Raw genomic sequence first — 72,089 nt, 5'->3', positions numbered from 1 at the left:
TTTCATTCAAGTTTAATTTCCAAACTGTTTCAAATTTGTTTCAATTTGAATTCTCTAAATAAAATTCAATTTTATTTAATTGGATTTTGAATCATTTCAATTTGAAATTTTTTAGGCTGTCTTTAATGAGTTTGATGGGCTTTAGATGAAATACTCCAAAGGCCCAAATTGAGAAAACTCAATCCGTGTGAAGGCTCTATCTAGCCCTACATGTTGATGGTCAAGATTAATCCAAATTCCATAATAATAATATTGTGACTATACGTTCTTTTTCTTTCTTTCTAATTAGAGGGCTGAGAGAGAAGAAAGAAAAAGAGGGGAAATGCTACTGGATTTCTTAGAGAAATCTGATGAAGATGAAGAGTGAATGGTTATCCATGAAGAGTAAAGAGAAGGGGAAGAAGAAGGATACCAAACTTTAACGTGGTTTGACCATAAAAGAGTCTACATCCATGGAGGAGCTGAGATTCATTCCATCTTGCAAAGTTCTTGAAGAATACAGCTAAGTAGCTAGGATAGTCTCTTTTTTATTTCAGTACATTTAATGAGCTAGCTAAGTTGTAATTATATAGGACTTTATAAAGAACAGTTATAACAGACTTGTAAAGTTGATTTCAATAGTATTCTATAACAATTCTCAATCTTGAAATAAACTTTAACAAGTTTTCCAACTCATCTGTTTGCTAATCCTTTCTTCATCATTTGTCTCTTAGCTCAAACCCAATGATGTCGAGGCACTTCTGAAGTTTGAGCTGGGTCACTGCCTTGGTCAGCATGTCAGAGGCGTTCTTTGAGGTATGGATCTTCAACAGCTCTATTTTCTTTTCTTCTAACTATTCCCATATGAAATGGTATTTAACATTGATATTCTTTGCACGATTATGATATTGTGGATGTTTAGATAAGTGTATAATGCTTTGATTATCACAATATATCTTGATTGTGTTCTGTTTAATCCCAAAGTCAAGTAATAGCCCTTTAAGCCATAAACCTTTCTTTACAGCATCTGATAGTGCTATAAATTCAGCCTCGGTGGTTGAAAGAGCTACTACAGACTGTAAAGTAGCTTTCCAACTAAGACACAACTTCTATACAGGTAGATATAACCTGATAAGGACCTTCTTCTATCTAAGTCCCCTGCATAATCCAAGTCAACAAAGCCCATTAGCTCAGGTTCATTGTTCAGTGTATGTTGGTATAGCATTCTAGCACTCATAGTGCCTTTTAAGTACCTCATAATCCACTTGATAGCCTCCCAATGCCTTTTGCCAGGGTTAGCCATGTTCCTACTGACTAAACTTGTAGCATAAGTAATGTCTGGCCTTGTAGAAATCATAAGATACATCAGACTTCCCACTCTTTGGGAGTAAGGAACAGTAGACATTTGTTTTAAGTGCTCAATATCTGTTTCTTTGGGTGAATTTTCTGCTAAAAGTTTAAAATGATGAGCTATTGGTGTGCAAACTGTTTTAGCTTCTGTCATATGATATTTCTTGATTAATTTCTCATAATATTGTGACTGATCAATGCTTAACATGTATGCTGACCTGTCTTTTTTTATGTTTATGCCTAATATTCTGCTTACATTGCCCATGTCTTTCATTTCAAATTCTAATTTTAACAAGTCTTTTACTAGCTTTAAATCTTTCATGGTAGTTCCTGACAGCAACATATCATCTAAATATAGGAGTAGATAGATAGGATTAGCATAGGTATTGGAGTTTATATATACACAACTTTCATAGGAACTTTTAATAAATCAGTTCTTCTGTATGAAGTCATTGAATCTTCTGTTCCAACACCTAGGAGATTGTTTAAGTCCATAGACAGACTTCTTCAGTAGACAATAATGGTCTTCTTTTCCACTAACTTCATAGCCTTTAGGTTGACACATGTAAGTGGTTTCATCTAGAAAACCATGTAGGAAGGCTGTCTTAACATCAAGTTGTTCTAGCTCTAGATTTTGTTGAGCCATAATAGATAATAGAAGCCTGATTGAAGTCTGTTTGACTACAGGGGAAAAGATATCATTGTAGTCAACACCATATCTTTGAGTGAATCCCTTTGCAACCAACCTAGCTTTATATCTAGATCCTTGAATATTTTGAACACCCTGTTTAAACTTATACACCCACTTGGATGCAATTGGCTTGCACCCTTTATGTAAACGAACTAGGTCCCAAATGTCATTTCTTATTAGAGACTCAACTTCATCATTCATAGCCTTTATCCATTTCCTTGCCTTAGCAAAACTCACTGCCTCTTCAAAAGTGGAGGGTTCTAACTCACTATCCAGTTCTGAGGCATTTAAAGCTAGATTGATATAGTCATCATATCTTGAACGTGGTACTATAGTTCTTCTTTGCCTATCTCTAGCTAGGGTATAACCTCTTAGGTCTGGTCCCTCTTGCTCAGTGTCAAATACTGCCTCCTCTTGTTCTTCTTCATGGTAAGTCAACTGACCACTAGAATGATGAGAATTTGAGCTTAAAGGATCTGTTGTAGGCAATAGGGAGTGCTCCACCTCAATTGTTTCTGTCTTCTCTTGTGGTGTTGAATCATTAGAGTTAGGTTTTAACATAAACATCTCTGTCTCTTTAAAAATGACATATCTGCTTGTTACACACTTCTTCTCAATAGGATGCCACAGTTTTAAGCCCTTCACTCCTTCAGTGAATCCTAAAAGCATATATTTTACTACATGGGCAGCTAATTTCCCTTTGTTCTGATGCATAAAACTTGTGCACCCAAACACCCTTAGGTTATTTAGATTAGGTGGATGTTTGGTCCACTTTTCCTCTGGAGTAAGTAAGTCAAGTGAGACATGAGTTGCATTTATTTAGAATGTAGACTGTATAAAAGGTTGCTTTAGCCCAAAACTTCTCTAGTAGGATAGCATCTGATAAGAGACTCCTAACCCTCTCCATAATTGTTCTGTTTAGCCTCTCTGCCACTCCATTTTGCTGAGGTGTGTACTTCACAGTCTTGTGTCTAACAATCCCTTGCTGTCTACAGAAAATATTAAACTCTTCTACACATAACTCAAGTCTATTATCAGTCCTTAGGCATTTTATTTGACAGTTAGTCTGTTTCTCAACCATAATCGTCCATTCTTTGGATTTCTCAAACACCATATCCTTAGTTTTGAGGATGAAAATCTAGCATTTCCTAGAACAATCATCAACAAAAGTTAGAAAATACCTGGCTTCACTTAAAGATTAGAAAGGTGAAGGGCCCCAAAGGTCTGAATGCACATAATCAAGGATGGGTTTAGTTGTGTGTTGGGCCTTAACAAAGCTCTGCCTGGTTTCCTTGCCTATCACACAATGCTCACAGAAAGATAGGCTCTGGTGAATTCCTTTATGTAGTTGGCAAGAGCTTGGAGACCTTTGACACTAATATGTGAAAGTCTTTTCTACCAAAAGTCTCCTTCAGTAGGCTCCTTGGTAGTTACAACAAGGGCTGAATGCATTTTCTGAACTTCTTGAACAACATAGACCCCTATTTTGGCTCCTTTGAAAATAGGCTTACCATTCTTCAATACTTCACAATAGTCTTCTTTTCCTTTGCACTTACAACCAATTGAGTCTAGCATGCCTAGTGAAATCAAATTTCTCTTCAATTTAGGCACTGTCTGACATTTCTAAGTAGTTTGACTATCTCATATTCTAGTTTAAGTGAGACTAAGCCTATTCCAACTACTGAACATGAGTTATTGTTACCTATGTATACTGAACCTCCATTTAGATCTTTGTATGTTCTGAACCAGTCCTTGTGAGGTGTCATGTGAAAAGAGCACCCTGAATCTAGAACCCAATCTAGGTTCTTAGTTGATCCATCATCATCGACCCTTTTATTTGATGTAGCTAGGGCATCTGAATAGAAAAAAAATTCTTCCCCTAATGAAGCTTCCCCTAACTGATTGGACTGGCCTTTCTATTGTTGTTGTTTATTCTTCTGTTCATTTTTTCATTTCAGGATTTTGCAGTCATTGAATAGATGCCCAAACTTTTTACAACACTTGCCTTTAATCTTGGATTTTTCTTTGCCATCTTTTGTGGAATTCTACTTGCCCTTTTCTTTGTTATTTTGCTTAGATTTTCCTTTCACAAATAGACCCTCAACACTACATTTCTCTTCCTTGTTAGTTAATAACTCCATTTCTCTGATCCTTAGTGCAGAAATGATTATGTCAGTAGTAACCGAGTTTCTTCCATATTTTAAAGTTGTCTTGACATCTTTGTAAGAGTCTTGGAGTGAATTCAGAAGCACAAAGGCTTCATTATCTGCCTCAATGTCTATACCTTGAGTCTTGAAATCTATTGTAATTCTTTTAAAATCATCAAGGTTTTCTATCAAGGTTTTTGAAAAGCTTATCTTGAAAGTAAAAAAATCTCTCTCTCAAGAATAGCTTGTTTGGCAAATTTTTATTTTCATACAGTTCATTCAACTTCGTCCACATTTAAAAAGATGTTTCTTGATCGATAACCTGCCTGAGTACATTGTCTGATAGGTTTAGGACAAGCGTTCCATGAGCAATTAGCTCTATATTCTCCCTTTCTTCTTCTGTTGCAGTGGTAAGAAGTTTGGTTGGGTCTTCAAGGGTTTTGTGTGCCCTTTATTGCCCCAAAACAACTATGATCTTGGTTTTCTATAAGCTAAAATCTCCTTTCCTGTCAAATTTCTCAATGTCATATCTTGTTACTACCATCTTGAGTTTTCTTTAAAGTTTTGAATGCTTCAAGATCTACTTTCATTAATTCTTGACTGATCTTGAATGTTTCTTCCAAGCTCTGATACTACTTTTATTGGGCTGTCTTTAATGAGTTTGATGGGCTTCAGATGAAATACCCCAAAGGCCCAAATTGAGAAAACTCGTTCAGCTTAGAAAACCAACTGAAAGAAAAATCTTGAATCAATACCATGTGCTGAAAGCACAATTTGTGTGAAGGCTCTATCTAGCCCTACACGTTAATGGCCAAGATTAATCCATGGCACTCACTACTTCTAATAGCTTTGAATGACTATACTTTCTTTTTCTTTCTTTCTGATTAAAGGGCTCAAGAAAGAAGAAAGAATATAGGAAAAATGCTACTAGATTTCTTAGAGAAATCTGATGAAGATGAAGAGTGAATGGTTATGCATGCAGAGTAAAGAGAAAAGGAAGAAGAAGGACACCAGTCTTTAATATGGTTCAGCCATAAAAGAGCCTACATCCATGGAGGAGCTGAGATTCATTCAAACTTACAGGGTTCTTGAAGAATACAAATAAATAGCTAGGATAGTCTTTTTTTTTCCAGTACATTTAATGAGCTAGCTACGTTGTAATTATATAGGATTTTACAAAGAACAATTATAACAGACTTGTAAAGTTGATTTCAATAGTATTCCATAATAGAACTTCTAGGAACAATCTTAATTTCAATTTTAATTTTAATTTTTCACAAATGATTTTTAACTTAATCTTAATTCAAATTTGTCAATTGAATTTCAATGTTAGTTCAAGTTTAATTTCAAATATATTTTAAATTTGTTTTAATTTGAAGTCTCTCAACCAAATTCAAAATTTTGATTTAAATGAATTTTGAATCATTACCATTTAGAATCTTTAAAAGCAATCTTAATTTCAATTTGAATTTTAGTTTTTTATAATTGGTTCTTAATTTGGTTTTAATTCAAAGTTTTCAAATGAATTTCAATTTCATCCATATTTGAATGCTTTAAATATAATTTCAATTTGGTTTTCACCTTGATTTATAAAAGGAATTAAAATTTTCCTTTGAAGGGTTTACATACTCATAAGTATTAATTCATATTTTACTTCAAAAATGTGAATTAATTCACATGAGACATTTTCTCATTCTAATTCTCTGGCGTAGTTAGGAACATCAAGCGTCTCAAATTCTTAAGGTAAATAACAACATGATAATAAAGTGACGGATGTTTGTCCACTCACAAAATGAGCTCTACTTTATTCTTAAAGTTAGAATGTGATTTAGTGAGACAATATTTAAATTAAATTTTGATATTTATGTGTTAACTAAATGCTCAGCTTCTAATTTGGATTATTTAAAATAATACAAAGTTTGACAATGAATTTTAAATAAAATCGACTATTGACAATGAATTTTAAATAAAATCGACTCTGTATAATGAGTTCTAGGTTGAGATACTTACTTGACCGTAAGGGAACACCTGTACTTGGGAACTATTCATTAGTTGTATTTTGTTTAATTTCATTTATTTTAAATAAGCTTCTTTCATAAAATAAACATTTGTTTTTACAAATAAGAACCATTTTTTTTTATAAAATGAATTGGATAACAAAAATAAGATGTTTTCAAACGGGTGTTGTAGGATGATAATACCTTTCCTATGCTCAATGGCCCCCAAGCCTAACTTTGGTTAAGTAGATTAAGTTTTTCTTTTAAAATAGGTGACCAATCACACTAATAATTATTAGTGGCGACTCCAAGTATTTCACCTCAAAAGAGACCCAAAAGAAAGGACGTCGGCCGTTCCACATCGTGATGACATTGCGATACTAAACGACATTCAAAATCTATAAACTTCCATAAACAAATAAAAAATTTCAAATTGAACTCCAAAACAAGTATAACCAATCCACACCCACCCCACACAATATTCAAATTTCATAAACTTTCATAAACAAACAAAAAAATTCCAAGTTAAACTCTAAAACAAGTATAACCAATCCACACCTACTCCACATAACATTCAAATTTCATAAACTTCCAAAAACAAACCAAAAATTCCAAGTTGAACCCCAAAAAAGTATAACTAATCTCAACCCCACATCACATTCAAATTTCATAAACATCCACAAACACACAAAAAAATCCAGGTTGAACTCCAAAACAAGTATAACCAATCTCAACCCACCCCACACAATATTCCAATTTCATAAACATCCACGAAAAAAATCCAAGTTGAACTCCAAAACAAGTATAAACAATCTCAACCTACCTCACGTAACATTCAAATTTCATAAACATCCACAAACATACAAAAAATTCCAAGTTGAACTCCAAAACAAGTATAACCAACCCACCCCACACAACATTCAAATTTCATAAACATCTACAAACGCACAATAACTCCAGAAAACACATCAAAATCTAGTTGTTTGACTACCATAACTGCAGGATAGCCAACGATTCATTATCATAAAGCTACTAGTAAGACATAACTACTTTGCTACCATAACTTCAGGATAGCAACATATTAGACAACTAGATAATGAAGTAATCATACCTAATTCGATGACCCTTCTCTCTGTGATCATATCATATCTTCAACCCTTTTTTTCATTTCTTCCATTTTTCTTGTGTGATCCTCTTTCATTTGTACTTGAACATCTTCAAGTTCCTTGATGCTCGATTGAGACTGATCGAAATTGACTTCTAATTCCCTCATCTCCCTACTTTCCATTCCTTGAGTATCTGATGAACTCGATGAGCTGCTACCCCTTCTTGACTTAGGTTTAGGATCCCAAACTTGACCTTTTACATGACTGGGTCGTCTACTCAAAACCTTCTCACAAATTTTGTCCCCTGTTAGTGTTGGGAACCTTCTGGATTGGGGTTGAATTGTAATTCTAACATTTGATTCTGCACATATTAATTAATTGTGTAAGTATGAGTGACTAAACTTAGAAATGAAAAATAAAATAAAAATAAAACAAAATTGATTACATGTGCATCCTCAGTTGCCTGATTCACAAACTTGCTACCTTTAAAGTGTGTTTCTTTGAATAGATCAATACGTCCTACTTCTCGACCTTATTTTTCCTGCAACTTAGATCGAATTTGCAAGAACGACTTCGATCCACCTACCTGGTCGAACGATAGTTTCTCTTTATTCTTCTTGTTTGTCTCCGAAATTTCCTACATTTGAACAAAAAAAAAATTAAAAGGATATTATATAATAGTAAATGAAGTAAATGATACACACCCTCAATTATCATAACCTGAAATTCTTCATTCTCAAAGCGGTCACGCAAAAAATGGTAATTTTCTGGTCTATTCTTAAGCTTGTTAGGCAAGTTGGCACATGCTTCCTGAGAGTTTCTACATTTCTTGTAATGTCTGGGCCAATCTGCTCTGAATTCTTTGGATGAGTTTTTCATTTGATGTTCAATAAAATTATTAAGTGGTTGATCGAATAAATCAAGCATGAAATGAGGCTACAAAAGAATTAAGGAATTATTAGCATATATGATGTTTATAATAATCTAAAAGAAGAAACTTACAAAGTTACCAACAGTTGACTCTTAGCCAATTCTACAAATTCGTTTGGAACACAGCAAAAGTATAACATCATATTGGAAATGTAGATCTGACAGCGACACCAATCGCATTACTAAATTGTACCGATTGTTGACAAATCGGTTTCTTCTCCCCCTCCTTGATCATGATTGGAATCATAATCTAGGCCTAAGTCACGCAATTTTCACTTAGCTTCATCAAAAGAAGTAGGTATAGCGATGCGGGCTGGAAACATTGCTTTTAACAATTCTAACAATATGACAAACAATTTGTTACTCCAACCAGTTAGAACTTTAATATGCATCGATGTTACTAAAAATTTCAAGGACAAAAATTACGAACAACTAGGGTATAGTTCATTACATGCTTCAGGCATTAAATCCTCAAATAAGTTTGTGGTATCTCTTTCTTGACCATTAAAGGATATTTCATTATCAATCTCTTCTTCATTTGTGTCTTCATTTTTAATTGGAACTCGTAGATCGTTATGAGATTCAACATTTTATTTTCTTCAACAACATTACACTCTATGTTAGTTTCTTCATCATTATGTATTGAATAAATTGTATGTCTTTCAAAACTTCTAGATAAGTTGACTGACTCTCCGTGATATCCCCATTCACAGTATGAGGAGGATATTCCATATGTTAATAGATGTTGCTCCACACCCTCTAATGACTCCCACATAGAATTCATATAATTCTTGCATGGGCATCTTGTTCGTCTGGAATCATTAACATGAAACTTTGCTATATCTAAAAATTGGGATACTCCTTCTCTATACTCGACCAACAACTTATTTCTAAGTGTTATCCATTCTTTATTCATGCTTAAAAATATACCTTTTCTGACCCAACTTGTAATCCAAAATAAATTATAACCTTAAAAATGTTTGATCAAAAAATTAAGAATTTGATCAACAAAAAGCTCAACATGAAAATATTATCAAATGGGGTCTCAATAGTTATTAAATGTAGTCTAAGAAGTTAATTATTTACTATATTTTATATGACTATAGTGTCAAGAACCCCACATAAGCATTACTTCTCAATTGCAGGAAAAATCACCATTACAAAACATAGAAGACAATGAAGCATTTCAAAGGAGCTAGAGCAGTGAAACCAAAAATCACCAACGTTTGACAGTGACGCGACATTCGACGGAGGGAGATGGAGTTCGACGGTGTTCAAGGTGTTCAACGGCCCAACACGATCGACAATCTGAGGGGAGCACGTTCGGACGGAGGGGGGAGGCAAATTTGATTTCAAGAGGCAAGGAGATCTCGAGAGTCGATTGATTTCAAATTTGAAATCGGATATGATATTAGGGTTACTAATACTCGACGAGTATTATGTAATCGTCAGGAGTTGGTACTTTCTCCCGAAGCTTAAAATTACTCTTCGGGAGACATGCATGTATCTCCCGATGACGAGAAAGAGCCGTCAAGAGTTATGCATAGCTCCCGATAGGTTAATTAACCCGTCAAGAGTTAGGTCATATTGCACCATAACTCCCAACGATTGTTCTACGGCGTCCAAAGATATTATATCTTCCGATGATTGCACTCCCGACAGTTGTTTTAGCGTCGAGAGATCGTCCTTTTCTTGTAGTGAAAGATAACTTGGTAGACTTACTTACAAAGGCACTACCTACACTAACATTCAAAAAGTTGGTACACAACATTGGCACTACCTTCATAAGGATTTTTTTCCCCCATTGGGTTTTTTCCTAGTAAGGTTTTAATGAGACATTTATTTTATATAATATGAATATCTAAGGAGGAGTATTGTAAATGTAATATATATTATAATATACTATTTAATATAGATACCTATAACCTACATTGAATTCTATGTTGTAACATACACCATTCCGTATCCTAAAAATAGTGATGTATAGTGTCTTTGTAAGACACAACACAATTGAGTTCAATAATTGTTCTCTCCAATTTCTCTTCTACTTTGCTTATTTTTGTCTTGTTTTGTTTATGTAGTGTTCTTATTTTCACAACATAATTAAATATTATCATTGAAAAACAATTTTTTGTTAAATTAATATTAATTAACTATATCCAAAATGAAAAATAGACGAAGAAGAGAAAATCCACGATTTTGGAAGAGAAAAGAAAACTCTTGTCTGTGGGAGATGAGGATACCTGAGAAGCTTATTCTCTGACAAAGTGTTAAAAACTATGAAACGAACATGATTTTTGCATGTTTGTATCAATTTCCATGCAGAAAATCATCTAACCAAATGACCTCTTAGGCTCCTGTTTGATAAACATTTTGTTTTTAGTTTTGATTTTTGAAAATTAAGTCTATAATCATCTCTCCCACCTCAAAATTTCTGGTTGTTATCTACTTTTTACCAATGTTTTCAAAAATCAAGTCAATTTTTTAAAACTAAAAAAGTAATTTTTAAAAACTTGTTTTTGTATTGGAATTTGGCTAAGAATGCAATTTTTGTAATTAAGAATGATGCAAACCATTGTAAGAAAGTATGAGAAAATAGGTTTAATTTTGAAAAAGCAAAACAGTTATTAAAAATTGACTAGGATGATGGTCAATTTTAGTCATTTAATGGAAAACTGACTATGATGGATACTCACTAATTAGATTTCAATAGTTGTTTAAAATAAAACTACAAAATGATGTAAGATTAAAAAAAAAATAGTGGTATTATCTTTATCTATATAATAGTTTATTATTTTATAAATAAACTAATTAAATATGTAATATTTCTTTTACTTAAATTTAATCTTGCTAAAAATGAAAAGAAAACGATATGATATAACAAGATAATAATTATTAAAAAAAATAGTGATATTATATTTCCAAAAAAAAAAAAAAAAAAAAAAAAAAAGAAATCACAACAATTGTCGTTTCATTAATTGGGTAGGTCTCATTCCAATTTTTAAGGAGACTTTTCACTAAAAGACAACAAAACTACCTTATTCCTAAATAATTTTAAAACCACCCCTTTTCACATTTTTTTTTTCACCACCCTAATATTCTAATTAACCCTATTTCTAATATAAAATATGTTGTTGATTTATCATTTTTAGAGACTTCACTAAAATATTGTTTTTGTATTAGTTATACAATATTGTCACTAATATCTGTCTAATATAAAATATATAACTAATATATATGGGTGTCATCAAATGTATAATTTTGCTATCTAATATTTTTTACCTAATATTCACCTCAACCAACTTATTTATGGTAAAACGAATTTTTTTTAATGAAACTAATGAAATGACTTGTCTGACTTCTTCTGCATATGAGCAAGTTAATAAATATACTCAAAGGTATAATTTACCTATTTTATAAGTACAAAATATAGATAAAAATCATAATGATTATTTAAAAAAAAAATAAAACTAGAATAGGCATTGTATTTGAAAGAAATTAAAATAAACATTTTTTTAAAAAAAATAAAGATTAGAAAATATAAGAGTCTATTTATTTTGTAATCCAAATTTTATTTTATGTTTTTAGATTCTCTGACTTCAACAAATATGTATTTAACAGACCATTTGAATTTTATTACTGAAAAACTATTTTTGAACTTTGTATTTCAAAGGGTACAAATTCTGGAAAAAAAACAATATTTTTATTTTTTATTGTATCTAAATCTTGAATTTTAAAGTGCAAAATGCAAAATTATATTAACTAAAAATAATAACATTTATAAATACAATATATAGTGTTATAAACTCAGTTTTTCTGTTTTTTTTTTTTTTAAATTAAGATATATATCATATAATGTATTATAAACTATTAATATTACAAAATAATAATTATACAATATTGTTAACAATATAAGTGATATGACATTAAAGATATAAACTTTAATTGTCAACAAAATTATAAACCTTGAAAGAGGATTATGAAATTTAAATATATAAAAAGTTAAAATTGTGGCTGCTGGGATTCGAGACCAGGTCTCCACGGCCACAACGTGGAATTCTCACCACTAAACTACAGCCACATGATATTTTATAAAATTGATGTTTTTATTAATGTAGTGTAAAATTGGTTTTTTTTTTTTTTTTTGTATTTTAAATTTTAAATTTCTTACTAAATTAAAATTATACAATATTTAATAATCATCATTTTAAGGAAAAAGGCTAGCTTATACATTCTAACTTTGGGCTGTTGTTTATACCAATCATGAATTTCGAATTGTATTAATTTATATCTTAAGCTTTCATGTATTTTGAAATCATACATTTTTTATTATTATACTTTCTGCCTTATTTTAGTCTATTTTAATATATTTTTAAAAGGTAACCGTTTGATCATTTCATTTTTTGTTTTATATTTTCTATCATAATTTAATAACAATAATAGTGGATTCGGTAGAATTTTTAAAATGTAGCCTAAAAACATAGACACCGATACGGATACGATCAGATACGGCGATTCGTCAATTTCTAAAAAATTAAGATACGGATACGTCTAAAGATACGTCATTTTTATTTTTATTTTTTCATATATATAAATTTAATCATAAAGAAAGATACTAAAATGTAGTCCAACACATAAGATATCAAATTAATAACATGGCGGAACTGAGAAGAAATTGAAATAGAAAATTAAATTTATGGAAGGATTTGATGATTGACTTTGGCTTGATGAAGATGTCATTTAAACAAGAACAGAGCCAGTATAAACAAGAACTGAGAAGAAATGGAAATGAAAAATTAAATTTTAACTTACTACTGTTAAAAATTAAAATTAAACACCTAAAAATTAAAATAAAAAATTCAGATTTCAGACCAAAGGAAACTTACTACTGTTAAAAATTAAAATTAAACACCTAAAATCAAAGATTCAAACCAAAAGAAATGGAAATTTCAGAGATTGAAAATGAAAAGTTGAAAACTTGATAAAAAAAAGAAATGGAAATCAAAATCCGAACAGAAGGATTAAGGAAGGAAGAACGAACATTTATGGCATCCACGGTGAGCTGATGATGTGCTGAACGAACGAGACAAAGTTGTCGTTGTCTGGGCTAATGAAGAAGAACTGAAGAAGAAGAAGTGAACCGGACCAACTGGTGAAGTGAAGAGGACGAGTCGAAGACGAAGGGAAGAAGATGAAGGGAAGTCGAAGACCAACAACAGATGAGATGAGAATTTAAGAGTTTAAGTTTACAGGACTTTTAGTTTTAGCTTTTAGGGATTTTTTTTTTTTTTTTACTTTTCTTTTTTAGTTTTAGTTTTAACTTTTAGTTTTGTTTTAGGAATTCGATTTTAGAATTTTGTTTTTAATAATTATATTAATAAAATTAGAAAACTAAGTAGTAAGTGGGTTATTTAACTTATTTTTGGATTAATGGGCTATTGGGCTGAAGAGGAAAAATTAACAAATTTTAGCTTGTCGTATCCCCTTCACGTATCTTGAAGGGGATACACGTATCCGAAATTGAAAAAAAAAAAAATCAGATACTCCATTTCACGTATCTGATACGTATCTACCACGTATCTAGACATATCAGTATCAGATACGTATCTGATACCGATTCTCTACACCTTTTGAAATATCTGTGCTTCATAGAATGTAGCCATAACTTTTGTGAGTCTTGGAAGTACATATATAAATTTTGCAAGGTACATTTTGTTATTGGTTAATTGAAACTTCAGCTTCGATTGAAGAACTCGGGGAGACTTCGTGTTAAGACATAATAATTTGGTTAGACATAAAAATAGGGCAACACGTTTAGCAACAAAGAAGCTAAGACCTCAGTTCATGATGGAAATAAGAGTCATGACATAAATAGATTCAAATTTCAATGAAAGGGCCAGCTTAAGCTATAAGTGAGTGAGGTGATGGCCCAAAGCTCCCATTTTAAAAACTATTAAAAAATTCATAATGGTTGGACTCATAAGCTCTCTCTCAATTTTGATTGGCTGACATTTCAAATTTATTAATTTTTTATCTTTTCATTCATAATTCCTTTCAAATTTTCTTAAAAATCTCAACCATTAATATAATTCTCAAAACTCTTATAAGTTTACAATGGGAGAGTTGAAGATATTTCATATTTCTTATTATTTTTTTCAAAACTAAAACCCTTCTAGTTCCCCTCATAAATATATTATAGATGGTATGTTAGATTCATTTTAAATTGAATTCTCTCTCTCTAAATATCTCTTTACTCTCAGATTTTTATTGATATTCTGTGTGGCTTCACGAGTCCAAAGTTGATTATCAATTGTTAGAGTAGAAATTATTTCCTCAACTCAATCCAACTATTTCAAAGTTCTAGGTTTTTTTTTTTTTTGTTCAAATTATGTTACCTTTTTTTGTAAAAAAAAATTATTTCATATTATTAATTGTTCAATACATTAGTATCTAAGATTTTTTATATTTGCATACATAGAATATCAATATGTCTACTAGAAAATATGGAGTTGGATATGAAAAGCTTGAGAAGAAAAGAAGAGTAGAAAAATTGATTGAATCTATAAAAGGTGCTCTCAATAAATTTGTTATTGGAAGTAAAAGTAATAAAACTGATAAAATAATAGAAGAAATGATAGGTATAGACAAGTCGAAAGATGAAACAAAAACATTAGATAATTATTGTAGGGATGAAAACACTAAGGTACAATGGAAACTATAATCTATAGAACCCAAAGCGTATTTCAAAATGCCATTTAAAATCAAAACATTTTTTTAAATATAAACTATAGATCAAAATAGATTAAACATGCAACTAGAAACAAAAACTATAAAGAGAAGAAACCCTACCTTGCAAACCTTTTGGGAATTCGGTGGAATATTGGGAATGGGCACCACTACTTCGAGTTCTTATTTTTGCATGGAAATTGGAGATTTGAGAATTGTGGGATTTTCTTTAGAAATTGGGAGGATTTTGGGTAGAGAGTTTTTTGCTTCTAAAAAAACAGATAGATAAAAAATTGTTCTATTTTCTACATCTTTTTTTATAACATAGACAGAATGAGAGAGAATTGAGGAGACTGGGATTCCCCACGTTTCTAGTGACTCCCCAACATTTTTATTTAATTAAAATTAAATAAAACTATTTATTTAATTTAACTAAATAAATAAAAATCAATAACCATTTAGATCATATTTAAATAATTCCCTTTCACATAACCTATAGTTTTAATGCGCATCTAATGTGCATTAATTTTAATCTATAATTTTAATTTAATCAATTTAATTAAATTCAAAATTAAATTAAATTAAATAATTAATTAATTATTCAATTAATTAATCATCCAATTAAATATCACATATTTAATTTATTTTTTCATTTGAATCATATTCAAAAACACTTCTCTCACTTAACCTATAATTTTAATATGTATCCAATGCACATTATTTTTAACCTATAGTTTTCAATATGAATCTTATTCATATTAAATTAATATTTGAACTTCTTTCAAATGTTTTGTTCTTTCATTTATTAATTCTGGATCATATCCAAAATTAATAATAAAGTCTAAAATTAAACTTTATATTAAAATGTATCAACATACATTAAAAATTCTCAATTCTTAATTTGAACATTTCAAATTCAATTAATGAAAAATTACCTCAATACCCTTTACAAGCTAGGAAGGGGACCTAATGGACCTGCAAATCAGAAGCTCAAACGATGTGAGATTAATTGGCTAAACTCATTAACCAAATTAATCAATATTCGTTAACTCTGGGTACACTCTACTAAAGACCACAACTGCACTCTTCTTACTACATATATGTTTCTGTATTCTTGAATATAGATTAATAACAGCAAATTAGTCCTTCACGAGTGTTCGTAACACCAGTTTGGTCAAATTATCGTTTGGTCCCTGGGTTACCTCTACATCTTTAAGTACCAATGCTCCTCTAGTGAATAACTTGTTTATGGTCCAACCATTAAATAGAAACCCCCTCAAGCCCGAGGGAGGGTAGGACTCTTTGTTCAAGTCCCGGAGACACCACTTAAGAGAACACTCATCTACTTATCCTGAAGTCGGAAAAAGTGAAATCCATCTTGTATGATTATGTTCCCAGCTACCCACTCGAACTTATCCCCAAAATGGTAGGCAGATTAAGTCGATGAACTAGCCACTCTCATCCATACAAATCAAAGGACAATCCCTCGTGAACAGGATTTCATAATATACTCAAGAGTAAGACTAAATTACTTAGGTCATCTTATTGAAATAGAAACATAACTAGTCAACGGAGTTACATCTAGTGGTTACTATTTCGCGGTCCAGTCTTGTGCAAATTCGTTGCTCATGATACCCCTACTCGCGTGTCTCCTACACGAACGCGTTGGATCACTGTGTTTGTATCAAATACAAAGTGGGTTGTATCCATAGTATTATCAAGATAAGGTCCCCAACCTTACCCCTTTACTATATACCTTTTAAGTTGTATCTTGAACATTGATCCCTATATGTCTCCTACATATAGTTCAAGACTCATAAGATAGCCTAGAATGTTAGTTTATTGGATTTTAGGGTTAATAAGACGAAATTAAATAAAACATCAATAACATTTATTGAGAAAACATTACTAACTATTTATTAATGACGGTCATTTAATTAAATTCACTATCTACGAGTTTTAGGGCATAAAACCCAACAATTATATGGTTGAAAATTAAGCATGTAATCAAATAAATTTGAATGAAAAAAACTATAAAAATATAAAAAAAAAAATATAGGTATAAAAATATAAAAAAAAAATATAGGTATAAAAATATAATTATTGAAAAAAATATAGAAGCAAAATATTTTTCGGTTATATTAGATTGTATACCTGATGTAAGTCATCAAGAACAAATGTCTCTTATATTGAAGTATTTCAACAAGTCCAATAAAAATTGAAGAATATTTTTTAAAATTTTTAAAAGTTGAAGATACTACTGGAAAAGGTCTAATTGATGTGCTTATAAACACAATTAAGGATCTTCTTTTTCTTTTATTTTTTTTTAAAGAAGATCCAAGTTTTGGGTTAGTAAATGCATCGAATATTATCCCAATTAAATTGCCATAATTTTAGCATCCTCATCATTTTCCACATCTCTTTATTGATATTCAAAAAGTACAAGAGAAGGTTCAAAGGGCTAGAGAGAAACCCAATAGTTACACAAAAGCATGTAAATTAATGGTAATTGAAGTAGGAGTATAGTGCTTAAAGAGATTTGATCAGTAGGACCAACAGCTAGTGAGTGAGTGAATATCTTCCAATAATTTGGTTATGCTGTTGGAAGTATCGGAGAAAGTGCGTCCATTACACTGACTTCAAACTGTCTAAAGAGTGGCAATGAAAGAGCTGAAGATGATGATAGATCTTTTCTTATTTGAGTTTGTGCTCACTGCTGTCTTTCTTGCAAAGTTCTCGAACATTTGTGCTGCTGTGTAAATTTTTGTTGAGTTTCTCCTGTAAATTCTCCCAGATAAGTGTTGTAAATTGGCAACTAATAAATAAGTGATCTATATCCTCGGCGTTATGTCTACGAAGAACACTGAAGGGAAACTCAACATGAGGAGTTCTTGAATAGAAATGGATAGTCTAAATTCTATTGTGATTGAACGCATACAATTACAGTCATACAAGAAGATTATGCAATCAACGTAAATTACAATATGCTTTTCAAATAAAATACATAGTTCAAGGGATAATACCTTTGAAGAATTGTTCTTCAAGTAATCCCTCGATCCAACTTGTTCAAGAACGCTTCGTACAAGTCACAAACACTCCTCTCGAACAAGCAACAAACAGCAACTCGATCCTTGAACCAACAGGGACACTACCACTCGGATTCCTCAGTATGCCCAGGGTGATAACCCAGGAGTGGTGGGCTCTGACTATTTTGGTTAAGAGGATATTTGTGAGTTTGGAGGAGGAAGACGATCGAAGAAACACTATCGCATAGGAACTGCTTCAATCGTTTAGGCTATCGCATAGCAAAAGTCTTCCAATCATGTAGACTATCGCATAACCTTTCTATTATCGTATAGACAAATAGCCTATCGTATATGTGCTGCTTTTGTCGTGTAGACTATCGTATAGTCTCTCTTTGCATTCTTGTTATAATTTGTTTTCTTGGAAATCTTCATTGAAAAGGAAAAAAAACAATTTTTTTTCTTTTATTCCAATTGTCATAAAATTTCCATAACCACCCACTAACGTAGTTTTTTAGAAAAATGATTATTATTCAAAATAATAAATAATATAAATAAATATGATAACCAACTTATCATATTATATTTATAACCTATAGCTTAAATATTGCATCACATATAATATAAACTATAGTTCTTTTACTCTATTTTATGGCATTTAATATAAATCATATTTATATTAAATAAAAAACTATTTGAATCTCATTCAAATATTTATTCCTCCAATTAATGTATCAAATACATTATATCAATTATATCATATATAATTGAATTAATTGAATTATATCATATATAATTAAATTTCCTCTTATTAATTTGAACAATTTAAATTAACTCAAAATTTGATTCTCAACATAATCCTTTTGAGCTACCATGGGGACATTATGGACTTGTAGCTTGAAGCTCCAACGGTACATGAATAATTAATTAAACTCTTTAATTACATTATCCACCATCCGTTAACTGTCAGGCATTCCACTAAAGACCGATAGTTGCACTTTTCACACTACAAATATATTTCTGTGTCCATTGGATATAATCAATCAATAGTGCGATGACCCTTCACAAATTGCTCGTAAGTACAACTGGGTCAAATTACCATTTTGTCCCTGTAGTTACTATTGAGGTTGATGCCCTAAATTTCATAGGGTTCTATAGTTTGTAAACACTTGTATGAACAAACATTCTGTGACTTATAGTATATAATATTTTATTCACTTCTGTCTATAAAATATATAATATTTTAGTTGCATTAACTACAAACTTATAAACTAAGATCCATGGTTATCGTTGTAACTTAAACATGTATGTGGAGACATACAAGTGGATCGTGTTTAAGTGATAACCTATATGATCTGTAGTATATGGATAAGGCTGGGTACCTTATCCTGGTGACACTACGAGTATGGCCCGCTTTGTAAGTGTTACAAATGTTATAAAATGCTACAAATGATCCGATCTTGATCATTCATGTGGTAGACATGTGAGCGGGGATATTCTATACAAAGAAGTTTGTATAAGACTAGACCACGAAATGCGTAGTCTTGTTATATAACGCCGTTCATAATTGAGATTTTCATTTCACTAGGATGACCATATGCAACATGACCTTAATCCGGAGTGAGTTATAAACTCCTACCTATGAGGGTGATCCTTTGATTTGCATGGATGAGAGTGGTCAGATTGCCCACTCAACAAGCCTATCATTTTGAGGATTCGTTTGATTGGGGAGCTGGGAACACAGCTACACAAGATAGAATTCACTCCTTCCCTAAAGCAGATGTAAGTAAATAAATTACTCCCTTAAAGACTGATTCTGGGTATTGAACAATGTGGCGCCACACCCTCTCTTGACCCGAGAGGGGTTTAGTCATAGTGGGACTATGATTTATTGTTCATTAGAGGGATCAATGATACTTAAGGAGTTAGATGTAACTATAGGGGTAAAACGATAAATTGGCCCAGGTGTACTTACGAGCAATTTGTGAAGGGTCATCGTCTGTTGGTTGGTTATATCCAATGGACACAGAAATATATCTGTAGTGCGAAGAGTGCAACTATTGGTCTTTAGTGGAGTGTTCGACAGTTAACGGATGGTGGATAGTACCATTGGAACTTCAAGCTACAGGTTCATAAGGTCCCCTTGGTAGCTCAATGGATTCAAGTTGAGAATCAGTTTTTGGGTTAATTTGAAATGTTCAAATTAATAAGAGGGAATTTGATTATATATGATATAATTAAATTAATTAAATTATATATGATATCATTGATATAATGTGTTTGATACATTATTGTTTAATTGGAAGAATAAATATTTGAATATGATTCAAATATATTTTCTATGAATTAGATTCATAGTTATTAAATTTAATATAAATATGATTTATATTAAATGCCATAAAATTGAGAAAAAGAATTATAGTTTATATATTGTATATGATGCAATATTAAAACTATATGTTATAAATATAATATGATAAGTTAGTTATCATATTTATTTATATTTATTAATTATTTGATAATTAACTTCTTTTTCTCCATAACCACCCTTAGTGGGTAGTTATTTAGTTTTATGGCAAATTGGGATAAATAAAATTGTTTTAATTATTCCAAAAATGGAGAACGACAAACAAGCATCTAAACAATCGAGTATCTACACGATCACTTTGAGAGACTATTTGATAGCCTCTTTATCTAAACGATCGAGTAAATTGTCTATGCGATAGACTTCGTCGTCTACATAACTGTGTTGTTGTCTACTCGATCGTCTTCCTCCACACAAAACCTTCCCTCTAACCAAAATTAGCTAGAGCCCATCACTCCTGAATTCTCACTCCTTGATTTTTTTCTTTTATTCCAATTGTCATAAAATTTCCATAACCACCCACTAAGGTAGTTTTTGAAAAAAAAAGATTATTATTCAAAATAATAAATAATAAAAATAAATATGATAACCAGCTGATCATATTATATTTATAACCTATAACTTAAATATTGCATCACATACAATATAAACTATAGTTCTTTTTATCTATTTTATGGCATTTAATATAAATCATATTTATATTAAATTAACAACTATTTGAATCTCATTCAAATATTTATTCCTCCAATTAATATATCAAATACATTATATCAATTATATCATATATAATTGAATTAATTGAATTATATCATATATAATTAAATTCTCTCTTATTAATTTGAACAATTCAAATTAACCCAAAAATTGATTCTTAACATAATCCTTTTGAGCTACCAAGGGGACCTTATAGTCCTGTAGCTTGAAGCTCCAAGGGTACATGAATAATTAATTAAATCCTTTAATTACATTATCCATCTGTTAATTGTCAGGCACTCTACTAAAGACCGACAATTGTACTCTTCACACTACAGATATATTTATGTATCCATTGCATATAACCAATCAACAGTGTGATGACCTTTCACAAATCACTCGTAAGTACAACTGGACCAAATTACCATTTTGCCCATGTAGTTACATCTAACTCCTTAAGTACCATTGATTCCTCTAATGAAGAATAAGTCATAGTTCTACTATGACTGAGTCTTCCCTGGCCGAGAGAGGGTGTAGCCACTATGTTCAAGACACGAAATCAGCCCTAAAGAGAATAATTTATTTATTTACCCCTGCATCGGGGAAGGAGTGAATTTTGTCTTGTGAGTTCCCGGCCCCCCAATCAGATGGATCTCTAAAATGGTAGGCTTGTTGAGTTGGTAATCTGGCCACTCTTACCCATACAAATCAAAGAATCGCCTTCATGAGCAGGAGTTCACAACTCACTCAGGATTCAGATCATATCACCTATGGTCATCCTAGTGAAATGTAAGTCTCTATTATCAACGGTGTTATATAAAGAGACTAATCATTTCATGGTCCGGTCTTATACAAACTCTTTGTATAGGATACCTCGCTCGCATGTCTTCACATGAATGATTAGGATCGGATCATTTGTAGCACTTTACAACATTTGTAACACCTACAAAGCGGGTCATATCTGTAGTGTCACCAGGATAAGGCACCCAATCTTATCCATCTACTACAGACCATTTAGGTTATTATTTAAACAAGATCCACCTCTATATCTCTACATACTTGTTTAAATTTACATTAAATAATCTCGGATCTTAGTTTATTGGATTGAGTATATGCTTATAAAATAACACTTATTTTATTAATAACAATATGTTTATACAAGGTTTACAAACTACGAGATTACAAGGAAATTTAGGATACCATTCCCACCAAACACACCAACTAGGATTTCGATTGTGTTTTGGTAGCCTCTTTTGGATTACCTCCATGGTGTTTATGCTCTTGTGTAAAATGGTCCAAATAAAGAATTTACACTTCTTGGGTATGGGTGTCTTCCACAAGTTGTTGAAAATGTTATCATTAATGCTCGAAATATCTCTAGGAGAAGGTTGGGAAATATTGTTCTTGGTAGAAGAGATAGAGAAGGCACCATTTTTGTCAAGTTTCCAAATTGGTTTGTCCTCTACTATCACCCAGATAAGGAAATGATTGTTTGGCTACATCACAAACCTGGAGCTCTCTATCATGAAGATTTTTACGATGTTAGATATTCCAATCCTACAGGTCAGATCTTCATATGTCTCGGATGATTCCATTTGTACAAGTAGAGAAAGCAAAAAGTCTGGGAAAGCTCTCATCTAAAGGGAAATGGGTGTTTCAAATTCCTTTCAAAAAAGAAAATTGAGCTCCATAATTGATTTTCCAGTTGGTGTTTTCATTGAAAAAATCGATGCTCTATGACAAGGATGACACTTTAACTCCCTTGACAAAAGAAGAATGCTAGCTTGGAGCCAGCTCAGTCACCACCGTGGACCATCTCTCTCCCCAAATCGTTTCTAATAAACCAAGCAACTACCCGGTCACCTGCACACCCAAAAAGGATAGAGGTTGTTAAATTGGATTCCTCTCCATTTTGTCGTTTTATATATTCAATTTATGTATATAAATCACCAATTCATTCTGTAAAGGAAACAAGAGAAAAGAGAAAGGAAATTACACATATTGATATACGAAAAACAGAAGGAAGAAGAAAATACCTTCCTCACGTAAGCTCTTTTGTCTCCTGCTTTCTCTCTGTCCTTTGTCAACATTTTTCTTCCTTTTTCTTAGCTATTCTGACTTGGTATCAGAGCTACTAGCTACTCTCTTGGTAAGCGAAAAACGATCCTGAAATGGCTAATCCAACTACTACCTCTCAGCCTACCTTTCCTGCAATCGTTAATAGTGGAAACATTATAAATCCACCCCTCAATCAGCTACTAAACCAGGTTACATCCATTAAGATGGATAGGTCCAATTTTCTCCTCTGGAAAAACCTAGCATGGCCAATCCTCAGAAGCTACCGTCTGGAAGGCTTTCTAACCGGAGAAAACTCCAACCCAAATCGTTTCATTGTTAGACAAACAGGTGAAAACTCAGGTGAAAGTTCAAGTGCTGATCCAAGCCCTGCAACTTCAGCAGGAGCTGAGCTACAACCCAATCCAGCTTATGATACATGGATAGTAGTCGATCAACTACTATTAGGTTGGCTTTATAACTCTATGAACCAAGACATTGCTACACAAGTAATGGGACACCAAACAGCAAGGGAACTGTGGGAAGATGTTAAAGAGCTTGTTGGAGTCCAATCGAAGGCTGAAACTGACTACCTGAAGAGAATGTTTCAACAAACTCGGAAAGTTTCCCTAAAGATGAGTGAGTACTTAACCTTAATGAAGAAATATGCTGATAGTCTTGCTCTTACAGGTTCACCAATGTCCCCTTCTGATCTTATTTCGCAAGTGTTGGCTGGCCTGGATGAGGAGTACAATCTGGTTGTTGTAGCTGTGCAAAGCAAAGGCACAACCAAGTGGTCTGATCTTCAATCTGGCCTGTTATCTTATGAGAAGAGACTTGAGTATCAGCTAGTTATCAAGACTGGTGTTATTGGTATGACAAATATATCTATATCCTCAAACTCTCCATCAGTAAATTTAGTACAAAATAGTCCTAATTCTCCATCAAACTCCCATCGAAACACCTATGGATACAATCAGTCCTCAAACTATAGAGGTGGAGGAGGAAGAAGTAGAGGGCGTACAATGCCTCTACAACCAGGCCTACCTGCCAAACTTGTGGAAAGATAGGCCACACAACTGATATCTATTATTTCAGGTACAACAAAGAGTTCAATAATCCTAGACAAACACATACTCGAGTTGAATCTACTCAACTACCATCAAATAGACACCAAGAACAGCCCTCCTCAGCCTTAATTGCTCACTTAATAGCTGCCTCCCCTGAAACAGTAGTTGACCCTAACTGGTATGTTGACAGTGGAGCTCAACACATGTAACCAGCAACCCAAACTTCCTTCAATCCTCCTCCATCTACCTAGGTAATGACAGAGTTCTTGTTGGTAATGGTACTCCTCTTAGTATATCTCAGTTAGAACACTCCAAATTACATTAAGAATGGCATTCTGTCCTTACTAAACATACTTTATGTACCTGCAATCACCAAAAATCTAGTCAGTGTATCCAAATTAGCAAATGATAATAATGTTGTGGTTGAATTTCATGCTGACTTTTGTATGGTTAAGGACAAGGACTCGGGGGTGGCACTTCTAACCGGACGACTTAAAGATGGACTCTACCTTTTGGACAATGTTAACCAGCTGATAAATAAAGCACCCTCCACATCAGGACCCTCAGGTGCTTGCTTGACAAATTGATCCAACCAGCTTTCTTCACATTCAGCTCTTGCAACCAGTACTACTATTTCCAAACTACTTCTCCATAGGCGATTAGGCCATCCATGCTCTAAAATTTTGTCTAAACTGATTAGTGGATGTAATCTGGAACATGTTGTTAATGAAAATTTCTTTTGTGAAGCATGCCAATTTGGAAAGTCACATAATCTACCCTTCCCTGATTCTCTTTCTCGTGCTAAACAACCTTTTGAGTTAGTTCATATTGATCTTTGAGGACCATCCCGAATACTGTCAGCAGATGGTTATAGATACTATGTTATATTTGTGGATGATTTCAATAGGTTCACTTGGCTTTATCCCCTAAAACAAAAGAGTGATACAACAGTTTCCTTTCAAAACTTCCAAGCTATTGCTCGCACACAGTTCAATAGAACTATTGGGACCTTGCAAATGGATGGAAGAAGGGAATACCAACATGTTACTCACATGTGCACACAGATGGGAATCCATATCAGATTGTCTTTTCCTCATACATCAGCTCAGAATGGTCGTGCTGAGCGCAAACATAGGCATATTGTTGAGACTGGTTTAACACTCCTTGCTCAAGCTAGGATGCCTCTACATCTATGGTGGAATGCTTTTCAAACCGTTGTGCTCCTTATTAATGGCTTTCCTTCTTCTGTTCTTCAAGATATCAGCCCAATGGAAGCACTACTTGAGAGGAAACTGGACCTGACATCCTTCAGAGTGTTTGGATGTGCCTGCTACCCACATCTACGACCCTATTAGTCTCACAAATTTGACTTCCACAGTAAGAAGTGGTTGTACCTTGGTCCCTCGCTGATGTACAAAGGGTACCGTTGGCTCACTGATGATGGTAAAATAATTATCTCAAGCCATGTGGTGTTTAATGAAGAGGATTTCCCCTTTCAAACTGGTTTTGCCAATAACCAGCCCTCCAGCCTTCCCACCTCAGCTCCTCCAATCACTACTTAGTTTCCTCAACCATCAATAACTTGCCCCAACCATGTCAGTCATCAGTTGCCCACCCTTTTCATCCATCTCAGAACCAACATCATTGTCCTGATCCCTTGTTGACCCCAACCACCCCACATTCAAACTCTGGTTTACCATCTCCAAGCTCTCCACTCCTCTCTCCATCTCAGGCCTTACACTACTCACCAAATTCTCTTACAGACTCACCTCCACCAAATTCCCCTTCATAGCCCTCTCTCCAACATCAGCAAGTCTCAGCTCAGCATTTACTAGGCATTTATCCCATGATCATCAGGGGTAAAGCAGGTGTTTTTAAGCCCAAAGTCTGGTCTACAGAACTTGTTACTGATTTCACTCAAGCCGAACCATATACTGTTTCTCAAGCTCTATCAGTTCCACAAGGGAAACTAGCAATGGTTGAAGAACTTACAGCCTTGTAGCGCATAAACACTTGGACACTAGTCCCTCCTCCCTCTACCTCCACTATAGTTGGCTGCAAATGGGTTTACAGATTAAAGCATGATGCACAAGGATCAGTTCAGCGGTATAAAGCACGCCTTGTTGCCAAAGGCTTCCATCAGCACCCTGACTTTGATTATGTTGGCACCTTCAGCCCTATTGTCAAGCCCTCCACCATCAGAATCATCCTCACACTTGCAGTCTCTCATCGTTGGCCATTTCGTCAAATAGACTTTAATAATGCCTTCCTCAATGGCACACTCAAAGAGACTGTTTATATGACTCAACCTCCTGGTTTTGAAAGTGCAACTCACCCTCACTATGTCTGCAAGCTCCATCGAGCAATTTATGGCCTTAAACAAGCCCCTCAAGCTTGGAATAATGAGCTAAAACGTTTCCTCTGTCACATTGGCTTCAAAGTAAGTTCCCTTGACACCTCTCTATATTATATGCGAACCTCATCATCTATTACCATGCTTCTTATCTATGTAGATAACCTAATCCTTACAGGCAGTGATCCAGCCCATATTGACCATCTTGTATCAATATTCCACAAACAATTCTCCCTTAAAGATCTTGACACACTTAGCAAATTCCTTGGCATTCAAATCAACTATACACCAACAGGTCTTCACCTTCACCAAGCTCAATACATCACTGATCTATTAGCCAAGCTAAATCTTCAGCATGTCAAGCCTTGTCCAACACCTGTTACCCCTGGCACCTTGTTATCAATCAACATAGGTAAACCTCTCCCTGATCCTTTTCTCTATCATAGCACAGTTGGTGCTCTTCAATATCTAACCAATACCCGACCGGATATAGCCTTCATTGTCAACAAGTTAAGCCAATTTCTAAAAGCTCCAACTGATGTACATTGGTCAGCTGTCAAAAGAGTCCTTCGCTACCTAGCTGGAACACCACGACTTGGCTTAACCATCCGTTCTGATCCACACCTCACCATCTCAGCATATTCTGATGCTGATTGGGCCTCAAACCTTGATGATAGGAAGTCCACTGCTGCCTACTGTCTTTATCGTGGCTACACTCTTATATCTTGGTCCTCCAAGAAACAAGCAACCGTGGCACGCTCTAGCACAGAATCTGAATACCGAGCTCTTGCTCATACTCCTACTGAAATCATTTGGGTTCGCAACTTACTCACTAAAATAGGCTTTTCTCCAACCGGCATTCCCGTTCTCTGATGTGACAATATGGGAGCCGGTGCATTGGCTGCTAACCTTGTCTTCTATGCTCGAACTAAACACATCGAAATTGATGTGCATTTTATTCGAGATTTTGTCCTCAGTGATCAACTCCACGTACGGTATGTTCCTACAACCGAGCAGCTTGTGGACTATCACACCAAAGCACTGCCAATTCAAACTTTCTCTTATTTGTGAAGCAAGCTCGGCCTAATTCAGTTAATCTCTCGCTTGAGGGGGGATGACAAGGATGACACTTCAACTCCCTTGACAAAAGAAGAATGCCAGCTTGGAGCCAGCTCAGTCACCACCGTGGACCATCTCTCTCCCCAAATTGTTTCTAGTAAACCAAGCAACTGCCCGGTCACCTGCACACCCAAAAAGAACAGAGGTTGTTAAATTGGATTCCTCTCCATTTTGTCATTTTATATATTCAATTGATGTATATAAATCACCAATTCATCCTGTAAAGGAAACAAGAGAAAAGAGAAAGAAAATTACACATATTGATATACGAAAAACAGAAGGAAGAAGAAAATACCTTCCTCACGTAAGCTCTTCTGTCTCCTGCTTTCTCTCTGTCCTTTGTCAACCTTTTTCTTCCTTTTTCTTAGCTATTCTGACTCTTTAAGATCTCCAAAGGGCTTTAGAGCTGCTAAATTTGCTCGTGCGTGGAAAATCACTAATGAAGGCTTGTTTGTACTTGCCAAGAACGATCTTTTTCCAAAGTGGGAGCTCCTCGGTGTGGAAGCACAATAGCCACCTACTCAATAACGCAAAATTTGTATTTTTCACTTTAGATATACCAAGCCCATCTTTATTCTTGAGAGTCGTCACCACAGATCATCTTATCAGATTAGGATGATGGTTCTCATCGTTTCCTTTCCACAAAGTCGTTTCCTTTCCATACAGTTTATGGGGCTTTGAAAGTAGAGAGCATATATGTAGGGAGACTTGTGAGTGAAGCAAGGATCAAAGTAAGTCTTCCATCTTTAGATATGTAGGAATATTTCCAGCTACTCATCTTCTTTTGTGTTTTTTCAACATTAGAGTTCCAAAAATGTATGGAGTTTGGTTTACATCCCAGAGGGGCTCCCAAGTACTCGAGGGGCAAATATTGAGTGGAAATCCCCCAGTTGTTTGCAATCTCGGAGATGCAGATATTTTCAACATTGATACCGACAAGTACTAATTTGGTTAAATTAAGATTGAGTCTAGTGGTAGCTTCAAAGGTTTTGAGGGCCTTAAATAGATTCTAAAGATAAACATCGTTGTCCTCCATAAAAAGCAAGATGTCATTTGCAAAAAGGAGATGTGTTAGACTACAAGTATTTGAAAAACACACCCCTTTTATAAGGCCCTTTCTTTCTAGATCTTCAATGATCCGGTTGAGATAATCCATGACAAGTACAAAGAAGAAAAGAGAATGGGTCCCTTTGCCTTATGCCTCTGGCTAGCCAAATGCGACTTCTAGGATGCCCATTGATTAAAATAAAGTAGCTGACGCTACTGATGCAAGCTTTAATCCAAACTCTCCACTTTTTCGGGTAATGTTTTTTTTTTACAAGAATAAATTTAATAAGGTCCTAGTTGATTTTTCGAATGCCTTCTCAATATCAAGCTTGATCATAAAGCCTTTCGTTTTACTACATCTTCAGAAGTCTACCGCTTCGTTGGCAATTAGGATTGCATTAGTAATCTATCTCCCTTTGACAAAAGCCATTTGGTTTTCGGATATGGTGTGGAGTGTTTCTTTGAGTCTCTCAACTAAAACTTTAGCAATGATATTGTATAGAGATGTAGTAAGGCTGATTGGACGGTAGTCGATGGGCTTGTGGCAGCTATTTTTTTTTTTTTTTTTTTGTGCAATTACAGTAATCTAAGTCTCATAAACATTTTTGTTCACCACTTTTGATCTAAAAAAATCACGGAACACTCCCATAATATCGTTTTTTAGGATGTTCCATGACTTTTTGTAGAATTCAAGGTGAATCCATCGGATTTGGAGGCCTTATTGTTGCCTATTGACTCAAAAGCATTGTGTACTTCAACCTCTATAAAGGACCTACAAGATTTCCCTTGATTATCTGTAGAAATGGGGTGCCTTATTGGGCCTGCTTCTGCAAAAGAAAAGCAAATTAGCCCAAATGAATGAAAAATAAAATGAGCCTTTACCTTGATCCAATTCGAGAGGCCCTAATCTTTGCCCCAAATTTCTTTGTTGGTAGAGAACTTGGTTGAGAAAAGCCCATAATTTTTCAGCTGATGGCTTACACGTGGTTGATCCCACTGATCTTTGTTTGATGGAAAATGAAAAAGACTTGATTTCTCTGATGGGTGATTAATGCAAACAAAATTTCTTTCTCTCTCTAGCTTTCAGATTCTCTCATTCTCTTGCCTTTCAGTATTCTTTTCTTTCTTCTAACCCTAATGCCTTTTGTTTAATCTGTGCGATTTTTTATGAGTATACGATGGAGGATGCTTGCAATTAGGTAGACGATGGCAGAAGAAAAGAGGTAGACGATCATGAAATCATGTAGACGATTGCTGGAAGAAAGGTAGACGCTTGTTCGATCGTTTAGACGATAAGAAGAAATTGGTAAACGATGAGCTATCTTTGTGCTATCTTGTAGACGATGAGAAGAGAAGAAAAAATTTACTCAGCGATGTATGTGGTTCGGTTATTATAGCCTACGTCCACGGGAAGGAGAGATTTTTATTAAGAAGCTAAGTCACAGACCCTTTTTTCTTTAGAGATTGTTCAAGTTTTCTTGAATCTATGTATTGTTGTTGTATCTAAAATTTGTAAATGATGAGTCTATATACTAATTTCTGATACAAGTAGTTACAATAACTAACTGTAAAGATTAACGAAATGTGAAACAACTTCTTGATGTTGATGTATGAGCTTATATTCTTCACAGATATACTATGATTCAGCGCATCCCACATAAGTATAATCCCACAAGATCTACCTAAAATATCTAGACAAATCTAATTGATACTAATGGAGCTCCAAAGCATTTTAATCAGTGGTTTGGATATATTGGAGAGTTTAATTTTTGTAAGAATGACAAAATCAGGATAGTAGCTAGTGATAGTAGATTTTATTAAGGCTCTTTTGGAGGGAGAGCATAACCCTCTAATATTCCAAGACATTACATTCATGGAGGAACATTTTCCCCCCTAGCTTCTTGGCCTTCAATGTACATAAAATCATCAACAACATGGGTGGCAGAGAAATCACCAGCGGAACCAGTCGAGGTGTTGCACGTGCCGATGGAGACTATTTTTCAAATTTAACACAAAAATTTCCAACTGTATCCCACCTCTTATTTCTGCTGAAGTGTTTTACCTGTTACTTTTCTTTTAAAAATATGGTAGTTTTTTTCCGCATGGAAAGGTTTATAGATTATGTTTGAATCGGGTTGTTTCCACAACCGAGCTAAACTTTTATGCCAATCATCATGAAAACACCTTCTTTGAATGATAATCGCATTGTCCCAGTTAAAATCTTATTATGCTTTTTTCTCTGCAAAGTTTCTGCTGATAAGGAGATCCTTCTTAGTTGGTGAGAGGCGGAACTTGTATTAGAGGAGCTCTTTGCAATGAGAACATCGACACAAGACCTTCTTAGGTTGTCGCCGCTTTTGAGACAGGAGTCAGATCTCCTGCTTGATTGCCCCTGCAAAAAAGTGTTCTTCGTCTTCACCTCAAGTAGTGTGATCAAAGATAAGAAAGCATTCCAACCACTTTTGTCAAATCCTTCTGGTATTAGAATATTGCATTTTTTCCCCACAAACGTCTACTTTGTAGATTTCGACAAGGTATCCACATCTATTAATTGTCTTTTCAACCCATAAGTAGTAATCCTTGTACATTTTTTCTAGGAAAAATAGTTCGTGGGGTCAGCAATAACATCTTCAAAGTGGACTTGAGCCAATCTAAAGTTTTAGGATGAAGGGACACTGAAAAAGACTTGTATGGTCCCATTTAAGTTATCAGCACTTTTGTGCCCCTAGCTCTTTTGTCCATAGATAGAACAACTTCTTTTTTCTCAATCATGCAAGATTGTGGTAGGTAGTGTCATGGTCATGCTTTTCCAGGCATGTTACCCATGGCCGCATGACCGCTTCCATCTCTTTTTACTATACTTTCATCCTATGTATTTCTTTTTGCTAGGTAATTAGGTTTATATGTACTTTTCTTAGTGAGTGACCGCTCGCCTATTTTCATATGCAAATGGTAGCGAATGTGTTTTTGTTCAGAATGCATTATATGGGGATAAGACTAACCATCACTTCCTCATACCCAGAGTAGTATATATAAAGCTGTTGTTGTTGCTTATTGCTTTCTAACCTACTACAATTTTTCTCTTCTCTATTTTTACATTCAAACTGTTTGCGAAAACCTTTTCTCTAAACCCGTTTTCTCTAAAACGGGGGTGGAGGTTGCAAGAGGCACTTGGTGTGCCATCGGCGTTTTATATTCAAATTGGCTGACTTGTTTGTAAGTGGGAACAAGTGCCACACAATCGCTAAGTGAAGCTTTGGAAAGTACGATTGTGACAGATGGTATCAGAGCCAGGTCGGCTCGTAGAGTTGAGAAGCTGTGATCATGTCTGCTACGAAACAGTTTGGCAAGTCCCATGTTGACCGATTGGTCGAGATTGAAGAGCAAATGCTCTATTTAATAGAAGTCCCTGATTAGGTTTGGTTCCTAGAGACTCGGTTACAGGAAGTTGTCGACAAGGCCGATGAAATTGATGTGGTGGTTGGCCGCTTAGATGGGATATTAGTCAGAGAATTGTTGACAAGAGTTGAGACCCTAGAGGCAAAAACTATGATGGATGGGCCTCTCAAGCATGGGGATGGTTCGTCGGGCTCTGTTGCCTCAATAGAAAAGCGTGTCAAAAAACTAGACAGCTCGTAGAGAGTGATCATTCAGATGGTGTCTGAAATGTCTGAGGACTTTCGAGCCACCATCAATGTCATCAGGGCAGAGATTAGACATTAGTGCAACAGTTAACCTCACCATGAGAGCAGTGGAAAATCAAGCCCCAGTCAGGGGTGCAACCCAATTATACAGAGTAAAAGTACCTGAGCCTAAGCCCTTTTGTGGGGCTCGCGACACAAAGGCGCTAGAAAATATGACATGGAACAATACTTCAGGGCTACGAATACAGCGACTGAAAAGTCGAAGATCATCCTAGCGATGACGCACCTACTAGAGGATGCCAAGTTATGGTGGAGGTCCTGTTTCATGGACGTCCAAGAGGGTTAGTGTACCATCGACACGTAGGAGAGACTGAAACAAGAGTTGCATTCTCACTACTTCCCCAAAAATGTTGAGATTTTGGCATGACGCAAGCTACGAGAATTGAAACATACTGATACTATTAGGGACTATGTGAAACTATTTGCCAGATTGATGTTGGACATATGAAATATGTCTGAAAAAGACAAAATTTTCTATTTTTTCGAAAACTTGAAACCATGGGCAAAAACAAAACTGTATGAGCAGAGAATACAGGATCTCCTAGCCGCAAACGTAGCGGTTGAACGGTTATTTGACATGATTGATGAATTTCAAGAGATGAGGCAACACTCGAGATCCCCTAATAGGGGGAGAAAGATCAACGGTTCAAGCTCATCGAGAAACAGTGGGGGAGATAAAGACAATAATGGGAATAATAGACCTTCTTAACAAACGACTGGAAATACGTGGCGGGGGAAAAATCAAAAGAATTTTTATTGGCCCTTATCTTGTTATATATGCAAGGGACCGCATAAGGCAAGTGAATGTTCGGAACGAGTAGCCTTTAATGCTTTCCAAGCCTCATTATCTTCAAACTGGAAAGGCAAAGTTGTTCAGGTAGAAGAAGATAAATGTGCAAGCAGAGGAAGATAGAACCCCACGGGTTGGGGCCCTGAGATTTTTAGCTGCCCTCCAAAAGGTTGTAGGAGAAGCAAAGGGATCCCACAGAGGCGAATTGATGTATGTTGATGCTTGGGTCAACCATAGATTGACCAAAATTACCATGGTCGATTTAGGGGCCACCCATAATTTTATGTCCAAAACAGAAGCCAGATGGCTGAATCTTCTTTGGGAAGGAGGCGCAAGTAAAATGACAGCAGTGAACTCCGAGGCCTTGCCGATTACAGGAATGGTAAAGAGAACAGTCGTAAAGTTGAGGTATTGAAGTGGCCCTGTCGATTTCGTGATCATCAAGATGGATGATTTTGATGTGGTGTTAGGAATGGAGTTCTTACTTGAGCACAAGGTAATACTGATACCCCTCACCAAGTGTTTAGTGATCACCGAGTCTATGCCCACCGTTGTGCATGTCGAGATCAGACGGCCGAATGTGATAAGGATGATCTTGGCCTTCCAGTTGGAGAAGAACTTTACCCACTAGTCAATTGAAACCGTGGAAGAGAAGACCCCCAAAAACATTATGTGTGTCTTGGAATAATGTTGTGTTGTTGAGCCAGGTAGTTTACACAAGTCCCCGACTCCAAAGAGGGGGAAAAGGAGAGAAAGGAAGCCCAGACATCGAGAGTTTCTACCAGAAGACTGGGTTCGAGTAAATTTATGCCTGGGACAGTTTCAAAGTCGAGGGCAAAGAGAACATCGCCTCGTAAGCAACTTTAGAGGACTGGTGGAAGTCATCGAAAGGGTTGGGAAAACCTCTTATCGGGTGCAATTACCTTTGTGGATGGAGATTCATCCTGTCATCCACGTAAGTAGACTGAAATCTTATCATCCCAACCATGCCGAGGAGAGATGTAGGGTGGTGACCCATCTACAGGCCACAACGAAGAGAATGGCAGGAGAAGAAGCCAACGAGAGACTTACGGGAAGAAGCGACAGAGCAGAAAGACCAGGACCAAGTTGGGAAGAGTTTCTAGAAAAGTGGAGAAGCTTCTAAGACAAAGAAGTTCGTTGGGAGCGCATGGAAGTTCTCAAATGCAGCATCTCAACAATATGATGAGTTCAAGCAGAGTTGGTTGACGGGGACGTCAAATAGAGTGGGGGAGAATATAACAGTCATACTTGTCCAGGGCATGTTGCCCATGGCCACATGACCGCCTCCTCCTCTTTTTACTATGCTTTTATCCTATGTATTTCCTTTTGCTAGGTAGTTAGGTTTATATGTACTTTTCTTAGTGAGTGACCGCTTGCCCATTTCCATATGCAAGGGTAGCAGATGTGTTTTTGTTCAGAATGCACTATATGGGGATAAGATTAACCATCACTTCCTCATACTCGGAGTAGTATGTTATAAAGTTGTTGTTGTTGCTTATTGTTTTCTAGCCTACTACAATCTTTCTCTTCTCCATTCTTACATTCAAACTGTTTGCGAAAAACTTTTCTCCAAACCCATTTTCTAAAATCGTTTTCTCTAAAACAGGGATGGAGGTTGCGAGAGGCACCCGGTGTGCCATCGGCGTTTCGTATTTGAATTAGCTGACTTGTTTGTAAGCGGGAACAAGTGCCTCACAATCGCTAAGTGAAGCTTTAGAAAGTGTGATTGTGACAAGTAGCATACAAATGCCATTTTCGGGGGTGATTGGGATAGTAAATGAGGCACAGGTGAGTATTAGAGGGAGGATTTGGCCGTTATAAAAGGAAAGGTGGATTAATGCGAACAATGTAGGTAGCTGAAATGGCAACATATGGCATTGAAGGGTTGGGGGAACAGGGAGGTTCCGACAGGTTGGAGAGAAAAGTTACTGTAGCTCATGGTTCACATTACTCTTTTTAACTCCTGTTTGTTGTCTAACACAATTCTGGATCTTAAACTTGATATATCAAATATAAAAGGACAAGGATATGACAATGAATCTAATATGAGAGGAAAACAACAAGGTGTACAAAAAAGATTACTGGAAATTAATCCTAGAGCATTTTATACAACTTGTGGTTGTCATTATCTCATTCTAATACTTTTGCTCATATCATAGAGCTGTGGCATTTTTTGAAGTTGTCCAACGTATTTCTTCTTTATTTTCTTCATCTACAAAATGGTAAAAACTTTTACTAGATCATATAACGAACTTGACTAGATCCTAAAGTGAAAAATTGAATTGTCACAAACACAATGAAAAAATTGAATTGAAACAATAAGATTTCAAGCGCCTCAAATAAGGGACACTATATTAAAATTAGGAGAAACTAGATCCTAAAGTGAAAAGTGAAGCTAATTGTTTAGCTACTTATGAATTTGAAATTTTTGAATTCTTGTTAGGCATGACTACATGGTATCATATCTTATTTATTGTAAATTCAGTGAAAAAGTCTTACAACATAAAGATATGCATATTAATGTTTCTTTGGATCATTTGAAAGGTTTAGTTTCATTTTTAGAAAAATATAGAGAAAATGGATTCACAGATGCTATGATTTCAGCTAAAGAATTTGTAAATGATATGGAAATACAACCAATATTTCGTGAAAAAAGAATTATTCAAAGAAAAAAATAATTTGATGAGAATACTGACATACAAGAAACACGATCACTTGAAGATTCTTTTAGAATTGATTACTTTTACTATATTATAGATCAAACAATTTCTTCACTTAAAAATAAATTTGAATAATTTCAAGTATACAAAAATATCTATAACTTCTTATTTGATATGAAAATTTTAAAATCATTAGGTGATGATAATTTGAAAAGATATTGTATTAATCTTGAAAATACATTAAAACATTATACATTTTCTGACAATAACAGTTTAGATTTAATTTTTTTTAATTAAAATATTAAGTGAAATCTTGCAAAATGAAATTGATTGTCTTATTAAAATATTAAATTATATAAAAAAGGTCAATATTTTTTTAATGTATATATTGCTTATAGAATATTATTAATAATACTAGTAATGATTGCTTCTGTTTGAAAGTTCTTTTTTTTTTTTTCGTGTATAACATGAGAACTGTTGATGACAAATTCCAAATCACCTAGGAAGAACATTAGATACCCAATAAATTTAGATGGTAGAAAAACAAATAGAAATTTATTAAGAGTCCATACAAAATCTAGGGTTATTTAATTGAAATTTTTGTATGGATGACTCAAATATCACGTTCAAGTGATGTTTGACTCTGATTTTGCAAATAATGAAGAATAACTTTTTGTTGATATAACAAACCAAACTTACCAATTTTTTTTAGTGGCAAGCACGAATACAAACACAAGTGAGAGCAAGGAGGAGTAGTACGAGAAAGATTGAGGGAGGAAGAGCCCCTAGCATGTGAGAAAACTATTGTATTGGTTTAGTTGAATGCAAGAACGAGCTTGAGGAGAGAGGAGGAACCCGAGCACTAGGGAGTGATGCAGGCAGAAGATTATGTATTCTTATTTTCAAAATTTGGGTCAAAAGACATTTTGATCGTGAAATTTGAGTTATCCATATAAAATTCTCTATTGAATTGGGACAGCTGACCTTAATTATTATGATTTTTTTTTTCCATTTTTCTTATTTTTTTGCAAAGGAATTGGGAGACAGATTTGAGGTAAAAGTTTTCTACATGTTTTAGTTTCTTGTTGACGGAGAGAGAGAGAGACTTGAGGTCAAAGTATATACACTTTTTAAATTCTCTCCTAAACTGACTTAAGGCAAAAGTTTTTACACTTTAAATTATCTCTAACCTACAATAAACTATGGAGAGCTTAACATTTCTAAGCAAATAAAGCTGTGTTTTGAAGAAAAACAAAAACACATTTAAGGAACAATAGAACTCAGTCAATTTCACAAGCATACATCCAAAGATTTAAGTCCCTTAAATTTGAATACAAGATAACTTTGTTACATAAAATATATGTGATATACATATTGTGTTTCATAGATGCCTTTGATTTTAAGAAATTACCACATCCTTTTCAGAAAATCTTTCTTTCTTCCTTCCTTGCTTACAATTTGAGAATTATGTCTACTCAATTTTTAGATTTTAAATTATGTTTTTAGTTCATTCTAAGATTTAAAATATCGATGTCTACAATAATATTGAGGTCATAATTTTACGAAAATTTTAATAGAAATATCGATAAAATGTCCATTTTGATAGATATTTTTAGAAAAATCATACAAACAAAAAATAAAAAAAAAATTCCATTAATAAATAAACATTTTATTATGTTCAAATAAGTATATATGTCTATTACTTATATTATATTTTTATTAATGGCATTTTGTTACTTACTTTTTATGTTTCATATATAATGAAAATATTGATTCATCTCTCGTATCAATATCAAATCCATGGAAACATGAATTTATTTATGAAAATATCGACATGTTGATGAAAATTTAATATTATGATTCATTCTACCATTAAAAATTTTCATAATATTAATATTACAAATAAATGCTACTAACTTTGATATGTTGATTTGCCAAATCCAGTCAATGACCGCATGAAAGTTGACTCAATAAAAATTAACATAATGGATGTATCATAACCGTGTTTCATTAATTGTAATAACTAAATAAAAATATAATCTAAAATTTTAAAAATGACATAATATACAAATTTAGAAAGTAAATTTCTAATTTACTTCTTAAGAATATAGTAATCATAGGTGCAAGTATGCATGATCTTATTGATAATTTAAAGAGCATTAACAAAGATCCAATTAGAAATTGGTCATAGTTGTAATTATAGTGAAGATATATAACATATATATACATTGTATATACATTAGTTGAAATAGGAAATTATAATTAAATTAAAATAATAACCCATGATTATTTTTTAGAAAAAACATTGCCACCATATTTAATGGCCACAAAGAAAGCAACAAAAGGAAGCAAATTGTGTAGGTGGTAATTGACCAATAATGAGTAAAATTTGAAGGAGGTTTGTTTGAGTTATATTTCTTCAAAGATTTCCCATCTTTATAACAAAAAACCAATGTCCTAAGACCCTAAAAAGAGGTCAACTTCAAGTCTAATTGCTCTTGCTCTAATCCAAAGGCCTACCACATTATCATATTTGCAAATATTTCTTTTGCCCTTTCTACAAAATTTCAAATTGCCTTTTGGTTTTCATATCTTTCTATAAATAGAGAGGCATGGAAACAAATTCTCATCCTTTTTAGTTTTGAACAAAACACATTACAAATAAGAGAGTTGTTAGCTAGCTAGGAATTTGATAAATTCCTTTCAAAAGTTATTACGAAGTACGTGATCGCCATGTCGATATCGAAATCTTCTCGTCTTCTCGTCTTTGCTCTTTTCTTCATTGTAGTATGCGTTGCTGCCTTAGACGTCGACAAGGAAAAGGTTTTTGAATTAATAAATTTCATGTGGAGTTTTATATGTATTTGTTTTCTATGTTTCCTCTTATTTTGTGTGTTTTGATTTTGCAGAATCATTTCATTGTTTTTCTGGAAAATAAATCTGTTTTAAATGAGGTTGATGGAGTTGAAACACATCTAAATGTTCTCATGTCAGTGAAGAAAAGGTGGGTATATCCAAATGATAAATTATTCAAGTTTGAAAGGCTAAATATGTCCAAACCAAATAATGTAATATCATCACTATTAATTCTATGATCTTAAAAGATAGTATTGCTGTAAGACATATTCCTTTTATTATCAATTTAACATGCCATATTCAAGTGATATATTATTTTATTGGCTAAATTATAAAACGTATCTTTAAACTTTGTATTTTGTGTCAAAAATATCCCTAAAGTTTCAAAAGTTTCACGAATACCCTTAAATTTTCAAATTTTCAAAAATATCATTATCGTTAATTTTGGATATAAATTATTAAAGTTTTGTTTTAAAAGTACCATTAAATTTTCAAAAGTTTCAAAAAATATCCTTAAAAAAGTTTTAAAAAAATATATCTTTATTGTCAGTATATGAATAAAAACTGTCAATACCTCATTAGAAAAATAACTCTAAAATGTTTTTGAAGTCTTCTTGAGTCCGGAAAAACAATTTTAAAACAACTTACATAGACATCCTCATTCTTTTCGTATATAGATGTTCACCTTTCTCTTGCTTTTTTAATTCTTACAACAAAATTTTCAACAACCAAAATTAAAAGAAAAAAATTAAGTTAAAATTAAAAAAATCACAAAATATTCCAAAATTAAAAACTCCCCCTTAAGACATATCAAATCAATAAATAGTCGAATAAAAAATGTATTTGACTATTAACACACACTCAATTGTTAACATACAACTTTGTTGAAATATTTAAGTCCTAAAATCATTTAGTGCTTCTATTATTCTCTTTCTCCTTATTATTACTGAAGCGTGCAATTTTATTTATTTATTTATCTATGTTAGATATACAAATGTCAAACATTTAACAAATAGGGGAGTAAGAGAGTATTGAAAAAGAGTTTGGAGAAAAAAAAGAGGAAAAATAGAAAAGTAGGATATGATATTAACCAATTTTGTTCATATAATAGTAAGAGTACTTTTGAACTTTTTTAAAGTTTAAAGGTATTTTTGAAACTTTTGAAAGTCCAAAGGTGTTTTTTACACAAAACACTAATCGTTTTTATCTAACACTACTCATAAAGATAAGAAAAATTAATGGTATTTTTTCGACTTTTGAAAGTTTAAGAATATTTAAAAAAAAAATAAAGTTGAGGGATGATTAGCCATTTTTATTTTAAGGGTCTTATACTATTCTTAAATGTTATAGTATGCAATGTATTTGAAAATTTTCTACACTATCATAAAATTTCCCCCCTAAAATTTCATACATTAACGTGTCTACTTTTTTTTGTTGGACATAATAATTTTTAAAGAAACATCCATTTACACTCTTAAAAGTTTGGAGTTATTTCCGTTAATATCTTATATTGATGATTATTTTAATTTTAATGTAAAATTTCATAAACTAATTAATTTAGACACTTTTTATGTAATCTACCACTTTATTTTTACTTGGTTCATTTTAAAATTAAAAGAAAAAACTGAAAAATCACTACTACTAATTTGATTTTAGCATCTCTTTCTAATAGGTTAATTCAAAAAAAATTGTAGGGTATATATGAAATACATTTTTAAATATTTAATTTAAAAATGGAGTATTTGACAATCATTTAAATTAGTTTTTAAAGTATATTTTAAACAGTTTGATAAAAAAAAACGTTTACACTTTTTTCTTAAGTCAATCCAAACGTGTCTTTATACAATTATAAAAATAATGAATTAACAATTTAAATAATGAATCCTAGTGGAGGGTCTACCTTGATTTACCTATAAAGTTTAGAATTTTAGGAGGGATATAACCCTTAAAATTTTGGGTACAAATTGATTTTCCCCCTAAATTTGAGAGGTAGAAAAGGGGTCATAGGGTGAAAAAGTCAACCCAAATTTGTGATTTTATTTAATCTTGATTTGATAAATTGCACAATGTAATATCTATAAAGTGGAGCAAGGTGGTCATTACATTAGTGTGATAATGGTGTCCAATAAAACTATAGCCCATTTTTTAAAATATATACCATTAAACATTGTGCCATTTACTATTAAATCACCTTGACCTAATTAATTAATCAAATATGCTTTAATATGCTGTTTAAAATCATGTTAACATAGCATATCCACCTCCTAATTAGACGTAAAATTAATATAATTCAGGCCAAATCATTTTAGTTTCTATATTTTGAAATTTGGACAATTTTAGTTGTCTAATTTTAGTCTCTATATTTTTAATAAGTCTTTAATCGAATAGGTTAAATAAAAATAATAATTTTGATGAAAAAAATACAATATAGAAATATATTTTCAAAATTTATAGTAAAAATACTAATAAACAACATAATTTTTTTTTTTAGCATCGACAATAAATTAACAATGGAGACTTATTAAAATTGAACGATTGAAAGTATAAATAAAAAATTATATCTTAATATACTTTTATTTATTTCATTTCAACTATCTTGTGTGTCGCTCAAGCTGCACCAATTGAAAAATGACACGTGGTCATTTTTAAAAATAATTTACATTTGTGTGTCTTTTGCAGCCACGCCGAAGCAAAAGAGTCGATGGTGTATAGTTACTCGAAAAGCTTCAATGCCTTCGCTGCCAAACTTACTGAAGATGAAGCCAAAAAATTATCAAGTTAATAAATTTCTCTTTCTTCTCCATTTCGTCCATTAATTTCAAAATATTACACTTTTAACTTAATATTTAAATTTTAATTTTGAGTTCAATTTAGTTTTTAGAAATCAAAATGTTTTCATTTTACCTGTAAAATTTTATTTTCTTTTAATTTGGTGTCTAAATTTCAAGATATATAATTTTAACTATGATTTTTCATTAAATACTCACTTTTAATTTTCAGTGTTGAAACAGAATAATAATTAATTAAGTTTTACTATTCTTTTTATTATTAAAATTAGTTTTAAAATTTGACTTCATAACTATTTTAAATTAATTAGTAGACGTTAAAATTAAAGTTGAAAGACTAAATTGAGTAGTTAATGAAAAATTGAGGTTAAAAATTTAAAATTTTGAAATCAATGGATCAAATAGAAACAAATCTCAATTCTCAAAGGTAAAATTATAACATTTTGAAACCTAAAGACTAAATTGAAATTAAACTCAAAACTTAATATTAAAAAATGTAATATTTTAAAACTTAAGGACTAAATGAAAACCAAATCCAAAATCTAGAGACAAAAAAAATTATTTTTCCTATTTTCTGAACTCTCTTTTTCAAGTGCTCGTATTCTTCTTTATTTGCATTTAACCCCTCCTATTTTCCATCTCATTTCTTGATGATGTATATGAGTTTGGACTTTGAAATCTAAGGACTAAATTGAAATTAAACTCAAAACTTAAGCACGAAAAAATGTAACATTTTAAAACTTAGGGTTCAAATGAAAACCAAATCCAAAATCTAGAGACCAACAAAATATTTTTCTACTCTTTTTTCGGGTGCTCGTATTATTCTTTATTTGCATTTAACCCCTCCCATTTTCCATTTCATGTCTTGATGATATATGTGAGTTTGTTGTAGCAAGGGAAGATGTGCATCATGTGATCCCAAACAAGTATAGAAAGCTACAAACAACAAGATCTTGGGACTTCCTTGGATTGTCTTCCAATGCAAGAAGAAATACCAAACATGAGAGTGACATTGTTGTTGGTTTATTTGACACTGGTAACTTTTCTCCTCCTTTTACTAGAAGAAAAATATGATTTCATGACACTAAAAAATTATCACAATGACAGTTGTTTTTAATCATTCAATCACACATTAAAATAAGAATATGAATGACATCTTTTAAAACCGTCATTATTAATGTTTTAATATAATATATTACTATCAATAATAAACAATCGCTAACAATTATAAATTATTACGGGTTGATGTATTGTAACAAGTTATGATTGTCAATAATTATCTCAAGATTACGATAGTTAAAGAATTTTGATTTATATCCATCAAAATAAACAGTGGATGAATATTTAATTCCTATCATTAAATTTCTATTTTTTTTAAGAAAAATTATTTCAAATGATAAAACTGTTAGAAAATATTTACAGCATAGAGCAAAATTTTATAAATTGATAGACACTGATAGATTTTTAACAATGTCTATCAATGTCACTGATAGAAGTCTATCAGTGTCTATCAGCATCTATCATTGATAGTTATAAAATTTTGCTATATTTTATAAATATTTTTGTTCATTTTTTCTATATTTAAAAACAGTCGTTTTTTTAATGTGGCTAATACGTTTTGTATTTAAATTGAATTAAAAAAAGGAAGCTATTTTATTATTTTAATTAATTTTAACATTTTTTGTACCATTATCATTAATTACATAGAAAGATGGAATAGAAAACATATTTTGTTTTCATTCTCATAATTAGCATATAACTAATCAATTTTAACCTAATGGGTGTTTGACTACTTAAAAATTCTTTTTAAGACGTATTAAATACACATTAAATTTTACTCTATAATTTTGAAAGAAAATTAAATATATATACAAATTTTCGTATTTTTCTTGGAGTTCAATCATATAAATCCCAATTTCTAACTTGTTAGTTGATTGTTGTTATAATTATACTCCTAAATTGTGGTTTGTTATTTGGGCTATTTTTAAATATAAAAAAATAAATCAAAATATTTACAAAATATAGTAAAATTTTAGAACTATCAATGATAGATGTAGAAATCTGTCAGTGTCTATCAACGTTTACCATTGATAGTTATAAAATTTTGCTATATCTTATAAATATTTTCAACTATTTTACTTTTTGAAATAATTTCTCTTATTATTATAGTGGTAAATTTTTTTATCCACATTATTAATTTAATTAACGGTAGGGATCACTCCAACGGCGGATAGCTTTAAAGATGATGGGTTTGGTCCTCCACCCAAAAAATGGAAAGGCACTTGTCACCATTATGCCAATTTCACTGGCTGCAATAAGTAATTTTCCAGATTTGACTTTTATTATCCATTACTTTTTATTATTAATATTTTATTGGAATGAGTTGAGAGATCTAAGCATCGACTTTTAGAATGATAATAATTTTAATAAAATTACTTATATATTGAAATAGATAAAATACTTGTATACATTTAACAATACATCTATCTTTATGTATTATTCATCATTTTTCATTTATAAATTATCATACGTCAAATTTTATCTTAATTGTTTAAAAAATATTTTTGATTTTATCTTATTTTTTTTAAAAAAATATTTTTTATTTTTTTTGTGTGTTCGTAAGACTTACTTGGATCAACTTTTTTTTTTTTATTCAACCATGCCTAGGTTTGATCATCTTGTACATTAAAAAGAAAAAGCTTTCGTGATCAAATTATAATGACTATATTTGAATAATATATGGGGGCTAGAATTTAAATTTTGTTCAATCATTTACTTTCATCATTGAAGGACAAAAGTTTTACAAATTTAATTCATAAATTGTTTTTTTTTTGTTGTATTTTTTTATAAAATAAAAAGTTAAAAGACCTCGTTTAATAATCATTTGATTTTATTTTTTATTTTTGAAAATTAAATTTATAAACATTACTTCTACCTCCAAATTTCTTTCCTTGTTATATACTTATCTTACTAATGGTTTAAAAACCTAAGCCAAATTTTGAAAACAAAAAAGAAAAGAGTAGCTTTGAAAATTTGTTTTTGTTATTGAAATTTGGCTAAAAAGATGAAATAGTTACCAAACGAGACCTATAAAATATTTTTAATAACAATTTCAGCCCCCTTTACTTTTGAAATTTATACTTGTTTTTCTTTTTAAATTACTTATCATAATTTTAGATTTGTTGAATAAACATGTGAATTCTTAATCAGATATAAATGCATGTTTTCCGAAAACATTTTATGGAATGACAACAAACTAGAATGAAAGACATTATACAAATATGAAATCTTTATATCCAATAGTTCATTTGGTAAATCACTTGAACGTTAATTCTCAATGTTCTGTATGTTTTTTCCTCTTGTCAAACTTCGAAGCAAACTCATCGGAGCAAGATATTTCAAGCTCGATGGCAGCCCCGACCCTGCCGACATCTTGTCACCGGTAGACACCGATGGCCACGGCACACACACATCATCAACGGCAACAGGAAATGCAGTTGCCGGAGCCAGCCTTTCCGGTCTGGCTGAAGGAACTGCCCGCGGTGGCGTGCCGTCGGCAAGAGTTTCCATGTATAAGGTCTGCTGGGCTAGTAGCGGGTGCTCCGATATGGATATTCTGGCTGCCTTCGATGCTGCCATACACGATGGCGTTGATGTCATTTCGATATCGATTGGTGGCGGGGGCTTCAACAATTACTCCGAAGACTCGATCTCCATCGGCGCGTTTCATGCCATGAAAAAGGGCATCATCACCGTGACCTCCGCCGGCAACAGTGGTCCGCTTGCCGGCAGTGTTGTCAACCACGCGCCGTGGATTGTGACGGTTGCTGCCAGTGCGATTGATCGGAAATTTATCAGCCCATTAGAGTTGGGCAATGGGAAGAACATCTCTGTAAGTTTATTGCATATATTTTTGCATGAATTTTGTTTATATAAAAAAAGGGTTTTGCATGATTTTTTATATTTACTAATGAAATGATTTTAAAATTTTCGTAAAGAAATGTATTTTCAGTTTTCATTCACTAGGGTTGAAATAAGTTAAAAATTCAACATATTATTTGAACATAATATTTGACAGCATAGAAAAATAAAATGGTCGGTATGAGTTATTAACGTAGTTTCAAGAGAGATAAGATTTGAGATAAAATTAGTTCTTTAACTCTCAAATTTTAAACTAAATAGGTTTTTAAATTCAATAAAGTGTTCATTAAATTATATTTTTAAAATTTTAATCCTATGCCTAATAAATTATTGAACTTTGAAAGGTATCCAACACATCCATGGATTTTAAAAGTTTCTAATAAATCCTTAAATATTTCATTTTGTGCCAAATAGTTTTTGAATTTTTTATTTATTTTTTTTTTTTTTGTTCAAAGTGACTATTCAATATAAAAAAAAAAAAATCAGAAATATACTAGAAACAAATTAATTTTTTAAGTCTCCCGTGGTGTCTAACAAATTAAAACTTTGACCTATTTATTTTTGTAATTCATAATTTTATTAGACACAAATTACATATATATATATATATATATATATATACATTTGGACATAAAAGCTTAATATATCAAATAAGTCACCATTATCAATTTTATGTCTAAAATATATGTTAACTATAATTGAGGTTGAATGTTTCATAGATTTACTATACACGGATTTAAAAGTTTAGGAACAGATCAAACCTGGCTCGTAAAAACCTCAAGTTTAAGGGATAGTTGCAAATATAACAATCATATCCAAAGTATTAGTAGATATAATATAATATAAAAAAATTACAAATATGGCAAAATTTAAATAGTCTATCAGTGATAAACTATATTATTGGTATGAGTCTATTAGTGATCGACCATATCGTTGGTAAAAGTCTATTAACGATTAAAGTCTATCACTCATAGACTTTGCTATATTTGCAATTTGTTTAAATGATGTTATACACTTAGTTATTATCCCTAAAAATATTACTAATTACAATTACCCCAAGTTTAAACTTAAATCTAAAAATACTTTAAAAAAATTCATGTAATAATAGTAGTATATTTTTCAAATCTTGAAAAGAACTCTTTCAATGAGCTTCAATTAACCGTTTGTATAAATGAATAAATATTTTGAAGGATTCGCAACACCAAAATGAACTAAAGTAGCATTTAAATTTTACTTTTTTTTAAAAAAAATAAATAAAACACTACTCTGAAAAATTTCCAAAATATTAGTATTCAATTATTAAACTCAAAAGCCTTGGGTATATATATATAAGGGTATGGATAATAATAATAAGAAGGATTATTTTCAAATATAGAAAAATGAACTAAAATATTTATAAATATAACAAAAATTTCATTGTTTATTTGCGATTAATCACAATATACAACTATTTGTGTTTGACACAGATAATAGTCTATTATGGTCCGTCATAGATAAATTATGATATTTTAGTATTATTTGTAAATATTTTGAGAAATTTTGTCATTTTTTAATAAAAAATTAATTACATATTTCTAATAAATAATTAATTACATAGGGAGTAGGGATAAACATCTTTAATCCAAAGCAAAAGATGTACCCATTAGTGAGTGGAGGGGATGTGGCAAGGAACTCAGAGAGCAAAGACAGTGCAAGCTATTGTGAAGAGGATTCACTTGATCCAAACAAAGTGAAAGGCAACCTTGTTTTCTGTAAATTAATGACTTGGGGAGCTGATTCTGTCATCAAATCACTTGGCGCTAATGGTGTTATCATTCAAAGTGATCAGTTTCTTGATAATGCTGATATCTTCATGGCCCCTGCCACCATGGTTAGCTCATCTCTTGGTACCATTATTCACACCTACATCAAGTCCACCAGGTAATAATTGCCCTCTTACACTTTACTCCCACATAGGCCCGTTTGATACCATTCCTATTTTCTATTTCATATACGTCCTTTTGATAACTATTTCTATTTCTTGGGGAAACTAAATTAAAAATTTGTTTGATAATTCTTTCTTTGTTTCTTATTTTATATATATAAAAGATATGTCATACATTCACTATCGGAAAAGAAATTATAAAAAATTTATATTATCTAATACAAATAAGTCTTGATGCAAAACTAAATGCAAAAATAAAGTTGTATTTATCTTTTAAGTGTTGTCTAAATTTAAATGGTAAGGTCATCTCTCACTTGAGTTATTGTCTTAAATAATTTCAACTCACATTTAACTCAAATATACTACTTTGCAAAATATAAAATTTGAAAATTCTAAAAATATCAAAATTTACATATTGAAAATTAAAATAATATAGAAATATAAGTATTAGAAATTTATAATTCAATATTAAACTAATACATAAATAAAGGAAAATTAAGAAATATTTTGATGAGATATTGAAATTTAATATAAAAATCGGATTATTAAAGAGAAAATCGGAAAAGTCTTAAAATTGATTTTCAAAGGATTCAAAGCAATGACTGGCAGGCTAAAACCAGAATACCCCCAGCACTTGATACCCTATAGAGCAAAAGCCTGAGTCTGGTTATTTAAAGAACGAGAAAATAGAAATAGAAATAGGAATGATAGAAACTACAAATTTGTCCCTTTTTCAGGAATGTTTCTTAAAATTTAGAAACAAGAAACGAAAACGATTACTAAACAAATTCGTTCCTGAAAAATGAGAAACAGAAACAGAAAATGGGAAACAAAAATGTTATCAAACGGGCCCATAAAGTTTCATCTCAAAACCTTTTAGCAGCAAGAACTAATAAGTGATTTGTGCATCTGGTCCTTGAGTTATGAGTTTTTTTGTTATCTTAGTCCTTGAACTTTTAAGTATGTGCATTTGGTTCAAGTTATCAAAATTTACCTTTCTAGTTCCTTATTAAGAATAGGTTTAAAAATATCACTTTAAGTAATTTTTTTTATTATCTTAAATAATTGTACGATATTTTAAATAAGAAAAATAATTCTTACAGTGAAGAGACCATTTTTAAATGTTATTATCCAAGAGAATTGAAAGTTATTTTTCTAATTTAAAATGTTCTAGAATTATTTCAACAAAAAATTATTTAAAAGACATTTTAATCTATTTTCAAAATGTTAGACACTGTGAAAATTTAGAGATCACACGTATATTCTTAAAAATGCATGGACTAAAAAATTATAATCTTAAAAATCTAAAAGACCAAAATGCACATATTCTTCAAAATTCGAAATTAAAAGAAGTTAATTTTAACCGATCACCATATTAGAGTTGAGGTGAGCAAATAATAAAAGGAAGCCAATGGCTTTCATTAATTAATCAATTCAAATCTAATCACGATTAAGATGAAAGAATTAACTAAACCATAAAACTATCGGAGTTAAATTAAAACAAAGGTAAAAGATACAAGAAAAATTTTAATATAATTTTTTTTATTTAAAAAATAGAATTTTAATCTTCTTCGATAAAGGATAATAGAAATTGATAGAATCCTATTAGTGACACTAATAGAAGTCTATCTGTGTCTATTAATATTTTTTTTATTATTTCTGTAAATGGTTTCACATCATTTCTATCGAAATAATTTTTTTAAAAAAAATATGTTTATATGTTTTATTTTTTTTTTCCAGAAATGGGGAAGGTGTAGTGGATAAAACTAACCGATTGATTTTAAAAACAGAACACCAACTGCAGTGATATACAAAACAAAACAACTCAAAGCAAAAGCTCCAATGGTAGCTTCCTTCTCATCCAGAGGTCCAAATCCAGGCTCCAACCGCATTTTAAAGGTACGTCGGAATTAGGTTAAATTACAAATTTAGTTTCGAATTTTTAATATCATATCTAATATTCGTTCAATCTAATAATCTTCATATTTTTAAATAAATTTTTAGTTTTATGTCTAATAGATTTCTATCATTTTTGGATTTTTTTTTTCTAACTACTTAACTTAAATTTTTGGATTGATCGATGATTTAACATAATATTAGAATAGAAGTCATTCATCGAACTCTTGTGATGTTATATTCATATTGTTTTTCACTCGTTGAATCTTCTATAGATTTCAAGTATACAAATAGGAAGAGTGTTAGAGTGTTTATTAGGTTAAAAATCACTTTTAATCCCTAAATTTCTGTAATAATAATAATTTAGTTTCTAAATATTAGATTGTAATGATTTAGTCCCTAAATTTTAAGTTTTGTAATAATTTAGTCCTAAAACTTTACTATGTAACAATTTAGCTTTTGTACTTTGAAATGTATAATAATTTAGTCCCTATTTTTTTAAAAAATTAATATTAAGATTTAATGAGATATCTTGCATAAATAAACCAATAAACTAATTAGAGACTCAATATTTTTATAAAATATAAAGTCTACATTATAAAATAATAAAATTGACATCTAATTTTGGTAAAATTGTTTACATTAGGAATTAAATTGTTTCAAATTTAAAAGTATAAAAACTAAATTATTATATACTAAAAGTCAGAGACTAAATTGTCACAAAATTGAAAGTATATAGACTAAATCGTTACAAACAAAAGTTTAGAGACTAAATTGTTACTTTTATAAAAGTTTAGGGACCAAAAGTGACTTTTAACTTATAGTATTAAATTTACCAAAATCCCATCAACTTACATTCTTTTAATTGATCGATGATTTAGATTTCTTTAAAAAAATCAGCTACACATTTGTTCAAAATTTGATTTATGTTTGAAAAAAAATTCTAATAGAAAAAGTGAAAGTTGGAACACTTTTGGTTTGGACTTTATAAACTTAATAAACACAATATTTAGTATCCATTTGGATGGACTTAATAAAAAAAAGTGTTTTTTCAAAAAGTTGATTTTTTTTTTTAAATATTTTGATCAAAACTATTTAGAATATATTTCAAAAGCGATTTTGTGAGATTGTCAAACACTCGATTTTTTTTTTATATTAAACACTTGAAAATATATTCCAAACACATCTTTAATGATCGTTATAAATTTATTAAATACAAAATTAAAAGCTGAAAGACACATTAAACACGAACACGACTTAAATGGTTGTCAACTATTGAATCCCAAATAGCCGGATATAGCAGCGCCAGGAGTAGACATATTGGCAAGTTATACACCATTGAAGTCATTGACGGGTTTGAAGGGTGACACTCAATACTCTAAATTCACACTCATGTCTGGCACTTCCATGGCTTGCCCTCATGTTGCTGCTGCCGCCGCCTATGTCAAGTCTTTCCACCCTCATTGGTCTCCGGCTGCCATTAGATCAGCTTTGATCACCACGGGTACATGTCTCTCCCTTCAACATGTTTATTTTGGTCCTTGAACATCAAAAATATAAACCACCTTGATTCTCACAATCGTATTTTTCATTCAATATAGTCAATTTTAGGTGAAAGATAGTAACATAAGTTCTTATTCTTGTTGTAAGATGGGAGTTTGAAATCTGATCTAAAATTTTGGTCGAAGATAAATACCTTAACTATTAAATTATGCTAGTAACTTAAGCGTGTTGATAACCAAGGACATATAAAGGAAATTGGAGGGATCAAGTTTTTAAGTCGAATAATAATGAAGATATAAACCATTTTTTTTTTTCCATTTTGAAATTTGAGAGATAAAAGTAGTTAAATTAATTTCAAAAGAACAAACAATATTTTTTATTTTTGATTTAAACTCATGTATTTGAATTACAAATTTTCTTCCTAGATTTTATAGTTATGTGAATTGATTATCTAAATTTTAAATTCATAGTTACATTTGTTCACCATATATACTGATTTTGATTTTAATAAGTTTGTCAACACAATGATTACTAAAATGAACTAATATAATGTGACAATAAGATGCAAGGAGTATCTATATTTAATTATTTGATAAAATAAATACACCAGTAAATCTAGCTTAAATATATACACCAACTTACCCAAAATTTTAATAGCATCAACCTACTTCCAAGTTCCATATAGCAAAATTTATAAACGATAGACTTTTATTATTGATAAACTTTATCGTTGATAGCTCCTATCGGTGATATAATTTATCATTGATAGACTCTAAAAATTATATCTAAATTTTACTATATCTAAAAATTATTTTGCATGGTATTATATCTACTAATACTTTGAACATAATTGCTATATTTGTTGTGGTCTAAAATTTAAATTCAAAATTAACTTCAAAAAACACACCCATCAAAACTCTGACTAAATTAATTCATAATCAACATTTATAATAGAAACCATCAGACAGATAAATATATTTTTTAAAAAAAATAAATCAAAATTTAGACCAATTTAGCACTCCACATCGCATAACAACCAAAAATAAATGATAATATCCCAATGTAAGTACAATACAACCAGTTAACGGTATTATACATTATAACATTTTTTTTTTTTAATTTTCTACTATGAAGCGAGACCAATTAGCCGACGACTAAACCCCGATGGTGAATTTGCATATGGCGCTGGCAACTTAAATCCATCAAGAGCCATAAGTCCTGGCCTAATCTACGATGTCAATGAAATTTCATACGTCCAATTTCTTTGTAGCGAAGGTTACACTGGATCTTCAATTGCCGTCCTCGCCGGAACCAAATCCATAAACTGTTCCAATCTAATCCCCGGCCAAGGACATGACTCTCTCAACTACCCAACCTTTCAACTCAGCCTCAAAAGCACCCGACAACCGACAACGACAACGTTTCGACGACGAGTCACTAACGTTGCCCATCCAGTCTCTGTCTTCAATGCTACCATCAAGGCTCCTCCTGGGGTGGAGATCACGGTTACGCCGACCACTTTGTCGTTCTCACGGTTGCTGCAAAAGAGGAGTTTTAAGGTTGTTGTGAAGGCTAGTCCTTTACCCTCGACAAAAATGGTGTCGGGGTCGATTGCTTGGATTGGTGCTCGACATGTTGTTAGAAGTCCTATTGTTGTTTATAGTCCATGAAGATTATGAATTGTTGGTGAGGGATTGATTAAAATGGGCTTTTTGTAGATGGATTATTGTTGTTATCAAGTTAATTGTGTGTTTTGGACTTATTTGTGTGTTATGTGATGATATGTTTGATGAGACATTTGAATTCACATCTCAATTTTAAGAAATATCATTGTTTTAAAACTACTTTGTTTTTTGTTTGGATTTTGAAAACATTCTAAAATTTAAAAGATAACAGAGTTGTGTTTATTGTAAATTAAATTAGTGAAAAAGAGTCATGAATTCGACTCTTCGACTTCTTCAAATTTTAACTTTTTAGACTTGTTGTCTACTCTTTTATAACACTAAATATATGAATTATGTGAATTAACGCCCCGCGTTGTAAATTCGGTCTATTTTAGATTTTTTTAATTTAATTAGAATATGGATAATTTACTTGTAGAATTTCTAATTTATCTAGAATATGAATTTCTAATTAGATTATGAAATTTCTAATTTAATTAGATTATAGATAATTGGATTAGATTATGAAATTTCTAGATTATAAATAATTTATTTAGGTTATGAAATTCTAATTTAATTAGAATATGAATTTCTTAATTAATTAGATTATGAAATTTCTAAATTAGACTACGAAGATTCTAATTTAATTAGAATATGGATTCTTAAATTAATTAAATTATGGATTTCCTAATTAATTAATATATGATTTTCTTAATTAGATAAAATGTCTCGTTCAAACTAAAACTCAATCTATCTACTACTTTAATTATGGGGTTCTAAATAATTTAATATTAGGATCATTTCTATCTCTATAAATACAACCATTCACTTCATTTAAAGAGACCCTAATTAGGGAGAAAAGTCCCTCCTAGGTAAAAGTTGAATCTTCTTGGATTTCACAATTTCCAATTAAGTTCTTCACCTTAGGTTTCTTAGAGTCAAAAGGAATTGTTGTATAAGAAACTTTTCAAGTACATTATGGTAAACTCTCTTAATTTAAAAATCTACAATTTTTGTCTTGATTTACAAACTTAAATCTCGCTCTAACATTGGGAATCATTTTCTTTGCAATTCTTGATCATAACGACTTTTATCAAGTTGTTCAAAGAGTACTAACTCAAGATTTTCAGCAACAACCGTCGAGAATAAAACATAATCTTTGTATCTAAACTTAAGTTGCAAGTAATTTTCCTACTTAAAGAGAACATTGCTTGTTTGTATGATTAATCTTAGTTTTACCATATACTTTGTAAGTAGTTTTTCCCTCTTAATGAGAACCTTGTTTGAATATGCACGATATCTTGAAGTTTTAGGATTTAATGTTATGATATTGCTTGATATAAATGCTTGTTTTGATTATTGAATATATTATGTTGCTGTGAATTTTATATTATGACATGAGGATGCATGATGAGTTGAGTATTTTTAGTTCTTGATATGATGAATCTTGAAATATAGTATGTTGAAGCATGCTAGATTTTGGGTATGGGTTGCAGTATAGCTGTTGCTTGCCATAACAAGACGAGCTATAACGCTTTGACATGTGGTTTATATGTGTATGAATGGATTATGTATTTGTGATATGAGTATTTTTTTTTTTTTTTTTTTTTTAATGTTTGAAGCATTGTTGAAATTTTGTTGAATTGTTTGTGCATATACATTCACTACAAAAAAAATGACTTTTTAGTGATAATTTGTTAGTGACGGGTCAAAATATATCACTAAATGCTCATTTATAGCAACACGTCAAAAAACATGTCGCATAAAATAAATATTAGTGATAGATACTAAATCAACGTCTCTAAAAGTTTTTGTGACAGGATAACCTGCACCACAAAAAACTAATAGTTTTAAGTGACAAATTACTGCACCACTAAAAGTATATATATATATATATATATAAAAGAATGAAACAGGAAAAAATCAAAAGCCCTAATTTTTTCATTTCCCGCCTTTGCAAAACACTTTCCCCACTTTCCTTCCCTCTCTAGATTCCTCCACAATCTTCCTCTCTCTATTTCCCCCTCTCTTCTTCTCAATTCCTCCTTCTCTCCCTCTCTTGCTATCTCATTTTTCAATTCGTAACCACACAATACCCTATATTTTTCTCATGTTTCTCTTCCTTCCTTTTTCCAAATTCTTGTCCTCCATGTTTCTCCACTTTCATTTTTTTTTCTTTTGAACACAATACCTTCTTTCCAGCTGTGTTACCTCTGACGACCACGAGAGAATAACAAAGATGCACATTTCTTTGTTCGGTGACACCCATGACATGAGTTATTTGAAGACCCACATGTTTCTTGTGATAAACGACAAACTTCGTCTGCATTTTTCTCTTATTCGACTTCTCCTTTAGTCCACAGAGGTCAACGATGCTATAACCACGAATAGAGAGGTGACCTTAACCATGAACAACATAACTCTTTTGTTTTTCAGCAATATTTTCCTCTTTCCGTGAGATTCAATTCTAATCCTCTCCATGTTTACTTTAGTTTCACATTACCCACTCCTTAACTATTGGGTTTGATGCGCTAAAGTCTCGTGTCTTATAGTTTGTAAACTGTTTGTATGAACACTTGTATTGTATAATATATGATATTTACTTCACATCTTGATTTTACTCAGTTGTATGTTTTATTTGCTTTACGACAAACCAATAAACATAAAATCCTTGGTTATCTGTATGTAACTTAAGCATGTATGTGGTGATATATAAGTGGATCATGTCTTGAGTGATAACCAAAATGGTCTGTAGTATATGGATATAGGAGGGAAACCTTATCCTGGTAACGCTACGGATGCGGCCCGCTTTGTGGAATGGTCACAAGTGTTGTGACTTGTCACATATGGTCTGGTCCTAATCATCCGTGTAGGGGACATGAGAGTAGTAGCCTCCTATACAAAGAGTTTGTATAAGACCTGACCACGAAGTGTTAACGTCTCGTTATATAATATCGTTCATGACAGAGACTTCACTTTTCTAGGATGATCATAGGTAATATGACCTCAATCCTGAGTGAGTTGGGAACTCCTGCCATTGAGGGTGGTCCTTTGATTTGTATGGGTGCGAGTGGCCAAGTCGCCGATTCAAACCTACCATTTTGGGGATTCGTCTGATTTGGGAGCTGGGAACTCAGCTACACAAGATGGAATTCACTCCTTCCCCGAGGCAAGGGCAAGTAGATTGATAGCTCCCTTAAGAGCTGATTCCAGGACTTGAACGATGTGGCGCCACACACCTTCTCTTAGCCCAAGAGGTGTTCAAACATAGTTGGACTATGTTGTATTGTTCATTAGAGGAATCAGTGATACTTAAAGAGTGAGATGTAACTATAGGGGAAAAAGGGTAAATTGGCCCAGCTGTACTTATGAGCATCTGTGAAGGATCATCGTTCTCATGATTGGTTATATCTGATGGACACAGAAATATATCTATGGTAAGAAGAGTTCAGCCGTTGGTCTTTAGTGGAATGTCTGGCAGTTAATGGATGGTGGATCTCATGCCTAAAGAGTTTAGTCAACTATTCATGGACCATTGGAGCTTCGAGCCACAGGTCCATCAGGTGTTAGATCTACACCAGCACGCAGCGGAAGAAATCAGAATCTATTCTTGTCTATGCGATGATGAATGATGCACACATAAAACAAGGTGACCGCATACTATCATATCCTATTTCTTGGGTGCATGCGATGTGTTAATAGCAATAAAACTGATGTCTATGTTTCTATTTCCTGCTTATGCAGTTTTAATCTGACTTTCTCAAGCCTAGATTCTAATCTGACTCTCTCAAGTATCTCTAAAGGGTGAATGACGCATACATAAGACAAGATGATCGCATAAAATGTAAATTTTAAGTCATGCTAGCTAAGTACTTCTCAACCCATTCAGAAATTTAGCTCCTCATGTGAAATATGGAAAGATTGAACATAGTTTGAAATGAGATTTCCATTTTCTATAATAAAGTACTGAATACAAAATAACAAATGGAATTGAGAGATAGAAGCCCGGTAAGCAATGTCTTGCTTTCTTGGCCTTTTACACTGTTCTTTTTCACTCCAACTCTGTTCCAAATGAATAATCTTGCTTTCACAAGTGTTGGCCCTCTCTCCTTTGAACGCTTTCCGACAGTCTCTCGATCTGTCGGGAATGATCTCTCGGCTTCGTCGTCTCCTTGCTCATCTCCGTCCTCTAAGTATAAGTATGAGTATGTACGTGAACAGACTAACGACTCTTTAACTTGTATATATGATATATCTGATATTTTATTACAACGGTGGCCTTCGATATTTATAGAGCTCAAGGTGAAGCAACCTTTCTCTCTAATGATTGCAATGATGGGCAATCATTAAATCTCCTGCTCTGATGCACTGATTAATGGTCACCTAAAGTTAAGTGTACTTGCTACAGTGTGGCTTTAATGGATTGTCAACTAAATTTGAATTCGATTGTTATCAACTTTCCATCCCATCATGATTTATTATGTTGTCACCTTGATGCACAGTCTTTATGTGGCCACCTTTTTGAGCAACTTCTCACAATCGTATACGATCACATGACTTTGCGATCGCATTCTTCAAGCGCACTGACGCCTAGTTCTTTTGGATCGTATTTTTCCTTGCGCCAACGCATTTTTCCTGCACAAAATAGGTAAATTAACTGTTTTTATGGGATGGGCGCATGCAATCACAATTTCTTCAGTTTAGCGCTTTTGGACATGATATTGTTTATTTTTACCGTTGCATTCTCTCATTGTTTTACTTATTTGAGTTGTAATAACATGTATTTCTACCCGTTATCACCTTAAGGTAGATCCTTGTGATCACAGATGAGAGTATGAAAAGACATTCTTTGAAAGTCTTCATTCCTTTACCCATTACGAGTGATGACCGGAGCTTTGCCGGAGATAGATCTCGAGAGAGACTACCCCACCGCCCATCCATGGTACCACCGGTAGCCTTGACATACATCTGATGGAAGCAAGACATTGCCTACATCTAGTCCTCCATCTCTCTTCTTATCTTATATTGTATTACATTTTGGCTTAAGACATTAATATATTTTGTAATCAATGCATCTCTTTATTTCCTTCGACTCCATCTTCATTAACTTCTCCTTTATCATCCCTTACTTTGATTGCAATGAACTAAGTAAGATTGCAAGAGTATCGTATACTTAATCATGCAGCATAGACATATGAAGCATGTAGCAAACTACCGAGAGGTGTGCATTGTGCGAGTATAGTGAGTAAATTCTCTTTGCTTAGTGCGAGGCTAAAACAACGCTTGTCTATGAGCTGATCAGCGACGACTAACCGCCCGAGAGGGGTAAGTAGTAGTGGAATGCATTAAGCAAAGTAAATAGTGTTCCTAGAGATAGGAATAATCTTTGTCAACCATGCTTTATGTGATCATCTTGTCTTATGAGTGCATCATTCATCATTTGGACATACTTGGGAGAGTAGCCTAAAGACCAAATCTAGGCTTGGGAGAGTCAGATTGGATTGCATAAGTAAGAGTAGAAACTTAGACATAAGTTCTATCTGCTATTTACACATCGCATGCGCCCTAGAAATAGGATATGATGGTATGCAGTCACCTTGTCTTAAGTGTGTTAGATCGCATAAGCAAGAATAGAGACTTAGACATAAGTTCAATCGACATTTTCGTATATGCATCGCATGCGTATATTTGTGTATAGCATGATTGCATAACTTGTGCTGGCTGGGGTTACCCTTGTAATCAAGCTTAATGATGCGGTGAATTTATCTTCTCCACCATTTTATCTATTTTTCCATGCATCTTATTATGCGTTAACAGTTGTCGCATCTTTACCAACCCTCATAGTCATACTTCTATTGCTTAATCTGTTTAGTTAGGAGTAGAAGTAGCGTATAGTCCTTTAACTTCATTATTCTTTTATTCATCGCCGCAGAAACAATACTTCGCAACGTTTAGTTACAAGTCCGTAAATTCAACCTCGGATCACCCCGAGAAACTTGCGTTTTCATTATACTTGGTGAGAGAGCAAGAAAACTTGTGGCAAGAACGCATGGTCATCGCATATATTCTTAACGTGTTTTTCAGCCCAACACATGACCATCGACGCATGGAGATCAATGAATATCATAAGATGCACGCATATTTATTCTCCATTTTCCACGCATCAGTTATCACTTACGGCATGATCCACTAGTATATCACATATACATGCGTAAGTTCATATAAGTTAACCAAGGAGCTTTGCTTATTGGATATGATAAATGCAACAATTAAAAACACCTATTTTATTCATTAAACAATGTGTATCTTTGCAAAACAACGAGACTCTGGAAGAATTAGGACACCAATCCCAACAATCTCCCACTTGTCCTAATGACTCGGGAGACTAATGTACAATACAATATAAATGTATAATATATAATAAGCTAGGGCATACCACAGTATCATATTCCACTTGCCCTAGATAAGATGCCGCATGTCCCGCAGACCCAAACTCTTCAGGTGACCCTCGAACACTTTAGTCGTGAGGGCCTTTGTAAAGGGATCAACAATATTTTGCTCTAATGCGATCTTTGTGACTATCACATCAATGCAATGCATAATCTCACTGATCAGATGATATATCCGTTTGATGTGTTTACCCCGACGATGATTCCGAGGCTCCTTCGAATTTGCCATAACCCCGCTGTTATCACAATATAGTGTGATAGGAAAATCCATATTTGGAACAACTTCCAAATCTGAAAGGAACTTCCTCAACCAAATAGCCTCTTTAGATGCTTCACCAGCCGCTACGTATTCGGCTTCCATAGTGGAGTCCACGATGCATCCTAGACTACAGCCCGTCCATTCAGAGTAAACATTGACCCCGATGTCAATTTGCGAGAATCTCTATCGGTCTGAAAGTTAAAGTCCATGTATCCTGTAAGAATTAGATCCTTATCTCCATACACAAGCATGTAGTCCCTCGTTCTTCGAAGATACTTGAGGATCGTCTTGACTGTCGTCCAGTGATCAAGTCCTGGATTGGACTGGTACCGACTGACATCCCTACTGCATACTAAATGTCGGATCTGGTACACAACATTGCATACATCAAGCTTCCTACAGCAGAAGCATAAGGAATCCATCTCATTTCCTCAACCTCTTGAGTTGTCTTAGGACATTGATCCTTAGACAGAACGATTCCATGCCTGAAGGGTAACAAACCCCTCTTGGAATCCTGCATCATGTACTGATCAATATTTGATCAATGTACGATGCCTGAGACAGGGCTACTCATTTTTTCTTGCAATCTCGAATAATATAGATCCCTAGAACATACTGTGCCTCACCCAAATCTTTCATTTGAAACTAGGCAGCTAGACACTTCTTAATGTCAGTCAGATACCCTACATCATTCCCAATGAGTAGGATATCGTCCACATACAGTACCAGGAAAGCTACTGAGCTGTTGATGATCTTCTTGTAAACACAAGGCTCATCAACGTTCTGATCAAAGCCAAACGACTTGATAGCAGTATCAAATCTGATGTTCCAAGATCTAGATGCTTGTTTCAGCCCATAAATGGACCTATTAAGCTTGCAAACTCTTTACTCTTGATCTGGAACTATGAACCCCTCTAGTTGAGTCATGTAGATGGTCTCCTCAAGATTAACATTAAGAAAGGCAGTCTTGACGTCCATTTTCCATATTTCATAATCATAAAATGTGGCTATGGACAAGAGAATCCTGATAGACTTCAATATAACAACAAGTGAGAAAGTTTCCTCATAGTCAACTCCTTCAACCTGGGTATAACCCTTTTCCATGAGTCTAGCCTTAAAGGTTTGCACCTTTCCATCTACACCTCTCTTTCACTTATAGATTCACTTACACCTAATAGGTCTTACCCCATCAGGTGGATCAACAAGCTCCCAGACATTATTGAAGTGCATAGATTCCATTTATGGCTTTAACCCATTCATCTTTGTCAACATCCTCCATTGCTTTTTTAAAAGACAACGGATCCTCGACCCCATCATTCATAATGACATTTAGAACTTCAGTCAAACCTCATGTAGTGATCTGGCGGGTTCATAACCCTCTCACTATGTCGAGACAGTCTCAACTCTTGAGCTGGTTGACTAGACATTCCGACCTCAACAACTCTTGTTGATCTATCGGCCTGTTTAACAACTCTTGTTGAACCCTCAGCAGTCTCAATCTCACTTGAGATCTCACGTAAAACAAGCGTACTTCGTGGCTTATGATCCCTCATATGGTCTTCTTCCAAGAAGATAGCATTTGTGGAAACAAACACTTTGTTCTCACTCGGATCATAGTAGTATCCACCTCTCGTTTCCTTGGGGTAGCCCTACAAAAAGGCAAACCTTCGAACGCAGTTCCAACTTCTTTGGGTTAGTCGTTAGCACATGTGCCGGACAACCCCAAATCCTAAAGTGGCATAAACTACCTTTATGACCTCTTCATAACTCAAAAGGTGTTTCAGAAACACTTTTCGAAGGAACGTTGTGCAAGATATAACATGCAGTCTGCACTACATAACCCCAAAACGAATCTGGAAGATGAGCATAACTTATCATAAAAAGTTCTCTTTCTCCTTTTTGATGCACCATTCTACTGAGGTGTACCAGGGGTCGAGAATTGGGACACCATCCCATGTTCTATCATATAGTTATGGAATTGGAGGTCCATATACTCTCTTACACAATCAGATCGTAGTGTTTTTATCTTCTAACCTAACAAGTTTTCAACTTCAGCCTTATACTCCTTTAACTTGTCAAGGGATTCAGACTTACGTTGCATTAGGAAGAGATACCCAAACCTTGAATAATCATCTATGAAAGAGATGAAATATTCATACCCACCCTGAGCTCTTACATTCATCGAACCACTGAGGTCTGAATGTACAAGCTCCAAGGCTTCCTTGGCTCTGTAACCTTTTCCAGTAAAAGGTCGTTTGGTCATCTTTCCTTCGAGGCATGATTCACATACCGGCAATGAGTTTTCTTCTAAACATTTTAGAAGTCCACTTTGCACCAACTTCTCAATCCTATTGAGGTTGATGTGACCTAACCTCATATGCCAAAGATGGGCGTTTTCCTTAGGAGAAACCTTTGGTCTTTTAGTTGTTGTTGTTGCACTGAACATTTCAGTGTTAAATAAGGCTTTTATGACTAACGACCTTAGTACATATAAGTTATTTTCCATTGAACCATAACCAATCTCCATTCCATTCTTGAAAATAAACACTTTATTCTCAGAAAAGAAGACGGTATAACCTTGTTCAATGAGACAAGAAACCGAGATTAAGTTCCTCTTAATATGAGGAACTACAAAAACATTATCCAGTAACATATAACATTCTTTGTCAACAAATAACTTCAGCTTGCTTACAGTAACAGCTGAAACAACCTCACCAGTACCGACTCGAAGAGTAATCTCTCCCTGTGGCAATATTTTCTAGGAACTAAATCCTTGGTAAGAGGAACTGACATGATTGGTAGCACCTGAATCAAGAATCCAGACAGAATCATCATTCTCTACCAGACATGTCTCCAAGACCAATAAATCATATTTACTATTTGGTTTCCTCTTTTGCAGAGTAGTAGGATTGAGGTCATTTGCCAAGAAATTCGTTTCACACGAATCTTTCCACTGTAAGTAATTAGTCATTTTAAAAGCTTTAAACGGAAATACTAACGAGTTACTGAAAAGAAAAACACATTGACCTACGTTAGATTTTAAGCAAATACCCGTTGTAAAACAAAACAACATCCAATAAGGTTTTAGCAAAACTAACATGAATCCCGTGTGACATCTAGTTTCGCAATGATGCTTCAAAGGTTTAGGACAAAAGCCGTCGAAGGGAGGTCAGTTATCCCTCCTCTGAATTGAGAAGTTCTCAACCAGTCATTAAGACCAGAAAAACTTTTGCTTCTATAACGACTAGCCATCATTGATTTGGCCAAGAGATCATTAACTTACTTAACAATCTCTCGTAAGTGTGACCCACCATTTTAAGCCCTAAAGGTCCATCCCAAAAGGCCAATCCGAAGGGAAAAAAGATCTGATTGGGGCAAAACCTAAAGCGACCCTATCCATTTTTGGAGTTCACCTTGATCTTGACCAACTGCACAAACCCCATCCGAAGGGGGACACACAAAGGCGACACGAGGGAGTACAGAATGATCTCACAGTGTGAATCAATGATAGAGCCATAGGACGTGTTGACACACACCCTTCACCCACTTACTATAAACACTCTCTCCGTTCACCTTGATATTGACTCATGAAAACACCATTCGATACGCCTCTTCCTCCCACTGAGTATTTTATAACCTAAGGTTTAGCTTACTTAGAAAAAACACGGCTAAGGATTTTAACTAAGTGACTTTTAGGTTTGCTCAAGAGTAACTTTTACCTTGCATAATGAAACAACTTTTGATCATCATCCATTAAACTCTTTAACGGAATCTTTGACCAAATCGTCGCATGCTTGTTGAAAATCTATCTAATTCACCATTCCAGGTAGATTCCCAGGAAGGGTGTTACGTTTCCGTCAACTTAAGAAACCCAGCCTAGCCAGAACTCGCCTTAGACAAAAGGTCCCTTATAGATAGGTTTACAATAAATTTAATCTTTTATTCCAACCAATTTAATCTTATTAAACTGATTTTAAAAGATTAATCTAGGTTACTAAACTCTTTAGAACCACTTGAACTTAGGTCTATTTCATTCAATTTTTAAAACCCTTTTTAAAAAAAATTGAGTTCACCCTAAGTCCCCATGCAACTCTGAATTATTGATTTTAGGTCTAATATCCTTTATAACACTTATAAACGGAGACAACCATAATGCTAAGCTAATGCATGCAAGGCATTCATAATGCTTACAACCTAAGTGTCATGCTCAATGCATTGTCCATTTATTGCTACTTCTTTTATATGACACTTATACAAAACAACAATGAAACAAGTAAAACATGCTTCCATTCACCCTTAGACTATAACACTTATAATAAACAAGCAGAATATAACTCTTATATTTCATGATGCATGTGCATGCTTTCAAGTAATTTCTTCATGCTCGATTATAACAATTATAATACATGATTCATGAATAATTGCACAACCTAAGGTGGGTTTTGAACTATATATCAAATACTTTGCCATATACACCATACATCACATGCATAATAAAAACAATGTTGATGAACCGGGTAAAATTGCCTTAAAAACAAAAAAGGAAAGCTAACTATTACAAAGACAATGAGTCTCAGGTTCAAACAGGCGAACCGGGTCTTGAACCGTTTGGGCAAAGCATCGCGTCTCCAACCATCGTGTACTAAGCACCCCGCGATCATCTACATGATAAAAAAAATGCTTTTCTCTATTGCTTACCAGCGCTCCTAGAGTTAAATGATCGTTTAGCATTTACTACACGATTGCTTAGAAAAATCTAAACGATCGTTTAGCTATTACTACATGATAGCATACCTTACAAAGCGATGAAGCCTGAGGTACATGATCGCTTAGCGCGCTCCATACAATGCTCTCACTACGATTGTCTACCTCTAGTGCCTACACGATCAGGCAACCAACGCTACGTGATTGAGTAAACGATTTACCCCATCACTTAGCATTAGTTAAACGATCGTTTAGAAAATACTACACGATCGCCTAGAAAAATCTAAACGATCGCTTAGTTAAATCCTAATGATCATTTACCTGAGGCTACACGATACGACCAACGCTTGGTCTTTTTCTTCTTTGAAAACCGCATCTCCATGCTTCAAAGCTTCATCACGAACGACTCGACAAAGTCAAACAATTTGAATTATAGACTCGATTGCAAAGTTAATTATGCCCAAAAACACTGGGGCCCTTACAATTAACACTTTGTAATTACAGAAAGCTTCAACTAAAGGCAATTAAACTGGAAACATTCTTTAAACCGTCCACAGATGCAAAAAACGATTAACCACAAATGCAGAAACCCACCGTGACTGTAGAATGAAGTTCAAAACAGAGTTGTAATTTGGAATATTAGAATGACCTGGCTCTGATACCAATTGAAAGAAATCGAACTCGAGATTTCCATGAGCAATGAAAAATACATCATTCCAAATTACAATCATGAATGAACATTACAAATTACAGTCGTACACAAAACATACAGTTATGCAATCAATATAAAAATTACAGCATGATAACTACAAATGAACAAGGCAAAAACTACAAACATTTGTAGACTTGTCTCCACGCTCCTTGCTCACGAATGCTCGAACATAGTAGCCTCGAACGCTCGAACAACACGACCGTAACACTGCATGAACACTTCGCGCTCGTCCTCCGCAATTGCCTCGATCACGAACACTCCAGCACCATGAACGGCCTCCGCAGAACCTCGATGGTGTCGAGTTGAGTATGACACCACCAAGAAGGTTACCTTTTTATTCTCGGTGTGAGAATCCAAAGGGTGGACTTTTTTCGGACTTGGTTTGAGGCAAATGAAGAAGGAATGAACAACGTGTACACGATTGGGCAAGTGGGAAAAGATAGAAACCTATCGCATAGGTCGATGCCCAATCGTTTAGCTAAAGCTAAACAATCATCTAGTAAAAGCTAAGCAATTGTTAGCTCATCGTTTAGCTCAGTGTTTGTCACCTACAAAATACTACGTGATCATTTACTAAAACACGCTGTCACTTAGTAAATCGGTATTTACCTGACAAGCGCTCGTGAGTTTCTTTTTGTGAGAGAGAAAACTCAAAATAATTTTTCCTTTTGTAAAAACCTTACTAAAATTAGGAAAACAATTTTCCTTTTAACTCACGGTTATCATGAACAACCAATAACCTCCCACTCAATTGGTTATTAGAGAAAAATATTTAATTATCCAATAATTAATATTATTATAAATATAAATAATAACCAACTTATCATACTATATTTATAACCTATAGTTTTAATATTTCATCTCATGAAACATATAAACCATAGTTTTTTTCTATTCCATAGTACTTAATGTAAATCTCATTTACATTAATCCTCCACTAGATGTATCTCATACATCATACCAATTATATCATATATAATCAAAATACCTCTTGGTATTGATTTGAAAACTAATCTTCAACCGAATCCATTGAGCTACCAAGGGGACCTTATGGACCTGTAGCTCGAAGCTCCAACGGTATGTGAATAACTGACTAAACTCTTTAGTTACGGGATCCACCATCTGTTAACTGCCAGGCACTCCACTAAAGATCGACAGCTGAACTCTTCTTACCACAGATATATTATGTGTTCATCTTAACCAATCAATAGTGTGACAAACCCTTCACAGATCGCTCGTAAGTACAACTGGGCTAATAACCATTATGCCACTATAGTTACATCTAACTCCTTAAGTACCACTGATCCCTCTAATGAACATAAGTCATAGTCCTACTATGAGTGAGTCCTCTCTTCCAAAGAGAAGCTGTGGCCACTATGTTCAAGCCCCGGATTCAGCCCTTAAGGGAGCAATCTCTCTACTTATCCCTGTTTCGGGAAAGGAGTGAATTCCATCTTATGGATTGAATTTCTAGCTCCCAGATCAGACAAGTCCCCAAAAAGGTAGGCATGTTGAGTTGGCAATCTGGCCACTCTCACCCATACTAATCAAAGGACCGCCCACAAAGGCAGGAGTTCCCAAAATACTCAGGATTGAGGTCGTGCCATCTATGGTCGTTTAGGTGATATGCAAGTCTCTAGTATCAATGGCATTATATACAGAGTCTAGTCATCTCGAGGTCCAGGTCTTATACAAACTTTTTGTATAGGACACCCCCACTCGCACGTCTCCACATGAGTGGTTAGGATCTACCATCTGTAGTAGTTTACAATACTTGCCAACCTCTACAAAGCGGGTCGTATCCGTAGTATCACCAAGATCAGGTATCCCATCTTAATCCTTATACTACATACCTATTTAGGTTATCACTTAAGGCATAATCCACTTGTATATCACATATAAATGTTTAAGTTAACATAAGATAACCAAGGAGCTTTGTTTATTGGATATGAGTAAATGCTAGAATTAAATAACACGTATTTTATTCATTAAACGTTGTGTATCTTTACAAAAGAACGAGACTCTGGAAGTATTAGGACACCAATCCCAACACATAGTAAGTGGAAGCGAGAAGTGCAATAGCATATCCCTCGGTCTCCCTCGTTGGATTGAATAAAGTTACTACGCATCGTCTCGAGGCACCGTGGGAGTGTCCCCCTAAAGGATGGCTGTTTTTTGTGTTTCTTTATTTGATCTCCTGTAAGAGGATAAGGTAACTTAGTCTCTTGTCCTAATATTCTTCTTCCCTACGGTGGGCTCATTAGGGCGGGACTCTGGCACTGAAAGCTAGGGGTCACACATACACGGGATATTAAAGGTTTACACTTCTGGACCGAATAAATTGTGGCTGTTAGGTTTAGTTCCAAGAGCTGGTTCTACTTAATGGTTGAGATTGTCTCATCCCAGCGAAGGGGAATCTGATCACCCCACCGATGACGTTTGTCCTACCTCACAGGGGCATCATTGCAAAATAGAAGTTTTTAACTTAAGGTACTTGAAACTGTTTTGCAAAACTAATTGGTTAAATGTGGTTTAGAAAAATCTAATAAAGTTTTTTTTTGTATTTTTAGCAACAACTTTTCAAAATGCCAGCAGCCACGTTAGCTTTGCTTAGTGCCAAAAAATTAACCGGCGATAATTTTTTGACATGGAAACACATGATCACGATGATCTCATGTTCGCTCTTACGGAGGTCTGTCCTTCTATTCCAAAACCAAATGCCACTCAAAATGTTTGGGAGGCATACTAGCGATGGACACGGGCGAATGAGAGGGCCCGAGCCTACATCTTCGCAAGTCTTTCTGAAGTCTTGGCCAAGAAACATGAGCCCATGGTCTGAGCGCATAAGATCATGGAGTCCTTACAGGGGATGTTTGGACAACTGACTGAACAGCTTATGCATGAGGCTCTTAAGTACATATTCAACTCCAAAATGGAAGAAGGCACTTCTGTTCATGAACATGTGCTTAACATGATGGTCCACTTCAATGTGGCGAAGTTAAATGGGTCTACCATCAATGGGGGCAGCCAGGTTAGCATAATCCTACATTCTTTGCCAGAGAGCTTCCTGCATTTTGTTAGTAATGTGATTCTTAACAAAGTGAAATATAACCTTACAACTCTCCACAACAAGTTGCAGACCTACCAATCTTTACTTAAAAGTAAGGAGAGGAAGAAGGGTGAGGCAAATGTTGCTTCATCCTCTAGGACGTTCCTTAGAGGTTCGACCTCAGGAACGGAGTTTGCACCTTCTACTTCTAACTCTGCAAAGGGAAAGAAGAAAAAAAAAGGGTGGTAAGGGAAAAGGGAAAAAGGAAGGCGCCTGCTAACCTGCCACCTGTCACCCTAAGAAGGCGTCCACCAGTTGAAAAAGGGAAGTGTTTCCAATGCAACCAAGATGGACACTAGAAGAGGAACTGTCCTCGGTGGCTGAAAGAGAGGAAGGCCGCCAAGGCTAAGGCCAAAGAAGATAAAGATAAATATGATTTACTTGTACTTGAAACTTGTTTAGTGGAGAATGATGATTCTACCTGGATAATTGATTCGGACACCTCTAATCACGTTTGTTCTTCTTTTCAGGGGATTAGATCCTGGCGACAGCTGAAGGCTAGTGAGATGACATTGCGAGTAGGCACTGAGCACATCCTCTCAACTGTGGTAGTGGGAGGGCTTCAGTTAGCTTTACAGAATAGGTTTCTAGTTTTGAATGATGTATATATTGTTCCCGAACTTAAGAGGAACCTCATTTCTGTAAAGTGTTTGTTGCAATGTAAATACACTGTTCTTTTTAATGTAGATATAGCATTTATTCATAAAGATGGTGTTACTATTTGTACAACAAATCTAGAATCTAATTTATATGTGCTAAGATCGTTAGCCATTAATTTCCTCCATAGCACAGAATTGTTTAAAACTGTCGTAACTCAAACAAAACGTCGACGTATTTCTCCAAAAGAAAATGCCCATCTTTGGCATATTCGTTTAGGGCACATCAATCTCAATAGGATTGAGAGATTGGTGAAGAATGGAGTTCTAAGTGAGTTAGAAGAACATTTTTTTACCTGTGTGCGAGTCTTGCCTTGAGGGTATGATGACTAAACGACCTTTTACTGGAAAAGGTTATAGAGCTAAGGAGCCTCTTGAGTTAGTATATTTTGACCTTTGTGGTCCTATGAATGTGCGAGCCCGAGGTGGCTATGAGTATTTTATTAGTTTTACTGATGATTACTCTAGGTATGGGTATGTTCATCTTATGCAACAGAAGTCTAAATCCTTTGAAAAGTTCAAAGAGTTCAAGGCTGAAGTTGAAAAAAAATTGGATAGATGGATTAAAACACTTCGATCGGATCGAGGTGGAGAGTTTTTGGACTCAGGATTCTAGGAACTATTTGATAGAACATGGAATTGTTTTCAACCTCTCAGCGCCGGGTACACCTCAACAAAATGATGTAGCGGAGAGGAGAAATAGAACCTTGTTAGTCATGGTTCATTCGATGATGAGTCACGCTTTCTTACCGGACTCGTTTTAGGGTTTTGTAGTGGAGACTGTGGTATACATACTCAACTGTGTTCCCTCCAAGAGTGTTGCGAGAACACCTCTGGAGTTGTGGAACGGGCATAAAGCTAGTTTACGTCACTTCTGCATTTAGGGTTGTCCTACACATGTGTTTGAGGCAAATCCCAAGAAGTTGGAACCACGGTCAACATTATGTCTCTTTGTAGGCTACCCTAAAGGTACACGAGGGGATTATTTTTATGATCCAATGGAAAATAGGGTGTTTGTTTCAACAAATGCTACTTTCCTGGAGGAGGATCATATAAGGGAGCACAATCCACGAAGTGAAGTTGTGTTGCGTGAGCTTTCCAATGAAACTATTGAAATTTCAACAAGAATTGTTGAAAAACCTACTACATCAACAAGAGTTGTTGATGGAAGTTTATGTAGTAGGTCGGTTCCACCTCAAGATTTGAGGGAACCTCGACGTAGTGAGAGAGTTGTGAACCCGCCCGTTCACTTTCTGGGTTTCACGAAAATCCTTGCTATGGTAGCAGATGGTGACGTTGAGGATACATTGTCTTATCAGAAGGCAATGGAGGATGTACACTGGGATGAATGGGTCAAGGACATGGATCGCGAGATGGAGTCGATGTACTTCAACTCAGTATAGGATCTTGTAGATCAGCCTGATGGGGTAAGACCTATAGGTTGTAAATGGATCTACAAGCGCAAAGGCGGTGCCGATGGGAAGGTACAGACCTTCAAGGCTCGACTTGTGGTAAAGGGTTATACCCAAGTAGAGGGAGTTGACTATGAGGAGACTTTCTCACCTATTGCCATGTTAAAGTCAATCCGCATCCTTCTATCCATTACAACTTATTATAATTATGAGAACTGGAAAATGGACGTCAAGACGACCTTTCTGAATGGAAATCTTGAGGAGACCACTTATATGGTGCAACCCGAGGGATTCATAGCCCAAGGTGAAAAGCAAAAGGTTTGCAAGCTAAATCGATCCATTTATGGGCTGAAACAGGCATCTTGATCTTCGAACATACGGTTTGATACTACGATCAAGTCATATGGCTTTGACCAAAATATTGATGAACATTGTGTCAACAAGAAGATCATCAACGCTTCAGTAGTTTTCTTAGTGTTGTACGTAGACGATATTCTACTCATTAGGAATGATGTAGGTCTACTGACTGCAGTTAAGAACTGACTAGCAATCCAATTCCAAATGAAAGATTTGGGAGAGGCTCAGTTTGTTCTAGGTACACAGATCTTTCGGGATCGTAAGAACAAAGTGCTAGACTATCTCAGACATCGTATATTGACAAGATGTTGCTGAAGTACTCGATGAAGGACTCCAAGAGAGGCCTACTTCCATTCAAGCATGGATCACTTTGTCTAAGGCCATGTGTCCTAAGACGCCTCAAGAAGTTGAAGAGATGAGATGGGTTCCGTATACATCTGCCATTGGTAGTTTGATGTACGCAATGCTCTGTACTTGTTCATATGCTACGCTGTGGGCATAGTCAATAAATATCAGTCTAACCCAAGCCAGGGTCATTAGACCGCAGTGATGAACATTCTTAAGTATCTTTAGAGAACGAGACTTACATGCTTGTATATGGATCTAGGGATTTGATCCTTACGAGCGCGGATTCTGACTTTTAGACTAATAAGGACTCCCGCAAGTCCACATCAGGGTTAGTCTTTACTCTTAACGGAGGAGCTATAATGTGGCGAAGTACTAAGCAGGGGTTCATCACCAACTCCACTATGGAGGCGGAGTACGTAGCGGTTTGCGAAGTTGCTAAGGAGGTCGTCTGGCTAAGGAAGTTCTTGATAGAACTAGAAGTTGTTCCAGACATGTCTAAGCCCCTTACCCTATATTCTGATTCGTTTACGAAGGCTCTCACGACTACAGTGTTTGACGGTCACCTTCAGAACATGGGTCTACGGGACCGCCCGCAGCTGGACTAGGGCGAGTGGGAGATTTTCTTATACTGGGCTTTTATGCCCTAGTTTATTGTTTTGTACTAGTTTATGTACACCCCACTTTGCTTTAGGAACAATGGGAGATTGTTGGGCTTGATGCCCTAAAGTCTTGTGTCTTGTAGTTTATAAACTGTTTGTACGAACGCTTGTGTTGTATAATATATGATATTTACTTCACATCTTGATTTTACTCAGTTGTATATTTTATTTGCTTTATCACAAACCAATAAAAAAAAAATCCCTGGTTATCTGTATGTAACTTAAGTATGTATATGGTGACATACAAGTGGATCATGTCTTGAGTGATAACCAAAATGGTCTGTAGTATATGAATATAGGAGGGAAACCTTATCCTAGTAATGCTACGGATGTGGCCCGCTTTGTGGAATGGTCACAAGTGTTGTTACTTGTCACTCTAGTAGTTCCTTTTCTACCTCGGGCTCCCTTTTTCAACCCTAGAATCCATATTTAAATTTCAGCTCAGATTACTTATAGTTCTAAATATTATTTTGAGATACTTCCTTCTAGAAACATATTCTGAAATGTCTCAGGAAGCTTACTCTAAAATATGAGCTTAGAACTCTTCGTGGTTTGGCCGGAATCTCAAAATTTTCTAGACTGGCTCAAGCTTATTCGACAGCCTAACCCTTCTATCTTCTTCTCCGTTTCCAGCCTGATACCTTCGAGATTTTTCTCTGGTAGCCCTACCCTGAAACTTAGACTTCCAGAGCTTTCAGATGGCTTTAAAATCACTCTAAACGCACGAGTAAGTTGAGAGAACTCCTCGTCCCAATTTGGTGCTGCTTTCCAGGCTTCACTGTCCAGTGCGTCCTCTTTGAAATTCTATGATCAACGCACGGATTTTGGCCTTAACGCAAGGTTTGCTCAACTCTTCCACTCTTTTTAATGTATTTTTGAATTATGATCTGAAAATGAAGTCTTTAGCCCTATTTATAGGCATCCAAACCTTCTCCAAAGTCGACACCTCCTACTTAGCTGCATGTCCAAGTGTTTCCTCCTCATACCAACAACGCAATTCTGTGATCAACGCAATCTAAGTGTCCTTCTCCTATGTAGCCAATGCATGAGC

The 72,089-nt window shown here is 33.8% G+C and overlaps 1 protein-coding gene across 1 annotated transcript; it reads left to right on the top strand.

The window, feature by feature from the left end:
• The first annotated feature begins 38,409 nt into the window (after nucleotides 1-38,409).
• On the top strand, nucleotides 38,410-52,494 carry LOC120081853 (subtilisin-like protease SBT4.14). Its single transcript, XM_039037028.1, has 10 exons — nucleotides 38,410-38,649; nucleotides 38,736-38,830; nucleotides 41,362-41,459; nucleotides 42,361-42,504; nucleotides 43,681-43,786; nucleotides 44,844-45,360; nucleotides 46,987-47,309; nucleotides 49,104-49,212; nucleotides 50,500-50,713; nucleotides 51,847-52,494. The coding sequence occupies exons 1-10, from the start codon at nucleotides 38,560-38,562 to the stop codon at nucleotides 52,380-52,382; spliced, it is 2,232 nt and encodes a 743-aa protein (XP_038892956.1). The 5' UTR covers nucleotides 38,410-38,559; the 3' UTR covers nucleotides 52,383-52,494.
• The last annotated feature ends 19,595 nt before the right edge of the window (nucleotides 52,495-72,089 follow it).

This window comes from Benincasa hispida, chromosome 7, assembly GCF_009727055.1.
Source record: "Benincasa hispida cultivar B227 chromosome 7, ASM972705v1, whole genome shotgun sequence".
Lineage (NCBI taxonomy): Eukaryota > Viridiplantae > Streptophyta > Magnoliopsida > Cucurbitales > Cucurbitaceae > Benincasa > Benincasa hispida.
Note: the sequence above shows the minus strand (reverse complement) of the source record. Positions and strands in the feature narration are given on the sequence as shown.

Bases quoted from the DNA above. Each gene is read 5' to 3' on its own strand.
- LOC120081853 (XM_039037028.1), top strand. From the start codon at position 38,560: ATGTCGATATCGAAATCTTCTCGTCTTCTCGTCTTTGCTCTTTTCTTC. The intron at 38,650-38,735 runs GTTTTTGAATTA...TTGATTTTGCAG, and splicing joins TAGACGTCGACAAGGAAAAG to AATCATTTCATTGTTTTTCT. The intron at 45,361-46,986 runs GTAAGTTTATTG...TTAATTACATAG, and splicing joins GCAATGGGAAGAACATCTCT to GGAGTAGGGATAAACATCTT.